Source organism: Hibiscus syriacus, unplaced genomic scaffold (genome assembly GCF_006381635.1).
Source record: "Hibiscus syriacus cultivar Baekdansim isolate YM2019G1 unplaced genomic scaffold, ASM638163v2 tig00113725_pilon, whole genome shotgun sequence".
Taxonomy (NCBI): domain Eukaryota; kingdom Viridiplantae; phylum Streptophyta; class Magnoliopsida; order Malvales; family Malvaceae; genus Hibiscus; species Hibiscus syriacus.
In genome coordinates this window covers 10,523,023-10,595,111 of record NW_024063471.1, presented here as the reverse complement: position 1 = coordinate 10,595,111, position 72,089 = coordinate 10,523,023, and the positions used below count along the sequence as shown (strand labels likewise).

The 72,089-nt window shown below is 35.5% G+C and overlaps 1 protein-coding gene and 1 long non-coding RNA gene across 2 annotated transcripts; both read right to left on the bottom strand.

Annotated features, from left to right (window-relative positions):
- Nucleotides 1–5,676: 5,676 nt before the first annotated feature.
- Nucleotides 5,677–6,762, bottom strand: LOC120187670. The gene is made up of 2 exons (XM_039191333.1): nt 6,225–6,762; nt 5,677–6,143 (listed from the first exon to the last, which is right to left on the bottom strand). Exons 1-2 carry the CDS (start codon nt 6,760–6,762, stop codon nt 5,677–5,679), a joined length of 1,005 nt encoding a protein of 334 aa, XP_039047264.1.
- A 22,796-nt stretch (nt 6,763–29,558) lies between these two features.
- Nucleotides 29,559–52,361, bottom strand: LOC120187753. The gene is made up of 3 exons (XR_005522329.1): nt 52,275–52,361; nt 30,310–30,316; nt 29,559–29,569 (listed from the first exon to the last, which is right to left on the bottom strand). It is a non-coding gene; the product is annotated as an uncharacterized LOC120187753 (long non-coding RNA).
- Between the last annotated feature and the right edge of the window lie 19,728 nt (nt 52,362–72,089).

The window sequence follows — 72,089 nt, the reverse complement described above, 5'->3', positions numbered from 1 at the left end:
CTCTCTATCTCATTGCATATTCTTTAAAGCTTTTGGTAGCTCCCATTTTTATTCTCTGGAGATCTTAAAGATTTGGAGCCAAGTCCTCGACATATTGATATTGACTCAGTAAGGCATTGGCCAAATCAACCCATGACCTGATTTTCTTGCTACCTAATATGTTATACTGGACTGCAACAAGTCTAACAAGATTTTTATAGAAGAAATGAATCAACAAATTATCATCATTCAAGTATCATTCCATCTTTCTGTAAAACATTGTTAGTTGAATTAGAGGACAACTGGTACCATCATATTTTTCGAAATCATGCAACCTAAACTTCTATTAGATTACCAAGTCAAGGACTAAACTTAGCTCTCTCTCTTCTACCTTTTCGTTGGAGGCATTAACACTTTCATAGTTTTGACTATTTCCTCTTACATCTTAAATTTATCTCTAAATTGCTTAGGATTAGTTAGACTCTTCCCTTTATTCAAACAGAATGTCCCAAGGTAGGTTGTTAACCTTAATGTGTCAACCTGATTACACTAATATCCCTCAGTATGCGTTTTCGCTTTATTAAAAACCCTTGTAGATAATAATTGGGTCATTTGATTCAATTCTTCTTGTTGAGATTTCAATGTTTGATTTCTTATGTCATGTTGCAATACGGTTAATTGGTCTCATAATTGATCTCGTATATCATCTTGAGGCCGCTCTACAACTTGCACATCTTATCCATGATTGTGATGGAGTAGTATATGATAGGATGATCTTAGTATTACTATAATATATCCCTTCACAAATGATTTATATTTTTTTTGTAATTAATACATGTAAAATGCCTAAATAAATAAATGCAATGCAATTACATGTATGCAAAAAGGTTTTGTTCTAGAGTGAACATTTTAAAATAATTTTGATTGAACATAAAGGTTATAGTACATCAAATAACAAAATTTTACATATAGGGAAAATCTTTAACTCATACCTTCTTTATATCTTTCAAATGCCAAGTTAACTTTCAATCATGAAATGGTGCTGAGTTGTCAGTCTTGTTCAATTCTCTTGCAACACCAGCTAAGTTAACCATTTTGTGAGCCAATTCACTTACTATGACATTATCTTTTTCCTCTATATTATGTTTCAACTCTCGAAGCTATAGACAATATTGTTCATTTTCCCTTGTAAGAGACTCATTGTGGTTATAAAGTTCTCATACAAAATTTCTATATTCATCTACAAGCTTTTTCAATGTCTTGTTCTTTGCTCTATTAACTTTTAATTCATCATCATTCTCTCACTTGTGGTTTTGATATAAAGCTACTACATTATCTATGGATATACTCAATATCTCATTTTTTGCTTGACATCTTACCAAATAATTAATGGTTGTATTGTGTTACCTTTTTGTAATCTGTAGCTCACGACATAACTTCTTAGCATAATTTTCATGCCCTTTACAATTCTTTCCCCATTGGTCATCTTTATTCTTCAATTTAGTAACTTATTTTTTCCATTCTTCTGGAACATCACCTAAACAAACATTTTTAAAGGCTTGATTGATTAATTTGAAAGCCATCATGCATGTCTTCCATCTCTTTATTAATATTATTCTTTTCATTCTTTAATTGTCGTACTTTGGCTTTGTACTTTAGTAGACACTCTTCCTCTTGGGTGCCCTCATTTGTACCCTTATCCTTGAACACTCTTGGCTCCATCTTATTTGGATAATTAGTTACCAAACTAGGTTGAACTTTCATCTCAAACTCCAATACTTCATGCTTTAAAAGGAACTAAACTTGGTGTTTAAAGGTAATTCAATTTTGGATAGAATATCCTTGAAATCTGGCATGATATTCACAATGAACATTAATGTTATACCAATTTGGATATGGAGGTTGTAAAGGCTTAACATTTAGTGAAGTTACTTCTCATCCTCTAATAGCTTGATGTACATGTAATACCCCAAAATTTTGACTAGTAACCAAAATGAAAATTTTAAAAGTTTAGTGGCCAAAGTGAAAATTTAGGAAAAGTTTAGGGACTAAAATTATAATTTTCCCAAAAAGAAATTTTATCCCATATGAATAGTTTACCACCCAAGAATGATGTTTTTGTGTCACTCGGATTTTTCATATGGAGTTTGTATTAAAAGCTATAAAACGATAAAGTTTAGTAAAATTCAAATAACCGGATCGAATCAGATTTTTTAGATATTATGAAGGATGATATGGAAAGGTTGATAATGTCATTTCCATGTTTTAAATTATAAATATTTAACATTGGCCATTGGATTTTAGTTGAATTTTCATGTTTAATCGGGACCATTGGATTAAAATGGTGAGATTATAATTTCGGGAAAACTTTAAGGGCAAAGTCAGAAGTCATGAATTATTTGGTTCATATTTGACGTTAGGATGAACAAAATGAAAATGTGGCAAGATAATAAACATGGATTATGAGAACAAAATGATCATTTGGCATTAAAATGAATTAAAAATTCATTTTACCTTGTAAAATGACAAATGGCCTTAATTAAATAAAAAGAAAATTCAAGACATTTCCTTTTCATATCATCCATTGTCGTGAGTTCCCCATGGAGGCAAGAAATATTTTCTTTTCAAATTTCAAGCCAAATTATTAGGATTTTGAATGAAAGCATGAATTACGAAATTATTCTACATGAAATCTCTATCATTTGGTACTATTTGTTCATGATTTCCAAGCTTGAAACACTAAGTTTTTGAATTATATGGATGAATGGGATGTTAGGTTTTCAAGTTTTAAGCTTGGATTATGATGTATGTAACACCCTAGACTCGGCCTATGCGTTTCGATTAAGTCTAGCAGATTACATTAAAGATTCTGAAAGACATTTTTCCAAAAACATTATTCGATAATTTAAAATCATGTTACAAATTATCTTTATATAAAAGTATATTATAATTAACGATAAAAACTATATTCGTAAATATAAAACATGAAAGATACCAGGTAAAATATTACATAAAATAAATCTGGAGCATCAAAAATCAAATATCAATAGCAACAGCAGAAAACGTCATAAAACGATAAACACTTCAGAAATAAGGTACATGTCACCATAATTAAAAATAGTTCAGGAAACTGAATATTACAATAAAACACCCTGAACTAAATGTATCAATCCTCCAAGTGCCTGATATAGAGTGTCTATCCGAATGTATCTGAAAGGGGTAAAACAATTTGAAAAGTGAGCTAGAGGCTTAGTGTGTCCCAACAGTGCAGAAATAAAAACATACAATTATGATTTTCAAAACCAATGCAGATCACAATCATTAAAACATCATAGGAGTTTTTAATTTAAAAACTCTGCATCGTCCTCCAACCGAACGCCATGTGCAGATCCCCATAAATGCACAACCTAAAGGAGTACCTTGGGGCCTGCGAGCCTACCCAAGATAATTCCCGGGGCCACAAAGGCTTACCCAAGAAAATCTCAGGGCCGCAGAGCTTACCCAAGGCTCGACTTAGGTCAATAAGGAATTACCAATCGGTGCCGAACCTATCGGAGGAATTACCAACAACGATTGAACCTGCCAGAGTCTTCATACCAGAACCCAGAGTATCCCGTAGAAAACATTTTTCAGATGGTAACCAGTAGTAACAGTAATTCAGAGTTCAGATAGATTATCAGTTCAGTAATCCAGTGTTCAGAAATCGGGCAATCATACTTTTCATTCCAGTAAATCTAGAATCAGATAAATCATTCAGTAGACAAATCATATCAAACATTATATTTCAAATCATAGAAAACAATCATGTGCACATGAGATTTCAAACAGATGTTTAAAACATATATTATGCACATAAGGAACACACCTCGATAACAGGATCAGTCCAGAAAAATCTATCGAGTACCAGCTTCACTAGGCTCTTCAACTGAACGGGAATCTAAGTCATATCAGAACAGGGTTATATTTGGAATAATATTCTAAACATAATAACTAACAAGGTTTTAGAAATATACGAGTATTCACAGCTTCTTGTGGATGAGCAGATCGGAAGGAACCGAGTCGAGTAGTGAAACAGTCTGGAGATCCCCGAGTACCTTTAACATAACTATAATTAGTCCTTCACCATTCTGTTCAATTAACTAAATTAAAACACTTAGATAAATATGATTTTTTTTTCAGGTTTATGGGCTAATTCGGAGGCTTTCACGTCTAAATTTGACTAAACCGATTGCGGAATCGGAATCAGTATATCGAAAAACATAAAATATGACTTTTTGAAAATTCGAATTCTTGGTCAAAGTCAAAGTCAACGGGTGTGACTGACGATTTGGAGGTCTTTGGGTTCAAATTTGGAGAAACGGACTTCGGAAACGGATTTGGGACGTCGAAAAATGTCAGAATATGTATACTCGAACAAAATCAAATGTCGTTTAATGGCCGTTTAAAGCCGGTCAAAGTTATGGGCAAAAGTGCTCAAAAGTCCACAGTCAACAAATACAAAAATAACATTTTTTTAATTACGAAAATATCACCTTTTCTGAAATAATTACCAAAATATCACCTTTTCCTAATAATTACCAAATATCACTTTTTTGAAATAATTACCAAAATATCACTTTTTTTTAAATAATTACCAAAATATCACTTGTTTAATAATATTTACGAAACTAACACCATCTTAACAATATTTACGAAAATACCACCATATCCGAAATTAATTACATATTAGTCACTCTTTTCAAACTATTTATCAGCAATCCAAACCAACACCAGCTATAACATATTTTTTCAGGCTAAAACACTGAAATATTATCAAAATTAAATGATTTGACTTTACCTATGGCGGATAGACGAAACAAGACGGTTGTTGGTGTGGCCGGAATCGACAAAATTAAAAAGACGATCATGTTTTTGGGTGTCTATTTCCCTTCTCGGTTCGGCCTAACTGTGATCGATTTCGGAGCGAGATTGGTCGGGATCACTTCTTGTGGGTCAGGAGCACCTGATAGAGGTGGCGGTGCTGTTCACTGCTGGCCAGAACAAGGAGGAGGAGGAGGGGCAGAAGCTAGTTTAAATGAGGAAAAATGAGTTTATGAAAAATTTAGTTTGGGTTCACTGCACGGGGAGGGGTTTTGCAGGTAAAATGGGTTATCACCCAAAATATAAAATGAATCCACTAATTAATGTTTCTAAAAAAAACAAAACATGTCATAGTGGTCATGACATTGTCTTCCACTATATTATTATATTTGTAGTGCCCATTAATTAAATCCTAGTGCCTTTTATTTATTCCTAGTGCTATAATATATTATTTAATTTTTTTGTGGGTGGCAAATATGGGGTATGACAATTCTCCCCCTCTAAAAGAAATTTCGTCCTCGAAATTCATTAGAATCGAATAAAACACTGAGATTAAGTCTCTGATAGATCATTTAGTGGACAAGCTCATTTGATAATATCAGAATATCTTAATAGACTCAGAGCGAAAATAGGGTCTCAGTGCCTTAATCCAAAGTCTTAGGGTCTTCTGTTACTAAAATCGGGTATAGAATTGGGTGTTGATAGAAATGTATAGTATGAAACAGAATTAACAATAAATATACCTGTAGAAGTATCGGTCTCAAATCGATCACCGGAACTTCGGGCAGTATAAACAAGAATAGGTTGTTGAGCCTTAGAAGCATCTGGTCCTCTACTCTATGATAGAGCTCTATTGTCAACCCTAGAAATAGATCCGAAAGTCCTACCCTGACTATGACTCATATATGGAGTCTGAACAGAGGTTTGAGAATGTATAGGAGTCTGAACAGGTGTCTGATCAACAGGAGCAGGATATGGACAATTTCTCAAGAAGTGCTTGCTAGATCCACAACAAAAACAGGTACCCATCTTCTTATGACACTCTCCTCCGTGTTGATTTCCACAGAACTTACAACTCAATTTTGGAGTGGAATATGAAGAATCCTCTCGACTAGCTATAGTATGTGGAGGAGATGCAGGCCTCGAATCAGACCGACTCATCTGATGAGGAACAATAAGAGATCTTTTATCAGGGCTTGAAAAAGGTGCAAACTGATCGGAAGGCTTCCTAGATCGTTCTAGACATACTCTATCATTGTCAGGTACATAAGCCTTGACTTCCTCCGTGTCATTTGCTCTCCCAACTACAACATCGAATACCTCATCCTAATGAGTAACTACCTGACGTCGCAACTAAAATCGAAGTCCCTGAGCAAACTTTCGACATCTATCTCTCTCGGTTGGTACTAACCTAAATCCATACTTCAATAATTTCAAAAACTCAATCTCATACTCAGAAACGATCATATCTCCCTGAATCAGGTCCTGAAACTGCTGTCGTCTCTGAGTTAAATAACGCTCTCCCAAGAAATGGCTCCTAAAGCACTCTCTAAAGAAATCCCAAGTCAAACGATCGGTCTGAACACTAATAACCACTGACTCCCACCAGATGTGAGCATTCCCATCCAACATAGAAATTGCTCCTAAATAACGTCGATGCAGATCTAAACCTAAATGATCTATACGTCGCTCAATATCACTAAGCCAATCCTCAGCCTCAGTCGGATCTCCACCAGTAAGGCCACTATACGTTCTGACTCCATTTGCAATAAGGGTCTGAGAGATAGGAACCTCGGGTATAATGCCAGCAGTTCTGACAGCTCCCTGAATCATCTGAAGAAATTGTCTACCAAAATTCTCATCTAATACAACTCTGGTAGACTCGGGCTCAATACCAGTAGCTCCTCTTATCGGAGCAGTCATGCCAATATCAGAGGTAGAAGGCTCGAGGTCGTAGGAGCAGGATCATATATTGGAGATTACGGATCTATACGTATCTCATCTACAAGGTCTGCAAATCTAGCCACTCTATCGAGACCACAGCTAGTTCGATGACCACGTCTAGTACTCATCTCGGTGGATCTCAAGTTTATAACAGAAGATTAAACCTAGGATTAGATAGGCACTTGGAGTCTCGAACACAATTAAAATCATAAAAGAATTGTGACATGACCTTACTGACTTATTTTGTAAAACATTTCAAAATCATATTTTCAATTTGGACTCATTCACAGTCCGAGGTTTTAAAACCAAAAGCTCTGATACCACTAAATATACCCCTAGACCCGATGATACAGTTCAACCTAGCCTCACTTGGATGGATGGTGAAGTTAAGGTTGTACCTTTGATTGTTTCGATCTAGGAAAGCAACAAGTATCCTGCACAAACAAGAAAGCTAAAAAAATGGTTAAATGAAAGTAATGAAATGGAAAGATAAATATGGCAGCGGAAAATATATATAAGTTGGTGATATGTTTCAAGTAAATGATGAAGTATGGTAATGGAAGTAGAATGAAGGTGATGGAGATGAATATGAAAAGTAGTATCTCAAAGAAGACTCAAAGAAGAACCAATGTTAAAGAACAAAGACCCAGACTTTATATTGCTTCTTTAAGGGATGGTAAATAAGGACTTTGACCCACTATCTATAAAGAGATACGAACCAGAAGTATCAGGGTGACATAGATAGGGGTGACGCCACAAGCATAAGCTTGATAAGTCGATAAAGTTCACTTAAGAACTAAAGAGAGAAACTCTCACAAATATTTGATTAAACAAAATGAATTTTCTTTACAAATGAAATGGAAAGCTATTTATAGGCCTAAGATATGTCTAGGATGCACATTCAAGATTTAATGATTTAACATTCATGGATGAATGTTCATCCTTAAGTAGATACATTGTAAGCCCACTATGCAAGTTCATGGACTAATAAGATAAATGAATGTTCATCCATTTAAGTGAATACATCTTCATAGCCAAATTCATCCTCTCTTGATGTGAAGATATTAGTTCATTCCCTTCCATGAATTTGGAGGAATGTTTCATTGTATGTTCGGCCCCCTTTGGAAAGCATGCACCAAGTGTGAACGTGACTCATAGGCTCCCTTCATGCACTTGGATTTGGTGAATGAGTTTGAAAATAATGCATCCATCTCCCTTGAATGTGAACAAGTCCTTTAGCCTCCTTGTATGATTGTACACGCCATAAATAGATTCATGAAGGTGGAAATGCATCAGGTGTGAACATGGCTCTTCATTTGGTGTAAATCCCGTACTTATTTCCAGCCTGCACTGTCTTAATTAATCTGGGTATATCTTGAGCTCCCAATATCGGATTGATATGATTCAAAGTGAGTTGGAAATATAATAGGTAGGGAATTAAATGTTAAGAAGACTTCATCACCCAAAGATGCTTGGAACATGTTCAAAAATTGCGATCTCTATGAGTGACGTGAATCTGTCCAACCAACTCTTCAATTGCCTTTAGTCTTCTTAGCATCCAATGTACCTAGACAAAGTTTGTAAACAAATAATTAGATAGGAATTGAACTATGATAATTATGAATGCATGCTTCCACCTATGTTAATAATGCAAATGAGCTAACTATGAATGCATATGCATTGAATGAGTTATATAAAGATGTGAATTAATAAGTCATGAATGAATATCATATATTATACATATAAATGTCAGAATATAATATTCAAACAAAATTAAGAATAAGATAAACATATTTGCATGACATGTAATGCATAAATGAGTAAATAAATAATAAAATAAGGTAAGACTCCCTTAGAATCAACAAGGTAGAAGGTCCATGAAGTGATCATGTGTTGAAGAAGTTTGGTCATTGGCATGATTGCATCATCCCCCCCTTCTTTAGAGCGATTTGTCCTCAAATCGAAGGCTTTTTCCATTGATTGATCCATTGGTGTAAGAAAGGATGAATGAAGATCATTATGCCTATTAGGGTATGCATGAATTTATTTGAATCCTTCAAGTAGGTAAGTCATGCCATCTTTAGTCTTTGTACCCTTCCACATTATGAATCTTGAATAGTTGGATAATGCTCGTTTATTTTCCTTGAATTGATGATCACAATCAAGGACACTTGCACAAAAATGATTCAATGTGTTGCAAAAAAGAAACAAGTTAGAACATGAAACATCATTAACAATGTGAATGAACGTACAAGATTTATTAAGGTTCATGAATGGAATTTGGTTTGTTGAAACTTCCCTTTCATAAGGTTCATTGGATCTTGAATATGAAGTGAATGTACTTCGAATGTCAAAGAGCACATGCTTTGGAATACCAAATATTATAACCTTTGGAACTTCAATGGCCAAATGTGATTCATCAATTTGCAATGGTATGGCCTTTGGAATAACCTGCAAATCAAATGAAAGAATAGGAAGAAAAGATTGATTAGTATAAAGTAAAACTTCCTTCTCCTCACATTCTTTTCTCTCATGCTCATGTTTGTTTTGAATTCTCTCTTCAATCTCACTCTCATGTTTTACAACAAACTTATCTTCACTGTCAATGCTCTTACTCTCATTTTCAATTACCCCAATGGATTTCTCACGCAAAATCAAACTCTCATTTTCAACTCCAAATGTCTTGGTTTTCTCACGATTTTCTTCTTTGATTTGTGTATGTTCAACTCTCTCCACTCTTATTTGTTTTTCATGTAAAACTTCTCTTTCAACTTTCTTCATGGCTTTAGTTTTCTCTCATTCCTCTATACGTGACTTAAGGGTCTTTTGGCATTCATGGACTTGATTTGGGCACATTGGAACCAACGTGATCTTTCTCCCTTGGTGTTTGAATGAATACTTATTGGAGAACCCATCATACAATGCTTGTTTATCAAACTGCCAAGGTCGACCGAAAAGAAGATGGCTTGAATTAATGGAGACAACATCACAAAAGACTTCATCTTCATATCTCCCAATTGAAAAGGGCACAAGTACTTGCTCTATGACTTCAAACTCTTCATCTTCATTTAATCCTTGCAAAACGTATGGGCAGGGATGTTTGAATGTTGTAAGTCCCTTCTTGACCATGTATGTGCTTGCAATGTTTGTACAACTTCCACTATCAATGGCTACAAGACATACTTTGCCATCTTTACTGTTTACATGGCAACGAGTATGAAATGCATTCTCTCTTTGTTGAATGTTCTCCATTTCTTGGGAAGAGGAAAGATCAAATAACATTGTTAGTAAAACTTTGAAATGTGAAAATTAGGACCTTACCAAATTTCACACAGCAAAACCTCATGGTCACTCCAAAAAAAACATTGTGATGTCACTCCACTCAAGCACTCGTGTTTCACTTGGGAATATGTCTTTGGCTTTTGTAATTCCCCTTCTGATCTCACACACTCAATTAGCCTTTTTTCACTCGTTCCTCTCTTGTAAAGTTCTTAAAAGAACTAACTCGAGACCTTTCAAGTGCTATGGACGTCGGCTGAAAATTTTGTTAATGTAGAGGAAAAAATAGAAAGGTAGAAAGATTAAATAATGAAGGGTGGCCTTATAATAGGAAGAAAAAGAAAGAAAGGTTCACTTACTGTGTAAAGATACTCACCACCTTCCTAGAAGAACAATCAAAGGTCTTGAAGACTTCCTTAGGATCGGTTGAAATAATGATGTTGCTTGTCACCTTTGGCACTTCTTTGCATTTTTATTTCTTTGTTTCCTTTCTTTAGTTTTTCTTCACTTGGAATCCCTTGTTGATGTTGGGATTAACTTGCTGATTTTTTTCTTTTGGCACTTCTCTTTTTGATTTTCTTTTTATTGAATGGTAGGATGTTGCTTTTGCATGTTCTTGTTGCAATCCACATTAGCTCTGATTACCATATGATATAGTTTAACCTAGCCTCACTTGGATGGATGGTGAAGTCAAGGTTGTACCTTTGATTGTTTCGATCTAGGAAAGCAACAAGTATCCTGCACAAACAAGAAAGCTAAAAAAAAATGGTTAAATGAAAGTAATGAAATGGAAAGATAAATATGGCAGCGGAAAATATATATATAAGTTGGTGATATGTTTCAAGGAAATGATGAAGTATGGTAATGGAAGTAGAATGAAGGTGATGGAGATGAATATGAAAAGTAGTATCTCAAAGAATACTCAAAGAAGAACCAATGTTAAAGAACAAAGACCCAAACTTTATATTACTTCTTTAAGGGATGGTAAACAAGTACTTTGACCCACTATCTAGAAAGATATAGGAACCAGAAGTATCCGGGTGACATAGATAGGGGTGACGCCACAAGCATAAGCTTGATAAGTCGATAAAGTTCACTTAAGAACTAAAGAGAGAAACTCTCACAAATATTTGATTAAACAAAATGAATTTTCTTTACAAATGAAATGGAAAGCTATTTATAGGCCTAAGAGATGTCTAGGATGCACATACAAGATTTAATGATTCAACATTCATGGATGAATGTTCATCTTTAAGTAGATACAATGTAAGCCCCCTATGCAAGTTCATGGACTAATAAGATAAATAAATGTTCATCCATTTAAGTGAATACATCTTCATAGCCAAATTCATCCTCTCTTGATGTGAAGATGTTGGTTCATTCCCTTGCATGAATTTTGAGGAATGTTTCATTGTATGTTCGGCCCCCTTTGGAATGCATGCACCAAGTGTGAACATGACTCATAGGCTCCCTTATGCACTTGGATTTGGTGAATGAGTTTGAAAATAATGCATCCATCTCCCTTGAATGTGAACAAGTCGTTTAGCCTCCTCGTATGATTGTACACGCCGTAAATGGATCCATGAAGGAGGAAATGCATCAGGTGTAAACATGGCTCTTCATTTGGTGTAAATCCCGTACTTATTTCCAGCCTGCACTGTCTTAATTAATCTGGGTATATCTTGAGCTCCCAATATCGGATTGATATTTTTCAAAGTGCGTTGGAAATCTAATAGGTAGGGAATTAAATGGTAAGAAGACTTCATCACCCAAAGATGCTTGGAATATGTTCAAAAATTGCGATCTCTATGAGTGACGTGAATCTGTCCAACCAACTCTTCAATTGCCTTTAGTCTTCTTAGCATCCAATGTACCTAGACAAAGTTTGTAAACAAATAATTAGATAGGAATTGAGCTATGATAATTATGAATGCATGCTTCCACCTATGTTAATAATGCAAATGAGCTAACTATGAATGCATATGCATTGAATGAGTTATATAAAGATGTGAATTAATAAGTCATGCATGAATATCATATATTATACATATAAATGATAGAATATAATATTCAAACAAAATTAAGAATAAGATAAACATATTTGCATGACATGTAATGCATAAATGAGTAAATAAATAATAAAATAAGGTAAGACTCCCTTAGAATCAACAAGGTAGAAGGTCCATGAAGTGATCATGTGTTGAAGAAGTTTGGTCATTGGCATGATCGCATCACCCGGCCTATGCGTTTCTGCTAAGTCTAGCAGATTACATTAACGTTTCTGAAAGACATTTTTCCAAAATCATTTTTCGATAATTTAAAATCATGTTACAATGATCTTTATATAAAAGTATATTATAATTAACGATAAAAACTAAATTCATAAATATAAAACATGAAAGATACCAGGTAAAATATTACATAAAATAAATCCGGAGCATCAAAAATCAAATATCAGTAGCAACAGCAGAAAACGTCCTAAATCCGGGGCCACAAAGGCTTACCCAAGAAAATCTCAGGGCCGTAGAGCCTACCCAAGGCTTGAATTAGGTCCATAAGGAATTACCAATCGGTGTTGAACCTATCGAAGGAATTACCAACAACGATTGAACCTGCTAGAGTCTTCATACCAAAACCCAGAGTATCCCGTAGAAAACATTTTTCAGATGGTAACCAGTAGTAACAGTAATTCAGAGTTCAGATAGATTATCAGTTTAAAAATCCAGTGTACAGAAATCGGGCAATCATACTTTTCATTTCAGTAAATCCAGAATCAGATAAATCATTCAGTAGACAAATCAGATCAAACATTATATTTCAAATCATAGAAAACAATCATGTGCACATGAGATTTCAAACAGATGTTTAAAACATTTATTCTGCACATAAGGAACACACCTCGATAACAGGATCAGTCCAGAAAAATCTATCGAGTACCAGCTTCACTAGGCTCTTCGACTTAACGGGAATCTAAGTTATATCAGAACAGGGTTATATTTGGAATAATATTCTAAATAGAATAACTAACAGGGTTTCAAAATATATACGAGTATTCATAGCTTCTCGTGGATGAGCAGATCGGGAGGAATCGGGTCGAGTAGTGAAACAGTTTAGAGATCCCCGAGTATCTTTAACATAACTATAATTAGTCCTTCACCACTCTGTTCAATTAACTAAATTAAAACACTTAGATAAATATGATTTTTTTCAGGTTTACGGGCTAATTCGGAGTCTTTCGAGTCTAAATTTGACTAACCGATTGCGGAATCGGAATCAGTATATCGAAAAACATAAAATATGACTTTTTGAAAATTCGAATTCTTGGTCAAAGTCAAAGTCAATGGGATTGATTGACGATTTGGAGGTCTTAGGGTTCAAATTTGGCGAAACGGACTTCGAAAACGGATTCAGGACGTCGAAAAATGTCAGAATAGGTATACTCGAACAAAATCAAAAGTCGTTTAATGGCCGTTTAAAGCCGGTCAAAGTTATGGTCAAAGGTGCTCAAAAGTCCACAGTCAACTATTATGAAAATAACATTTTTTTAATTACGAAAATATTACCTTTTTCGAAATAATTACCAAAATATCACTTTTTCAAAATAATTACCAAAATATCACTTGTTTAACAATATTTACGAAACTAACACCATATTAACAATATTTACGAAAATACCACCATAACCGAAATTAATTACATATTAGTCACTCTTTTCAAACTATTTATCAACAATCCAAACCAACACCAACTATAACATTTTTTCAAGCTAAAACACTGAAATATTGTCAAAATTAAATGATTTGACTTTACATATGGCGGACAGACGAAACAAGATGGTTGTTGGAGTGGCCGGAATCGACAAAATTAAAAAGACGATCGGGTTTTTGGGTATTTATTTCCCTTCTCGGTTCAGCCTAACTGTGACCGATTTCGGAGCGAGGTTGGTCGGTATCACTTCTTGGGGGTCAGGAGCACCTGATAAAGGTGGCGGTGTTGTTCACCGCCGGCCAGAACAAGGAGGAGGAGGAGGGGAAGAAGCTAGTTTAAATGAGGAAAAATAAGTTTATGAAAAATGTAGTTTGGGTTCACTACACAGGGAGGGGGTTTTGTAGGTAAAATGGGTTATCACCCAAAATATAAAATGAATCCACTAATTAATGTTTCTAATAAAAATAACAAAATATGTCATAGTGGTTATGACATTGTCTTCCACTATATTATTATATTTGTAGTGCCCATTAATTAAATCCTATTGCCTTTTATTTATTCTTAGTGGTATAATATATTATTATATTTTTTTTATGGTTGGCAAATATGGGGATTGACAATTCTCCCCCTCGAATAAAAAACTGAGATTAAGTCTCTAATATATCATTTAGTGGACAAGCTCATTTGATAATATCATAATATCTTAATAGACTCGGAGCGGAAATAGGGTCTCGGTGCCTTAATCTAAAGTCTTAGGGTCTTCTGTTACTAAACTCAGGTATAGAATTGGATGTTGATAGAAATGTATAATATGAAACAGAATTAACAATAAATATACCTGTAGAAGTATCGGGCTCAAATCGATCACTGGAACTTCAGGTAGCATAAACAAGAATAGGTTGTTGAGCCTCAGAAGCATCTGGTCCTCTACTATGTGATCGGGCTCTATTGTCAACCCTAGAAACAGATCCGAAAGTCCTACCCTGACTATGACTCATATATGGAGTCTGAACAGAGGTCTGAGAACGTATAGGAGTCTGAACAGGTGTCTGATCGATATGAGTAGGATATGGACAATTTCTCAAGAAGTGCTTGCTAGATCCACAATGAAAACAGGTACCCATCTTCTTACGACACTCTCCTCCGTGTTGATTTCCACAGAACTTATAACTCAATTTCAGAGTTGAATATGAAGAATCCTCTTGACTAGCTACAGTATGTGGAGGAGATGCAGGCCTCGACTCAGACCGACTCATCTAATGAGGAACAATACGAGATCTTTTATCAGGGCATGAAAAAGGTGCAGACTAACCGGAAGGCTTCCTAGTTCGTTCTAGACATACTCTATCATTGTCAGGTACAGAAGCCTCGACTTCCTCCGTGTCTTTTACTCTCCCAACTACAACATCGAATACCTCGTCCTGATGAGTAACTACCTGACGTCGCAACTCGAATCGAAGTCCCTGAGCAAACTTTCGACATCTATCTCTCTCGGTAGGTACTAAACTAAATCCATACTTCAACAATTTCAAGGACTCAATCTCGTACTCAGAAACGATCATATCTCCTTGAACCAGGTCCTGAAACTGCTGTCGTCTGTGAGTTAAATAATGCTCTCCTAAGAAATGACTCCTAAAGCGCTCTCTAAAGAAATCCCAAGTCAAACGATTGGTCTGAACACTACTAACCACTGACTCCCACCAGGTGTGAGCATTCCCATCCAACATAGAAATTGCTCCTAAATAACGTCGATGCAGATCTAAACCTAATTGATCCATACGTCGCTCAGTATCACTAAGCCAATCCTCAGCCTCAGTCGGATCTCCACCAGTAAGGCCACTAAACTTCCTGACTCCATTTGAAATAAGGGACTGAGAGATAGGAACCTCGGGTATAATGCCAGCAGTTCTGACAGCTACCTGAATCATCTGAAGAAATTGTCTACCATAATTCTCATCTAATACAACTCTGGTAGACTCGGGCTCAATACCAGTAGCTCCTCTTATCAGAGCAGTCATGCCAATACCAAAGGTAGAAGGGTCGGGGTCGTAGGAGAAGGATCATATATCAGAGATTGGGGATCTACACGTATCTCATCCACCGGGTCTGCAAATCTAGCCACTCTATCGCGACCACGGCTAGTTCAATGACCACGTCTAGTACTCATCTCGGTGGATCTCAAGTTTACAACAGAAGATGAAACCTAGGATTAGATAGGCACTTGGAGTCTCGAACACAATTAAAATCGTAAAAAAATTGTGACATGACCTTAGTGACTTATTTTGTAAAACATTTCAAAATCATATTTTCAATTTGGACTCATTCACAGTCCGAGGTTTTAAAACCAAAAGCTCTGATACCACTAATGTAACCCCCTAGACCCGACCTATGCATTTCGGCTAAGTCTAACAGATTACATTAAAGATTCTGAAAGACATTTTTCCAAAAACACTATTCGATAATTTAAAATCATGTTACAAATGATCTTTATATAATAGTTTATTATAATTAACGATAAAAACTAAATTCGTAAATATAAAACATGAAAGATACCAAGTAAAATATTACATAAAATAAATCCGGAGCATCAAAAATCAAATAACAGTAGCAACAGCAGAAAACGTCATAAAACGATAAATACTTCAAAAATAAGGTACATATCGCCATAATTAAAAATAGTTCGGGAAACTGAATATTACAATAAAACACTCTGAACTAAATGTACCAATCCTCCAAGTGCCTGATATAGAGTGTCTATCTAAATGTATCTGAAAGGGGTAAAACAATTTGAAAAGTGAGCTAGAGGCTCAGTGTGTCCCAACAGTGCATAAATAAAACCATACAGTTATGATTTTCAAAACCAATGCAGATCACAATCATTAAAACATCATAATAGTTTTTAATTTAAAAACTCTGCATCGTCCTCCAACCGAACGACATGTGCAGATCCCCAGAAATGCACAACCTAAGGGAGTACCTTGGGGCCTGCGAACCTACCCAAGATAATTCCCGGGGCCATAAAGGCTTACCAAAGAAAATCTCAGCGCAGAGCCTACCCAAAGCTCGACTTAGGTCCATAAGGAATTACCAATCGGTGCTGAACCTATCGAAGGAATTACCAACAGCGGTTGAACCTGCCAGAGTCTTCATACCAGAACCCAGAGTTTCCCGTAGAAAACATTTTTCAGATGGTAACCAGTAGTAACAGTAATTCAGAGTTCAGATAGATTATCAGTTCAGTAATCCAGTGTTCAGAAATCGAGCAATCATACTTTTCATTTCAATAAATCCAGAATCAGATAAATCATTCAGTAGACAAATCAGATCAAAAATTGTATTTCAAATCATAGAAAACAATCATGTGCACATGAGATTTCAAACAGATGTTTAAAACATTTATTCTGCACATAAGGAACACACCTCGATAACAGGATCAGTCTAGAAATATCTATCGAGTACCAGCTTCACTAGGCTCTTCGACTGAACGTGAATCTAAGTCATATAAGAACAGGGTTATATTTGGAATAATATTCTAAACAGAATAACTAACAGGGTTTCAGAAATATACGAGTATTCATGGCTTCCCGTGGATGAGCGGATCAGGCGGAACTGGGTCGAGTAGTGAAACAGTCTGGAGATCCCCGAGTACCTTTAACATAACTATAATTAGTCCTTCACAATTCTCTTCAATTAACTAAATTAAAACACTTAGATAAATATGATTTTTTTCAGGTTTACGGGCTAATTCGAAGGATTTTGAGTCTAAATTCGACCAAACCGATTGCGGAATCGGAATCAGTATATCGAAACACATAAAATATGACTTTTTGAAAATTCGAATTCTTGGTCAAAGTCAAAGTCAACGGGTTTGACTGACAATTTGGAGGACTTTGGGTTCGAATTTGGAGAAACAGATTTGGAACATCGAAAAATGTCAGAATATGTATACTCGAACAAAATCAAAGGTCGTTTAATGGTCGTTTAAAGCCGGTCAAAGTTACGGTCAAAGGTGCTCAAAAGTCCACAGTCAACTATTACAAAAATAACATTTTTTTTAATTATGAAAATATCACTTTTTCGAAATAATTACCAAAATATCACATTTTGGAAATAATTACCAAAATTTCACTTTTTTTGAAATAATTACCAAAATATCACTTTTTTAAATAATTACCAAAATATCACTTGTTTAATAATATTTACGAAACTAACACCATCTTAACAATATTTATGAAAATACCACCATAACCGAAATTAATTACATATTAGTCACTCTTTTCAAACTATTTATCAACAATCCAAACCAACACCAACTATAACATTTTTTCCAAGCTAAAACCCTAAAATATTATCAAAATTAAATGATTTGACTTTACCTATGGTGGACAGACGAAACAAGACGGTTGTTGGAGTGGCCGGAATTGACAAAATTAAAAAGACGACCGGGTTTTTGGGTGTCTATTTCCCTTCTCGGTTCGACCAAACTGTGACCGATTTCGGAGCGAGGTTGGTCGGGATCACTTCTTGGGGGTCAGACGCACCTGATAGAGGTGGCGCTGCTGTTCACCGCCGGCCAGAACAAGGAGGAGGAGGAGGGGAAGAAGCTAGTTTAAATGAGGAAAAATGAGTTTATGAAAAATGTAGTTTGGGTTCACTGCACGGGGAGGGGGTTTTGTAGGTAAAATGGGTTATCACCCAAAATATAAAATGAATCCACTAATTAATGTTTCTAATAAAAAAAACAAAACATGCCATAGTGGTTATGACATTGTCTTCCACTATATTATTATATTTGTAGTTCCCATTAATTAAATCCTAGTGCCTTTTATTTATTCTTAGTGCTATAATATATTATTATATCTTTTTTGTGGTGGCAAATAAGGGGTATGACAATTCTCCCCCTCTAAAAGAAATTTTGTCCTCGAAATTCATTAGAATCGAATAAGAAACTGAGATTAAGTCTCTGATAGATCATTTAGTGGACAAGCTCATTTGATAATATCATAATATCTTAATAGACTTAGAGTGGAAATAGGGTCTCTGTGTCTTAATCCAAAGTCTTAGGGTCTTCTGTTACTAAACTCGAGTATAGAATTGGGTGCTAATAGAAATGTATAGTATGAAACAGAATTAACAATAAATATACCTGTAGAAGTATTGGGCTCAAATCGATCCTTGGAACTTCGGGTAGCATAAACAAGAACAGGTTGTTGAGCCTCAGAAGCATCTGGTCCTCTACTCTGTGATCGGGCTCTATTGTCAACCCTTGAAACAGATCCGGAAGTCCTACCCTGACTATGACTCATATATGGAGTCTGAACAGAGGTCTGAGAACGTATAGGAGTCTAAACAGGTGTCTGATCGACATGAGTAGGATATGGACAATTTCTCAAGAAGTGCTTGCTAGATCCACAATGAAAACAGGTACCCATCTTCTTACGACACTCTCCTCCGTGTTGATTTCCACAGAACTTATAAATCAATTTCGGAGTGGAATATGAAGAATCCTCTCGACTAGCTCCAGTATGTGGAGGAGATGCAGGCCTCGACTCAGACCGACTCTTCTAATGAGGAACAATACGAGATCTTTTATCAGGGCATGAAAAAGGTGCAGACTGACCGAAAGGCTTCCTAGATCGTTCTAGACATACTCTATCATTGTCAGGTACAGAAGCCTCGACTTCCTCCACGTCTTTTACTCTCCCAACTACAACATCGAATACCTCGTCCTGATGAGTAACTACCTGACGTCGCAACTCGAATCGAAGTCCCTGAGCAAACTTTCCACATCTATCTCTCTCGGTAGGTACTAAACTAAATCCATACTTCAACAATTTCAAGGACTCAATCTCGTACTTAGAAACGATCATATCTCCCTGAACCAGGTCCTGAAACTGCTGTCGTCTGTGAGTTAAATAATGCTCTCCCAAGAAACGGCTCCTAAAGCGCTCTCTAAAGAAATCCCAAGTCAAACAATTGGTCTGAACACTACTAACCACTGACTCCCACCAGGTGTGAGCATTCCCATCCAACATAGAAATTGCTCCTAAATAACGTCGATGCAGATCTAAACCTAACTGATCCATACGTCGCTCAGTATCACTAAGCCAATCCTCAGCCTCAGTCGGATCTCCACCAGTAAGGCCACTAAACTTCCTGACTCCATTTGAAATAAGGGACTGAGAGATAGGAACCTCGGGTATAATGCCAGCAGTTCTGACAGCTCCCTGAATCATCTGAAGAAATTGTCTACCAAAATTCTCATCTAATACAACTCTGGTAGACTCAGGCTCAATACCAGTAGCTCCTCTTAACGGAGAAGTCATGCCAATACCAAAGGTAGAAGGCAAATTCGTCGGGGTCGTAGGAGCAGGATCATCTATCAGAGATTGGGGATCTACACGTATCTCATCATCTATCGGGTCTGCAAATCTAGCCAATCTGTCGTGACCACGGCTAGTTCGACGACCACATCTAGTACTTATCTCGGTGGATCTCAAGTTTACAACAGAAGATGAAACCTAGGATTTGATAGGCACTTGGAGTCACGAACATAATTAAAATCGTAAAAATTTTGTGACATGACCTTACTGACTTATTTTGTAAAACATTTCAAAATCATATTTTCAGTTTGGACTCATTCACAGTCTGAGGTTTTAAAACCAAAAGCTCTGATACCACTAAATGTAAACCCCTAGACCCAGCCTATGCGTTTCGGCTAAGTCTAACAGATTACATTAAAGATTCTGAAAGACATTTTTCCAAAAACATTATTCGATAATTTAAAATCATGTTACAAATGATCTTTATATAAAAGTATATTATAATTAATGATAAAAACTAAATTCGTAAATATAAAACATGAAAGATACCAGGTAAAATATTACATAAAATAAATCTGGAGCATCAAAAATCAAATATCAGTAGCAACGGCAGAAAACGTTATAAAACGATAAATACTTCATAAATAAGGTACATGTCACCATAATTAAAAATAGTTCGGGAAACTGAATATTATAATAAAACACTCTGAACTAAATGTACCAATCCTCCAAGTGCCTGATATAGAGTGTCTATCCGAATGTTTCTGAAAGGGGTAAAATAATTTGAAAAGTGAGCTAGAGGCTCATTGTGTCCAAACAGTGCAGAAATAAAAACATACATTTATGATTTCCAAAACCAGTGTAGATCACAATCATTAAAATATCATAGGAGTTTTTAATTTAAAAACTCCGCATCGTCCTCTAACCGACAGCCATTTGCAGATCCCCATAAATGCACAACCTAAGGGAGTATCTTGGGGCCTGCGAGCCTACCTAAGATAATTCCCGGGGCCACAAAGGCTTACCCAAGAAAATCTCAGGGCCGCAGAGCCTACCCAAGGCTCGACTTAGGTACATAAGGAATTACCAATCGGTGCTGAACATATCGGAGGAATTACCAACAGCGATTGAACCTGCCAGAGTCTTTATACCAAAACCCAGAGTATCCCGTAGAAAACATTTTTCAGATGGTAACCAGTAGTAACAGTAATTCAGAGTTCAGACAGATTATCAGTTCAGTAATCCAGTGTTCAGAAATCAGAAATCGGGCAATCATACTTTTCATTTCAGTAAATCCAGAATCAGATAAATCATTCAGTAGACAAATTAGATCAAACATTATATTTCAAATCATAGAAAACAATCATGTGCACATGAGATTTCAAACAGATGTTTAAAACATTTATTCTGCACATAAGGAACACACCTCGAGTACTAGCTTCACTAGGCTCTTCGACTAAATGGAAATCTAAGTCATATCAGAACAGGGTTATATTTGGAATAATAATCTAAACAGAATAACAGGGTTTCAGAAATATACGAGTATTCACGGCTTCTCGTGGACGAGTGGATCGGGAGGAACCGGGTCGAGTAGTGAAACAGTTTGGAGATCCCCGAGTACCTTTAACATAACTATAATTAGTCCTTCACCATTCTATTCAATTAACTAAATTAAAACACTTAGATAAATATGATTTTTTTTCAGTTTACGATCTAATTTGGAGGCTTTCGAGTCTAAATTTGACAAAACTGATTGCGGAATCGGAATCAGTGAATCGAAAAACATAAAATATGACTTTTTGAAAATTCGAATTCTTGGTCAAAGTCAAAGTCAAAGTCAACGGGTTTGAGTGACGATTTGGAGGTCTTCGGGTTCGAATTTGGAGAAACGGACTTCGGAAACGGATTCGGGACGTCGACAAATGTCATAATAGATATACTCAAACAAAATCAAAGGTCGTTTAATGGCCGTTTAAAGCCGGTCAAAGTTATGGGCAAAGGTGCTCAAAAGTCCACAGTCAACTATTACGAAAATAACATTTTTTTAAATACGAAAATATCACCTTTTTCGAAATAATTACCAAAATATCACTTTTTCGAAATAATTACCAAAATATCACTTTTTTTGAAATAATTATCAAAATATCACTTGTTTAACAATATTTACGAAACTAAAACCATCTTAACAATATTTACGAAAATACCACCATAACCGAAATTAATTACATATTAGTCACTCTTTTCAAACTATTTATCAACAATCCAAACCAACACCAACTATAACATTTTTTCAAACTAAAACTCCGAAATATTATCAAAATTAATTGATTTGACTTTACCTATGGCGGACAGACGAAACAAGACGGTTGTTGGAGTGTCCGGAATCGACAAAATTAAAAAGACGATCGGGTTTTTGGGTGTCTATTTCCCTTCTCAGTTCGGCCTAACTGTGATCGATTTCGGAGCGAGGTTGGTCGGGATCACTTCTTGGGGGTCAGGCGCACCTGATGGAGGTGGCGGTGCTGTTCACCGCCGGCCGGAACAAGGAGGAGGAGGAGGGGTAGAAGCTAGTTTAAATGAGGAAAAATGAGTTTATGAAAAATGTAGTTTGGGTTCACTGCACGGGGAGGGGGTTTTGTAGGTAAAATGGGTTATCACCCAAAATATAAAATGAATCCACTAATTAATGTTTCTAATAAAAAAAACAAAACATGTCATAGTGGTTATGACATTGTCTTCCACTATATTATTATATTTGTAGTGCCCATTAATTAAATCCTAGTGCCTTTTATTTATTCTTAGTGCTATAATATATTATTATAGTTTTTTTGTGGGTGGCAAATATGGGGTATGACAATGTAGTTGATGTTGTTAAATCATTTTGATGCTTGAAAATTGATTAAAAACAACTAGAAAATGTGTTAATACAATTCAGTCACCTAGGGTTTATATTGAAATTTGATGTTTAAATTGAATTTGATATGAGATTGACTGTTAAGTCTTGGAAATGATGTTTGGAAGTTGAATTCATGCTTGAATCAAGTTGGAAATCAAGACCCAAGTGACCTCTGACATTCAACCTATGAGAAAAATTAGAGACAATTATGGAAAATTATAATATGGTTAGAAATGATGAATGAATGATTCATCAAGTTTTAGAATATTGTTTGGACTAATTTAGAAGTATGTAAAGGTTAGAGTACCAAATTGTAAAGTGTAAGAAATAAAGGGTTTGATATGGAAATTGATTAGAAGTTAATGTGTAATATTTAAATAAATTTTTGGAATGCTTGAATATGTTATTAAAATTTTCAATTTGAAGTTAAAATGGAAAGGGACAATTTTGAATGTTGTGGAAATATTAGGATGAATTCTAAAAGATTCATTTTGATAATTAAATTGTGAATTTAGAAATGGGTATGTGAATTATTCGTTGAATTTAATATTGAGAGACTTGAAGTTGTATTTTGAAGTGTTAAGGTTGGTATTGATTAGATGAAATGGAATTAGTATGGAAAGACATTTTGGGAATTTATTTCCTATTGTGCGCCTATGTTAGTAAGATATTAACATGTACTTTGAAATGAATATTTTTATAAATGTTGTTTGTATAGATCATGATTGAAATCGAAATCAAAGCAACCTTAAAGCTAAGGAAAAAGTTCAAGAGTGAAATTTAAATTGCTAAGAAAGGTTTGCCAGCAAAGTATACCAGGTGAGTGCATATTGAGTTTGTATCTATGTGGAAATATTGGCTTGCGATGAGCCAGTGACGGAGTTACTATGGTAAGAAGTGACTCCGAAATGTTATGTGATTTTGTGATTCATGCATGCATAGATATTCATTTCATATTCAAAAGTTAATATAATTAGTGAATAAGTTAATGATGCAAAATAATGAAATCTGCCTAGATTCTATGATCTTGACAGTAGATTTGAAAATTCACCATAAATTCTATAGAAATTATTAAAAGGTGATTCTTCTATAGTTGGAATTTTATGTCAGTATAGTTTTGTGTAAAACAAATGGATATTGATTTTGTATTAGGTACTAGAAGATATGAATTATGGATTGATCATAGGTCATAACATTGGATAGTAGATTTTGTTCAAAATAGATTTTGTAAGTTGGATTAGAAAATTTTTATCATAAATTGTACAAGTAGAATTACAAAGAGTGCTTTATATGGTTAGATTCATATTTGAGTCTAGTTGGTAATGGTATAAATGGAATAAAGTTTAAATGTGTAGTTTAATACAAAATATTAATTCTTTACAAGTAACACAAACTGCCACAATGGAAATTATGATAAATCATGCATTTTATGTTATTTTTATGTTACATGTTATTTTAAATGTTCAAAGCCCACTTTATTATATTTCTATGATGATTATGATGTTAATATATGAGGCTTATATGTTGAAAAGAAAAGTGATTAATGATGTTTTCATAATATATTCACATTATGTGAAAATGAAATATTTCGGGTATGAACTGTCTAATCCACTGTGATATGATATTTGAAATATGAGTATCTATGGATACTTTTGTTAATTGCATGATATATGATTTTGATAAATGTGCCCATTGTATGTACATTGAAAGTGTATGGTATAGTTGGCATGCCATAGAGGTGGAGTATAGCAACCCGCATTATGTACAAGCACATCATATTTTGGCGCTTTTGTACGTGATTGCATTTAGTACATAGTCGTTTGATTTTGGAATATTGTACTTCTAACAGTGGGATACATGAAGCGTTTGATTTTGGCATTATGTTATTCTCGATTTACAGTACAATGATATTGTGTTCTACAGTGCTTGTAAGTCTATCTAACACTAATGTGAAATATAGATTACATGATGCATCTGAATTTGTCATTATGGTAATCATGATTGGTGGTACAATGATGTTGTGTTTTACAGTACATGTACGTTTTTCTAGAAATAAAAGTGCAAAATATGTATACTCATCTAACTCTTTTACCATGCATTCTCATTTGATATACATTGGGCTATGACTTATATGAAATTGAAAAGTGCATGTTGATTGGTTCAATGGAAAGTAAATCTGTCATTGAGTCCTTTGATTTGGTTACATGTGATATATATATTATCTATTGTTTTATAGGTTAATTGATAAAGAAAAGACTTTGACAAATATTTTTTTACATGTTTATAAATTATTATATGATATTTACAATATTATGATTTATATGATATTTTTATTTCTATATACCTTACTTTATTTATGATAATGTCTCATTAAGTGTATACTTAGGGTGTGATTATTTCACGCGTAGGTAAAGAAAAGCGAGTTGAGTAAGGAGCTTATTTTGGCATCATTCCTCAGGGATTACCTACCACTATCAGTAATGACATCCTACTTTTATTTTTGATTTTCTAGTTGCCATGCATACGCATAATAAGTTTCCATAATTTTTTAATATGGATTATATATGCTCTTATATGTCTACAATGTTTAAATGGTTTGAAAAAAAATATTATATATATGAATTTTAGTAAGTAGAATATACTTATAAATATTGAATTTACTTTTATATTTGATAAAGCTATATTTTATTAGAGTAAAGATAAATTTCTATTTAAGCAGTTTTTATGTAGTTTCATTTAGGATATGATACAATATTAAACTATTAAGTTGCTACCTGAAATCGAATAAGATTTGAATGTTAAAATATTATTTTTCTGTTTTACACGATTAAATAATTTTAATGTTTAGTGTTAAAATGAGTGATTTTAAAACAAACGAAACTTTTACTGATTTTTGAAATGAGAATTATTTTTAAAAGTTTGATGCGACATATGTCACTTGTGTTCGGTAACGAATACAGGAAACGGGTGTTACAGTACAATTCTCCATTTGAGATCAAAACGAGTACCACTACCCCTTAACTTTTGGTCATCATATAAGCCTGACTCTGTTGATTGAAGATAAGCTTTTAAAATTGGCTTCGAATACTAAATTGCCACATCTATAACCATTTCCTTGGTCTTTCCAGATAGTTTGTTGATATGAATAGTCCTTGTGAGTGATTCCTCAAGTTTTCTAGAATCACCTTGTTCTAAAGAAGACTCTTGTGTATTTGACATCACGGGATTATTCTCATTGAGCTTTTTCCCTTCTAATATAGAAGACCATTTTTCTTTAGTTGAAGTAGTTATTGTATCCATTATCTTTGACATTTTCTCTCTCATCCCTTGTATTTCCTTTTGTTCTTTATAGGTGTTAGCACATTCTGATATATCTAACATGAGATTTTTGGGTGCATTTCTTCTTTCTCTTCTCAGATCTCCTTCAAGATGCCACCTCCTCATTATATTATGGTCTACTTGATCGTAAAAACCACTTGTCCATCATGAAAACCTTCTAAATGATGAACACTTACAAATTAACACCTTTTGTTTACACGATCACACGATGCAATAAAGAAATAAAAGAATAAGATAAACAAGTTAGTGCATACAAGATAACAAACTAGAAAGAATTATTATTGAAAAATAAGTTAATGCATAATATAAATGCAAATAAAAATGCAGAATGCAAATATACAAATGAAACGAAGGTATTGATTCAAAAATGGTTGTCATAAATAAACTTTCAAAGAACACACAATGTCCCAATCCATCGAGGTAGACAAAAAAATACAAATCGCTTGACTTCCTAACTTTTTCTATCATTCATGCAAAGCAATGTTCTTCTTTTGTCTCTAGCTTGATGTACTGCTTCAATGTTTCAACTTCTTGGACCTCCTTTTCCAGCGTTTCTTCTCGAACGCTCATATCAACATTGTTTTAGCATCTTTGAAAAACTTGTTCTACCACATCTTTTGAGTTCCATTTCTTCAATCTAAGTCTACCTCTGATCTTATTCTAATTTGATGAAATTTCTTTAGTTACTTCTTAGGGCACCTTTCTAGACCGTTGATATACTTTCGCAGTTCTATTTACCTCTTCGAGTGATACTGTCCTATTGCAAGACTTCTAATGCGACCAATTTACTCGAGAACAAATACCTTCCATGATATGCTATGTATACGAGCATACGTCAATTTCAAGGTAATTATCAGAGAACTAATTTAGAAGAACAAACAACATCTCAAGACATTGAGGCATATAGAAACTAACTCTATCTACCCCTCCTTGTGATGGTACCGTCTTGAAAGCCTACTAATTTTAATAATTGACTCGGGAATTAACGTCATGTTTGGGCATGAACAAAGCAATGCAAGTAGACAAAAGAAAGAAAGAAATGAGGCTGTAAGGTTAAAACAATAATCAAATACCACTCGTAAAGGAAACAGTAAATGAACAATGTGAGGAAAGCATAAATAGCACGAAGAGAAATTTAAAGCTCTAACCGCATGCATTCTATTTCTCTTAGGGTTTCCACATGACTCTAGAAGGGTAAACTACTAAATTCTCTAAATGACGGTTTAGTTCTAAGAAGGTACCGAAACTAACCTTATAACCTGCTAAAATAAGGACTTATATCATGGTCCATTACAGACTTTGCGGATCGAATTTAGTTAAGGAGATCACATCACTAATGCCTATCAAAGGTATCCAGATCTGAAAACAAAATCTAATTTGATAAAATTTTCAAATTTATAATACTGAGATAACAAGGTTACCATAGTATAAAGCAAGACTAGATCTCTGCCAGGTCTTCGTATAAGAAAGAATTTGGAAGTTAAACCAACCATGGATGATGGTCATGTCAGCATGTAATACTTTTTTCGTATTCCCAAAGGCCAATATTACTAGAAAGGTTTCAGAGGAAACTAATGAGGATACATAAAACGAGCAACATCTAAAATAAGTGCATGTCCCTTCTAGGATCTAGCATGATAAACTCCAACAGAAGAAAAATAACCAGTGTTTACCTGGAAAATATATTGCCAATGGCATCCACCACTTAAAAGATGTAACAAGATACAACTCCACTTAGATTTTAATTTTGGCAACAGGTCAATAAATAGCATAGTACATTACATCAACATTAAAGACTTAAAAAACATAAATAAATGATTAACCAAAGATGTATGCTATAAGATTTAAATTATTAACAATGACAATTGCAATTATATACGAAGGCTGATCTCACAACAAAGATGAAATTTATCTCCCCATATCATTGTTATATGGCTTCATGTCACACGTTGTGATTTGTGACATGCAAAAAATAAAACATTCTGATGCACATTCTATTAAATATCATAACAAATGAAACATCAGAAAAATATAGCTATCATAAACTATAAAATTGAATCTCACCTGTTAAACATTGTTCTATGAAATAGAAGGAAAACATATCCGATGTTTTTCCCGAGGAGTTGCATGGATTACCTCCGGATAGAGAAGTTGAGTTTGAGATTGAAATCTATTCTGGTTTCACTCCAGTTTCAATGGCTCCTTATCGTATGGCCCCAAAGGAGCTTAAAGAACTGAAAGTCCAACTCCAGGAGTTGTTGGACAGGGGATTTATCCGACCCAGTGTATCATCGTGGGGAGCCCTAGTTCTCTTTGTCAAGAAGAAAGATGGGACATTGAGACTTTGTATCGATTATAGGAAACTGAACAAGCTCACGGTTAAAAACAAATATCCTTTGCCCAGAATCGATGATCTATTTGACCAATTTCGAGGGGCTTCTATATTCTCAAAAATAGACTTGAGGTTTGGGTATTATTAACTCAAAGTGAAAGATTCGGATATTCCGAAGACTTCTTTTCGAACTCGGTATGGGCATTATGAGTTTTTAGTGATGTCGTTCGGGTTAACAAATGCCCCTGCTGCTTTTATGGATCTGATGCATAGGGTGTTTCAACCTTATTTTGACCAGTTTGTAGTTGTGTTCATCGATGACATACTGGTGTATTCTAGAAGTGAAGCAGAACATGAGGAGCATTTAAAGATTGTTCTACAGACTTTAAGGGAGAATAAGTTATACGCTAAGTTGAGCAAGTGTGAGTTTTGGCTCAGCGAAGTCACTTTTCTTGGACATATCATTTCTGCATATGGCATTCTGGTGGATCCAAGCAAAGTGGAGGCTATTCTGAATTGGAAGCAACCCAGGAACGTTTCTGAGATTCGTAGTTTCTTGGGCTTAGCTGGTTACTACCGTCGTTTCGTTGAGGGGTTCTCCCTTATTGCAGCTCCTCTAACGAAACTATTGAGGAAAGATGTTCCCTTTGTCTGGTCTGAGAACCAACAAGCTAGCTTTAAGAAACTGAAGACTGTTCTAACTCAAGCCCCAGTACTGATTCAGCCTGAATCTGGGAAGGATCTTTCTGTCTACAGTGATGCTTCTCACTCTGGATTAGGCTGTGTTTTGATGCAAGATAGGAAGGTTGTCGCTTATGATTCGCGTCAACTAAAGCCGCATGAGCGTAACTATCCTATTCACAATCTGGAGTTAGCTACCGTAGTTTTTGCTTTAAAGATCTAGAGACACTACCTATACGGAGAAAAGTGTTATATTTATACTGATCATATGAGTCTAAAATATCTGCTTACTCAGAAAGAATTGAATTTGAGACAGCTTTGCTGGTTGGAGCTTCTAAAGGACAATGATTTGGAGATAGAATATCATCCAGGGAAGGCAAATGTAGTGGCAGACGCCTTGAGCCGTAAGGGGATATCAGATCTCAGAGCCTTATTTGCCAACTTGAGTTTATTTGATGATAATAGTATGTTAGCAGAGTTGCAGGTTAAGCCTACTTTGGCCGAGGAGATTAAGACCAAACCAATTCTGGATAGCTCATTGCTTTACATTATTGAGCAAGTTAAACAAGGATCGAGTTTAGAGTATACTGTGGATTAGGATGGTATTTTGTGTTTTCACGGTCGTTACTACGTCCCTAAAGATAATAAGTTGAGACGGGTTATTATGCAGGAGGCTCATAGTAGTCCTTATGATATGCATCCTGGCGGGGACAAAATGTACAATAATCTCAAAGAACGCTACTTTTGGACTGGTATGAAGAAAAATATTTCAGATTTTGTGGCGAGGTGTTTGACTTGTCAACATGTTAAAGCAGAGCACCAGCATCCATCTGGATTGTTACAATCAATTAAGATTCCTGAGTGGAAATGGGAGTGCATTACGATGGACTACGTTACTGGTCTTCCTTTGTCTCCTTCTAAAAAGGATTCTATTTGGGTGATTCTTGATCGACTCACTAAATCAGCACACTTTATCTCTATCTGGATTAATTATTCCTTGGGCAAACTGGCTAAGTTGTACATTTCTGAGATCGTTAGACTTCATGGTGTTCTGTTGTCTATCATATCTGATCGAGATCCGAGGTTCACTTCCAAGTTCTGAAAGGCTTTGCATGAGGCTTTTGGTACCCGTTTGAATTTCAGTACATCTTTTCATCCTCAGACTGATGGACAGTCAGAGCGAGTAATTCAGGTGTTGGAGGATATGTTACGGGGTTGTGTGATTGATTTTCATAGTAGTTGGGAAGATTTCTTGCCATTAGCTGAGTTTGCTTACAATAATAGTTACCAGGAAAGTATTCGCATGGCACCGTACGAGGCTCTGTATGGACGTAGATGTCGTACTCCTATATGTTGGACAGAGTTGCATGATAGAAAAACTTTGGGTCCAGACTTGATTCGAGAGACTGAAGATACTGTCAGATTGATCCGTGGTCGCTTAAAAGAGGCATTTGATAGGCAGAAATCATACACAGATAACTGATGTAAGGATATTAAGTTTGAGGTTGGAGATCAGGTTTTTCTCAAGATATCTCCATGGAAGAAGGTATTGAGATTTGGATATAAGGGTAAACTGAGTCCGCGATTTATTGGGCCGTATCATATTTTGAAGAAAGTTGGACCTGTTTCTTATCAGCTTGAGTTGCCTCCCTAGCTCAGTCGTATTCATGATGTTTTTCATGTGTCTATGTTGAGGCGATATCGTCCAGACCAGGATCACATCATTCAGGTTAACGAGGTAGAGTTGAGACCTGATTTGTCATATGAGGAGGAGCCAGTTCAGGTTTTAGAGAGGGATGAACGAGTTCTTTGGAATAGGCGTATTCCAATGGTCAAAGTTCAATGGAGTAATCGTAGCCCCTCAGAAGCTACTTGGGAGACGTTGGAATCAATGGAGGTTCAATCTCTCATCTATTTTCATAAGGTAAATTTCGAGGACGAAATTTCTTGTAGAGGGGGAGAATTGTAACAACCCGAAAAATTAGAATTTTTTTTATTTAATTGTGTATATTGGTGAAAATTATAGGACTAAATTTAAAGTTTTTAAAATTTGTAGCCTATTTTAGAGTTGAAGAAAATTCAAGGACCAAGCCCTGAATTAACCCAAAAAGTGTCGGCAGGATTTCTCTTTAAAGGAAATGAATTGGTTTCTGCGTGAAAACACATAAACCAATTCATAAAATCCCCTCCCATACGCCCAACTTCCAACCTCAATTCCGACGTCGTCCGACTTCCGATCGTCGTTTTGAAAACACCATCGTGCTCGTTATCGAGTGAGGAACAATTCCATTAAATTAATTGAAGCGAAACGCTGCCAAACACTGGGAATTTCTAGTCAAAGTCTCGACGCTTTTTTTAGCTCAATCACCGAGAAAATCTTAAATTTATCACTGATCGTTGCTCCGTTTACGACACCTCCCGCACCATCGTGTTCCTTGTGCCGTTCCGAGTCCGCTGGTGCTATCCTCGGTCTCTGTCGACGGCGGCGCGTGGGGAGGTTAAGCGGTCAAAGTTTCCAATTTGATGAAATCGAGCTCTCCACCGTTCAAGAATCTGAACCGATCTTTGTAAGTATTTCGAAATCGCTCAAAATAATTTTTAGAAATTTTTCCGTGAATTTTACCCAGCCAGAAGACACCTCATGCGCCCCCCCGCCATAAATTTTACCCGACCCGTTGACCGTTTACCATTGACTGGGTGATATTTTGGGAATTAAATCGAAATGGGTGCTATTTTGGAAATTTAATTCGAAAAGGTGTTATATTAGGAATTTAATTCGAAAATATGCTATTTTAGTAATTATTTAAAAAAGGGTGCCATTCTGTAAAATGGTTGACAATTTGTTGACCTCCTTTGACCAACTTTGACCGTCCATTAAACAACCGTTAATCTCCTTAGACCTATTTGAAGGAAAAAGAGTAGCCATACCAGTGTCAATTTACAACAATAACAGCCAAATGATGTTTCTCAAAAACAAAATTTGCTGCACAAAACTATTACACCATCATTACAACCATGATAACAGGCATTGTCACCCAAAACGTAAAAAACCAGAGAACACAAAGTCATGAGGATTTTCCATCGATGTATGGAACTCGAACCTCAAACAGCGACAACAATGATTGAACCACAAACCAAACAGCACATTCATCAAACCAAACAAAACAATATGTGAGGCTTCGAAAACGCTAAGTCATGCATCAACCTTAATAGAAAGCGACAACACATATTCAAGCAAATGACAACTGTATAGACAGGATACACCGATTCAATTTTGAGCAGAAACCAACACTACATCTGCACTCAATATCATATCATGACCAGCAGCCCCATCAGAACTGGCGATGAACACACACTCTTATGTCCCAACCCCAACAAAACTTTTGAACTGATTCCAGCAAACTACAACCCTAAGAAACTAAAACGTTGATCGCTAGAGGGTTAGCTTCCAATGCGTAATCCAGCAAATCATACGAGCAACAACAAGCGCGGCAACCAGCCCCGATGCTCATAAATTGACAAATATATGAACAAAGGCATCAATCGAAAATTGGAGAAACAAACTAAAGTTATAACCATCCGAACCAACCGAAACCGATTACAGCAGACACCAGCTACCTGTGTTTTACCTTGATGCTGCTTACCATATGCGGCACTCGAACAAATTCGTTTATTGAGCTGATGGCAGACGACCATTTATTTTTGCACCAGAGACCAGTCCTTAGGATAGCAATGTCATAAATCTGCTCGGTTGTGAATAATTTATTTTGAAAGATACGTTCATTTCGGCATAGCCAAATAGACCAAAGAAAACCAAACAACGACATAATCCAAACGAGTTTTGCATATGCTCTGATGGGAGAATTGCCCCATACTTCTAAAAGAAAGATCTAAAACTACCTGGCATAACAATAGCAGCGTTCCAAAGACACCACCACTTACACCAAATTGTCCAAGTGACTTTACAATGGCAAAACAGATGCAAGAGTCTCGGCCTCCTCGTTACAATAAACGCACAAGCTTTGAGAGTTTTACTAAGGTTGGGATTCTCTCGTGAACTAATTTTTCAAATAAACGCTTCCACTTTCGGGGGAGCGAGTTTAGCCCAAACAAACTTCCAAATTTTATCCTCCATCGAGCCAGTGGATGTGACCAATTCGCAGAAACTTTTGGGATGATACAAACCGTTCTTTGATAGAATAGAAGAACTGGATATATTTTCCAAGAAGCTGACCCAAATTTGATTTTCCCACTCAAACAACGATCTCCTAAGCTCAATGTTCCAGCTCCACTTACCATCAATGACAGTACCCAAAGTCAGCAACTTTTCCTGATTTGTTGACGACCACTGCATAAATTCTTGGGAAATCCATCTTAAGAGATTTACAACCTGTCCAGGAATCATTCCAAAAGTCAATGGAATTATCATCTTCCAAGACTTCCCGTAAATGATCGTTGAAAGGGTCATCAGGTAGCGATAAAGGTCTTGTTATATTGCTTCATATCCACGATTTGATCGACTCATCACTTCATTTGCATTCTCAGTAATGAGAATAAAAAAAATTAAATAATTAAATATTTTTTTAATATATAGAAAATAGGTGAAGATTCACCTCGAAAAAAATAATATGGATAAATATTATTGATTAAGATCATAAATAGCGTGATGAACTGTTATCATCTAATAATTTCTTACACAGTGAATTAAATTATTAGGAAACTCTAATTTTTAATGTGTATTTGGGATTTTGGCTCGGTTCTTACTTTGTTATCGAGTTTAGACTAATTTGTATTGGGCTTTGAGTAGTGAAAGTATAATTGGACTTCATTTACTAAATGGACTTTAACTTTTTTAATTGGTTTTATTCATTGGACTTGGGTTTTTCTTACTTCTTCCTTCTCGAGAATATATTTATGTAATAAAAATAATAAAAATATAATGGGGCGATAGAAAGGGTGATTACACTATGTAGCAGGCTGTTTTAAAAAGTGACTTCAAAAATTCACCGTAAATTGTATGAATTAAATTTAAAATTGTAATTTATATATTTTAAAAGTTTATTGAATCTAATTTATCATAGAACAAATGAAACATGGTCTGAAACTGTAAATTATTAATTACATATTTTTCTTTAAAGATAGTACATGCTAACATACTTCAAAATTAATTTTTCAATCATGTTTTATGATTTATTAATGATTAGAAGTTTGTAAAGCTTAAAAATATTTTTATAAAGATTAATTAACTAAGATATACTCAAGTATAATATATTCTCTGATAAGAAATTTAGAAACAAGCAAAGACTTTGGATGTGTAACAACCCGAAAAATTGGATATTTTTTTAATTTAATTGTGTAAATTGGTCAAAATTTGAGGCCTAAATTGAAATTTTTTAAAATATGTAGCCTGTTTTAGAGTTGAAGAAAATTCAGGGACCAAGCCCTGAATTAACCCAAAAAGTGTCGACAGGCTTTCTCTTTAAAGGAAATGAATTGGTTTCTGCGTGAAAACACAGAAACCAATTCATAAAATCCCCTCCCATACACCCAACTTCCAACCTCAATTTCGACGACGTCCGACTTCCGATCATCGTTTTGAAAACATCATCGTGTTCGTTATCGAGTGAGGAACAATTCCCTTAAATTAATTGAAGCGAAACGCTGCCAAACGCCGGGAATTTCCAGTCAAAGTCTCAAAGTTTTTTTTAGCTCAATCGCCAAGAAAATCTTAAATTCATCACCGATCGTTGCTCCGTTTGCGACACCTCCCGCACCATCGTGTTCCTTGTGCCGTTTCGAGTTCGCCAGTGCTATCCTCGGTCTCCGTCGACGGCGGCGCGTGGGGAGGTGAAGCGGTCAAAGTTTCTGATTTGATGAAATCGAGCTCTCCGCCGTTCAAAAATTTGAACTGATCTTTGTAAATATCTCGAAATCGCTCAAAATAATTTTTAGAAATTTTTTCGTAAATTTTACAGAGCCAGAAGACACCTCACGCGCCGCCACTGCGCATGGGGAAGGTTGAAATGACCGGTTTAACCCGACCCATTGACCGACCCTACTCGTTGACCCGACCCGACCCGTTGACCGTTGATCGGGTGACATTTTGGGAATTAATTCGAAATGGGTGCTATTTTGGGAATTAATTCAAGATGGGTGCTATTTTGGGAATTTAATTCAAAAAGGTGCTATTTTGGGAATTTAATTCGGAAAGGTACTATTTTAGTAATTATTTTAAAAAGGGTTTCATTTCTGTAAAATAGTTGACAGTTTGTTGACCTCCTTTGACCAGAACATTGACCGGCTTTGACCGGCCATTAAACAACCATTAATCTTTTCCGAGAAAACCTATCCTGATATTTTTTTGACGTCCCGAATCTGTTTTTGGGGTCGGTTTCACAAAATTCAAACCAGAAAATCTCGGAATCGTCAGTCAAACCTGTTGACTTTGATTTTGACCAAGAATTCAAATTTTCGGAAAGTCATACTTTATGTTTTTCGACATCCTGAATCTGATTCCGAAGTCTGTTTTGCCAAATTCTGACCCGAAATTCCCGAATCGAGCTCGTAAACCCAAAAGGCTTAATATTTTAATATTTTGATTATTTAATTGAGATTTGGTTAAGGAATTTATTCAATAAAAATATTTTATGAAGGTACTCGTGTTTCACCTGAGCAAGGATCAATTAGGTCTGATGTTGTTCGTGCGTTAGATCAGCCTGAACCGCGTACTACGAGAATTACCCATAGGTTTATGTATATTATTTAAATAATATTTAGATTATTTATATTAGGTTTCCAATATGGATTTTTCCAATTCATAGGATATAGCGCTGTAGCAGAGCGTGATCGACAAAACCAGTAATAAACTTCCCTATTTGATTTCTCGAACTGTTACAGGTGTGTTTCATGACAGTGTTATTTTACTGTTTTAAAAAATATTGTTTGAATTATTTTAGATTGGTGATAATTCATAATAATGTTATGACATGATACATGATAGGTGATTCCTGAATATTGATTTTCTGATATCTGATTTCTGCATTTCGGTATATGGTTTTTTTTAAAACATGAATTATTCACCAATTTTACGTGAATACATACTTGTTTATTACTGACATTGGGGGGGGGAAATTATTGGAGGAAGAATACTTGCAGGCTCCTCGGCTTCGTGCTCAGGGCCTTACTGGACGTGAGGGGGTGTATGGTTCTGGGGAACTTACACATTTTGTTCGTGACAGATGGGGGGTAGTGTTCATATAGTTTTTATACACTGTTTGAATCACACTGGGCTTTTTAGCTCATTCTATAGTTTTTACCCTTTTTAAGATAACAGCAGACCGTAAGCTAGCAGATTTGGCATCAGGGGAGATCAACTACTTATTTTGTAAGAACATATATCTTTACATGCTTTCCATTATATCTGGTGACATGTATTTTCTATCGTTTTGGATATATTTGTATTATTAATATTTTGTTTTGTATTATATCTAATGTATTATAAGTTGTTTAAAAATACCTCTGAATGGGATATGTGACCACTTAGGTTTGGGTCTAACTTACAGACCGGGTCTGGGGGGTTATATTTGGTGGTATCAGAGCTTTCGATTTTAAACACTCGGACTGTATATGGGTCCTAAACTTTGGATTTTTAAGAAATGTTTTTTTTAAAGGAAAAAAAGTCACCTTATGTTATAATTTAAATTGTTCTCGAGATCCCTGATGCTAATCTGACATATGTTTCAAATTCTTTCTGTAGAACCTTATAGATCCAACGATGAATGCTGCTAGAGGTCGTAGGACAGGACGTGGACGTGGTAGAGGGCGAGTCACTCGACCTTCTGTTACGACAAATGATCCGATGTCACCACGTGATCCTCCTGTTCTGCAAATAGATCCGACTATTTCTCTTGATGATCAGTTTACTCCTGTGAGAGAATCTCCTATCACTGAAGATGAGGATACTGAGATGAATGAAGATGCCATTAACAGAGCTATCTTCCGCATGTTTCAGAGAGCTGCTAGAGCCCTTAGTAACATGACTGCAGTGGAGATTTCAAATTCTCTAGTTACTGCTGGTGTAGTTCTATTCGAGGGTATTACTGGTGGACCTCTGACAGACGCTGAGTATTGGCTGGAGGACACAGAGAGGATTATAGATGAGATGGACCTCAGACCTAAGCAAAAGTTAAAGGGGGTCCTAACTATGTTGAAGAAAGAAAGCTTAAGATGGTGGCAATCCATTTCTGGTAGTATTTCGAGGAACCAATTAACATGGGATCTTTTAAAGACACGCTTCCGGAGTCGCTACATCGGAGAGAGATATCTGCAGGAGCGATGCCAGGAGTTTCAGAATCTGGAGCAGGGTAATATGTCTGTTATGGATTACGAGGTGGAGTTCATCCGATTGAGCCGTTATGCTCCTGGACTTGTTGACACGGAGACAGATCGATGCTTGAGTTTTGAGAATGGACTCAGGTATGAGATCAGGAGTCGAGTTGCTACCTACAGAGAGAGGAATTTTGATGCTTTGGTTGAGATAGCCAAGACTGCTGAGGAAATAGAGCGACTGGGTATGGAGCACAAGAGAGATAGTGATCGAGCTCAAACCCAATTCAGGAGGCCTTCTGGTTCTGTTGATTCTTCAACACACCCTAGCAAGAGAGGTAGGGGTGAGTCCTTTCAGAGAGGTGGTAAGAGTGTCAGACCTGTTGCATCTGGTTCTTCAGCTGTTCAATCTTCTAGACATGGTGGTTTTTTTGGGTTGCAAACATTGCCAACATGCGATTACTGTGGGAAACATCATTTTGGGGAATGCATGATAAAATTGGGCACTTGTTATAAATGTGGGTCTGGTGACCATCATTTGAAGGATTATCCAGAGATACTTCGTTCTGTTCAGACACCAGCTCGTACTCCCGTTCGTACTCAGAGTACTGTTCAGACTCCAGCAGTGAGTTATAGTCAGGGCAGAGTACCAGGATCAGCTAGTAGAGGCCAAGCATCTCAGAGTAGGGGTCCAGACAGATCTGATGCCAGACAGCCTGCATTGGTTTACACTGCCAGACTTTGACAAGATCGTGATGGGCCTAATGTGACTGCAGGTACTGTTACTATTCATTTAGTTCCATACTTTGCATTGTTTGATAGTGGCTCTACCAATTCTTATGTATCGCATTATGTTTCTGAGGGTCTAAATATTCCTGTTTAGAATAATGAGCATTCGGTGATAGTTCAAAGTCCCTTAGGCAAGTCCATTGTGTTGGATCGTATTTTTAGAAAATGTCCTATAGAGATCAATGGGAGATTTTTCTGGCTGACCTGATGGAGTTACCTTTGGAAGAGTTTGATTTGATTCTCGACGTAGATTGGTTGGACAAACATCGAGTAAATATTGATTTTGAGACTAAGAGAGCTATTCTGAAGACCCCGAATAAGCAAAAGATTATAATGATTGGGGAACGCCGCGGATTTCTGACGAATGTTGTGTCTGCTTTGGTAGCTGAGAAGATGATCAGGAAAGGTTCCGAGGCGTTTCTTGCTTATATATTGGATACTAGGAGTTCTCAGTCTGATATTGAAGGTATCCGGATTGTCAAGGAATTTTTCGATGTTTTTCCCGAGAAGTTGCCTGTATTACGTCCGGATAGAGAAGTTGAGTTTGAGATTGAAATCTATTGTGGTTTCACTCCAGTTTCAATGGCTTCTTTTCGTATGGCCCCAAAGGAGCTTAAAGAACGTAAAGTCCAACTCCAGGAGTTGTTGGACAAGGGATTTATCCGACCCAGTGTATCACCGTGGGGAGCCCCAGTTCTCTTTGTTAAGAAGAAAGATGGGACATTGAGACTTTGTATCAATTATAGGAAACTGAACAAGCTCACGGTTAAAAACAAATATCCTTTGCCTAGAATCGATGATCTATTTGACCAATTTCGAGGGGCTTCTATCTTCTCAAAAATAGACTTGAGGTCTGGGTATTATCAACTCAAAGTGAAAGATTTGGATATTCCGAAGACTGCTTTTTGAACTCGGTATGGGCATTATGAGTTTTTAGTGATGTCGTTCGGGTTAACAAATGCCCCTGCTGCTTTTATGGATCTGATGCATAGGGTGTTTCGACCTTATTTGGACCAGTTTGTAGTTGTGTTCATCGATGACATACTGGTGTATTCTAGAAGTGAAGCAGAACATGAGGAGCATTTAAGGATTGTTCTACAGACTTTAAGGGAGAATAAGTTATACGATAAGTTGAGCAAGTGTGAGTTTTGTCTCAGCGAAGTGACTTTTCTTGGACATATCATTTCTGCATATGGTATTCGGGTGGATCCAAGCAAAATGGAGGCTATTCTGATTTTGAAGCAAACCAGGAACGTTTATGAGATTCGTAGTTTCTTGGGCTTAGCTGGTTACTACCGTCGTTTCGTTGAGGGGTTCTCCTTATTGCAGCTCCTTTAACGAAACTATTGAGGAAAGATGTTCCCTTTGTCTGGTCTGAGAACCAACAAGCTAGCTTTGAGAAACTTAAGACTGTTCTAACTCAAGCCCCAGTACTGATTCAGCCTGAATCTGGGAAGGATTTTTCTGTCTACAGTGATGCTTTTCACTCTGGATTAGGCTGTGTTTTGATGCAAGATAGGAAGGTTGTCGCTTATGCTTCGCGTCAATTAAAGCTGCATGAGCGTAACTATCCTATTCACGATCTGGAGTTAGTTGCCGTAGTTTTTGCTTTAAAGATCTGGAGACACTACCTATAAGGAGAAAAGTGTTATTTTTATACTGATCATAAGAGTCTGAAATATCTGCTTACTCAAAAAGAATTGAACTTGAGACAACGTCGCTGGTTGGAGCTTCTAAAGGACTATGATTTGGAGATAGAATATCATTAGGGAAGGCTAATGTAGTGGTAGACGCCTTGATCCGTAAGGCGATATCAGATCTCAGAGCCTTATTCGCCAACTTGAGTTTATTTGATGATAATAGTCTGCTAGCAGAGTTGCAGGTTAAGCATACTTTGGCATAGGAGATTAAGACCAAACAAATTCTGGATAACTCATTGCTTTCCATTATTGAGCAAGTTAAACAAGGATCGAGTTCAGAGTATACTGTGGATAAGGATGGTATTTTGTGTTTTCACAGTCGTTACTGCATCCCTAAAGATGATGAGTTGAGATGGGTTACTCTTCAGGAGGCTCATAGTAGTCCTTATGCTATGCATCCTGGCGGGGACAAAATGTATAATAATCTCAAAGAACGCTACTTTTGGACCGGTATGAAGAAAAATATTTCAGAATTTGTGGCGAGGTGTTTTACTTGTCAGCAGGTTAAAGCAGAGCACCAGCATCCATCTGGATTATTACAATCAATTAAGATTCCTATGTGGAAATGGAAGAACATTACGATGGAATTCGTTACTGTCTTCCTTTGTCTCCTTCAAAAAAGGATTCTATTTGGGTGATTGTTGATCATCTCACTAAATCAGCGCACTTTATCCCTATCCGGATTAATTATTCCCTTGGCAAACTGGCTAAGTTGTACATTTCTGAGATCGTTAAACTTCATGGTGTTTCGTTGTCTATCATATCTGATCGAGATCCGAGGTTCACTTCTAGGTTCTGGAAGGCTTTGCACGAGGCTTTGGGTACCCGTTTGAATTTCAGTATATCTTTTCATCCTCAGACTGATGGACAGTCAGAGCGAGTAATTCAGGTGTTGGAGGATATGTTACGGGGTTATGTAATTGATTTTCGTAGTAGTTGGGAAGATTTCTTGCCCTTAGCTGAGTTTGCTTACAATAACAGTTACCAGGCAAGTATTCGTATGGCACCGTACGAGGCTCTGTATGGACGTAGATGTCGTACTCCTATATGTTGGACAAAGTTGCATGATAGAAAAACTTTGCGTCCAGACTTGATACGAGAGACTGAAGATACTGTCAGATTGATCCGTGGTCGCTTAAAAGAGGCATATGATAGGCAAAAATCATACGCAGATAACCGATGTAAGGATATTGAGTTTGAGGTTGGAGATTAGGTTTTTCTCAAGATATCTCCATGGAAGAAAGTATTGAGATTTGGACGTAAGGGTAAACTGAGTCCGCGATTTATTGGGCCGTATCGTATTTTGAAGAAAGTTGGACCTGTTGCTTATCAGCTTGAGTTGCCTCCCCAGCTCAGTCGTATTCATGATGTTTTTCATGTGTCTATGTTGATGCGATATCGTCCAGACCAGGATCACATCATTCAGGTTGACGAGGTAGAGTTGAGACCTGATTTGTCATATGAGGAGGAGCCTGTTCAGGTTTTAGAGAGGGATGAACGAGTTCTTCGGAATAGGCGTATTCCATTGGTCAAAGTTCAATGGAGTAATCGTAGCCCCTCAGAAGCTACTTGGGAGATGTTGGAATCAATGGAGGTTCAATTTCCTCATATATTTTCATAAGGTAAATTTCGAGGACGAAATTTCTTGTAGAGGGGGAGAATTGTAACAACCCAAAAAATTGGAATTTTTTTTAATTTAATTGTGTAAATTGGTGAAAATTTGAGGACTAAATTGAAAGTTTTTAAAATTTGTAGCCTGTTTTAGAGTTGAAGAAAATTCAAGGACCAAGCCCTGAATTAACCCAAAAAGTGTCGGCATGCTTTCTCTTTAAAGGAAATGAATTGGTTTCTGCGTGAAAACACAGAAACCAATTCATAAAATCCCCTCCCATACGCCCAACTTCCAACCTCAATTCTAACGTCGTCTGACTTTTGATCGTCGTTTTGAAAACACCATCGTGTTCGTTATCGAGTGAGGAACATTTCCCTTAAATTAATTGAAGCAAAACGTCGCCAAACGCCAGGAATTTCCAGTCAAAGTCTCGACGTTTTTTTTAGCTCAATCATCGAGAAAATCTTAAATTCATCACCGATCGTTGCTTCGTTTACGACACCTCCCGCACCATCGTGTTCCTTGTACCGTTCCGAGTCCGTCGGTGCTATCCTCGGTCTCCGTAGACGGTGGCTCGTGGGGAGGTGAAGCGGTCAAAGTTTCTGATTTGATGAAATCGAGCTCTCCGCCGTTCAAAAATTTGAACCGATCTTTGTAAGTATCTCGAAATCGCTCAAAATAATTTTTAGAAATTTTTCCGTGAATTTTACGCAGCCAGAAGACACCTCACACGTCCCCACGCGTAGTGGCGGCACGTGGGGAAGGTTGAAATAACCGGTTTAACCGGTTTTTAACTGGTTTGACCGGTTTAATTGGTTCCGACCCGACCTGTTGACCGACCTGACCCGTTGACCCGACCTGACCCGTTGACCGAGTGACATTTTGGGAATTAATTCGACTCGTGGGGAGGTGCTATTTTGGGAATTTAATTCAAAAAGATGCTATTTTAGTAATTATTTTAAAAAGGGTTTCATTTCTGTAAAATGGATGACAGTTTGTTGACCTCCTTTGACCAGAACATTGACCAGAACTTTGACCGACTTTAACCGTCCATTAAACAACCGTTAATCTCCTTAGACCTATTTGAAGGAAAAAGAGTACCCAGACCAGTGTCAAATTACAACAATAACAGCCAAATGATGTTTGTCAAAAACAAAATTTGCTGCACAAAACTATTACACCATCATTACAACCATGATAACAGACATTGTCACCCAAAACGTAAAATACCAAAGAACACACAATCATGAGGATTTTCCATCGATGTATGGAACTCGAACCTCAAACAGCGACAATAATGATTGAACCACAAACCAAACATCACATTCATCAAACCAAACAAAACAATATGTGAGGCTTCGAAAACGCTAAGGCATGCATCAACCTTAATAGAAAGCGACAACACATATTCAAGCAAATGACAGCTGTATAGACAGGATACACCGATTCAATTTTGAGCAGAAACCAACACTACATCTACACTCGATATCATATCATGACCAGCAGCCCCATCAGAACTGGCGATGAACACACACTCTTATGTCCCAACCCCAACAAAACTTTTGAACTGATTCCAGCAAACTACAACCCTAAGAAACTAAAACATTGATCGCTATAGGGTTAGCTTCCAATGAGTAATCCAACAAAATATACGAGCAACAACAAGCGCGGTAACCAGCCCCGATGCTCATAAATCGACAAAGATATGAACAAAGGCATCAATCGAAAATTGGAGAAACAAACTAAAGTTATAACCATCCGAACCAAACGAAACTGATTCTAGCAGACACCAGCTACCTGTGTTTTACCTTGATGCTGCTTACCATATGGGGCACTCGAACAAATTCGTTTATTTAGTTGATGGCAGACGACCATTTATTTTTGCACCAGAGACCAGTCCTTAGGATAGCAATGTCATAAATCTGCTCGGCTGTGAATAATTTATTTTGAAAGATACATTCATTTCGGTATAGCCAAATAGACCAAAGAAAACCAAACAACGACATATTCCAAACAAGTTTTGCATATGCTCTGATGGGAGAATTGCCCCATACTTCTAAAAAAAAGATCTAAAACTACCTGGTATAACAATAGCAACGTTCCAAAGACACCACCACTTACACCAAATTGCCCAAGTGACTTTACAATGGTAAAACAGATGCAAGAGTCTTGGTCTCCTCGTTACAATAAACGCACAAGCTTTGAGAGTTTCACTAAGGTTGGGATTCTCTCGTGAACTAATTTTCAAACAAACGCTTCCACTTTCAGGGTAGCGAGTTTAGCCCAAACAAACTTCCAAATTTTATCCTCCATCGAGCCAGCGGATGTGACCAATTCGCAGAAACTTTTGGGATGATACAAACCGTTCTTTGATAGAATAGAAGAACTGGATATAGTTTCCAAGAAGCTGACCCAAATTTGATTTTCCCACTCGAACAACGATCTCCTAAGCTCAATGTTCCAGCTCCACTTACCATCAATGACAGTACCCAAAGTCAACAACTTTTCCTGATTTGTTGACAACCACTGCGTAAATTTTTGGGAAATCCATCTTAAGAGATTTACAACCTGTCCAGGAATCATTCCAAAAGTCAATGGAATTATCATCTTCCAAGACTACCCGTAAATGATCGTTGAAAGGGTCATCAGGTAGCGATAAAGGTCTTGTTATATTGCTTCATATCCACGATTTGATCGATTCATCACTTCATTTGCATTCTCAGTAATGAGAATAAAAAAAAATTAAATAATTAAATATTTTTTTAATATATAGAAAATAGGTGAAGATTCACCTCGAAAAAAATAATATGGATAAATATTATTGATTAAGATCATAAATAGCGTGATGAACTGTTATCATCTAATAATTTCTTACACAGTGAATTAAATTATTAGGAAACTCTAATTTTTAATGTGTATTTGGGATTTTGGCTCGGTTCTTACTTTGTTATCGAGTTTAGACTAATTTGTATTGGGCTTTGAGTAGTGAAAGTATAATTGGACTTCATTTACTAAATGGACTTTAACTTTTTTAATTGGTTTTATTCATTGTACTTGGGTTTTTCTTACTTCTTCCTTCTCGAGAATATATTTATGTAATAAAAATAATAAAAATATAATGGGGCGATAGAAAGGGTGATTACACTATGTAGCAGGCTGTTTTAAAAAGTGACTTCAAAAATTCACCGTAAATTGTATGAATTAAATTTAAAATTGTAATTTATATATTTTAAAAGTTTATTGAATCTAATTTATCATAGAACAAATGAAACATGGTCTGAAACTGTAAATTATTAATTACATATTTTTCTTTAAAGATAGTACATGCTAACATACTTCAAAATTAATTTTTCAATCATGTTTTATGATTTATTAATGATTAGAAGTTTGTAAAGCTTAAAAATATTTTTATAAAGATTAATTAACTAAGATATACTCAAGTATAATATATTCTCTGATAAGAAAGTTAGAAACAAGCAAAGACTTTGGATGTGTAACAACCCGAAAAATTGGATTTTTTTATTTAATTGTGTAAATTGGTGAAAATTTGAGGACTAAATTGAAAATTTTTAAAATTTTTAGCATGTTTTAGTGTTGAAGAAAATTCAGGGATCAAGCCTTGAATTAACCCAAAAAGTGTCGGCAGGCTTTCTATTTAAAGGAAATAAATTGGTTTCTACGTGAAGACACAGAAACCAATTCATAAAATCCCCTCCCATACGCCCAACTTCGAACCTCAATTTCGACGCCGTCCGACTTCCGATCGTCGTTTTGAAAACACCATCGTGTTAGTTATCGAGTGAGGAACAATTCCTTAAATTAATTGAAGCGAAACGCTGCTAAACACCGGGAATTTCCAGTCAAAGTCTCGACGTTTTTTTTTAGCTCAATCGCCGAGAAAATCTTAAATTCATCACCGATCATTGCTCTGTTTACGACACCTCCCACACCATCGTGTTCCTTGTGCCGTTCCGAGTCCGCCGGTGCTATCCTCGGTCTCCGTCGACGGCGACCCGTGGGGAGGTGAAGTGGTCAAATTTTCCGATTTGATAAAATCGAGCTCTCCGCCGTTCAAAAATTTGAACCGATCTTTGTAAGTAACTCGAAATCGCTCAAAATAATTTTTAGAAATTTTTTCGTGAATTTTACGCAGCCAGAAGACACCTCACGTGCCCCCACGCGCAGTGGCGACGTGTGGGGATGGTTGAAATGACCGGTTTGACCGGTTCCGTCCCGACCCGTTGACCGACCTGACCCGTTTACTGTTGATCGTGTGACATTTTGGGAATTAATTTGAAATGGGTGTTATTTTGGGAATTAATTCAAAATGGGTGCTATTTTGGGAATTTAATTTGAAAAGGTGCTATATTGGGAATTTAATTCGAAAAAGGTGCTATTTTGGGAATTTAATTCAAAAAGGTGCTATTTTAATAATTATTTTAAAAAGGGTGCCATTTCTGTAATATGGTTGATAGTTTGTTGACCTCATTTGACCAGAACTTAGACCGGCTTTGACCGACCATTAAACAACCGTTAACCTTTTCCGAGAATACCTATCTTGATATTTTTTTGACGTCCTGAATCTATTTTTGGGGTCGGTTTTACAAAATTCAAACCCGAAAGTCTCCGAATTGTCAGTCAAACCCGTTGACTTTGATTTTGACCAAGAATTTAAATTTTTGGAAAGTCATACATTATGTTTTTCGACGTCCTAAATCTGACTCTGAAGTCTGTTTTGCCAAATTCTGACCCGAAATTCCCGAATCGAGCTTGTAAACCCAAAAGGCTAAATATTTTAATATTTTGATTATTTAATTGAGATTTGGTTAAGGAATTATTCAATAAAAAAATTTATGAAGGTACTCGTGTTTCACCTGAGCAAGGATCAATTAGGTCCGATGTTGTCCGTTCGTTAGATCAGCCTGAACCGCGTACTACGAGAATTACCCGTAGGTTTCCGTATATTATTTAAATAATATTTAGATTATTTATATTAGGTTTCCAATATGGATTTTTCCAATTCGTAGGATCTAGTGCTGCAGCAGAGTGTGATCGACAAAACCAGTAATAAGCTTCCCTATTTGATTTCTCGAACTGTTACAGGTGTGTTTCATGAAAGTGTTATTTTACTATTTAAAAAAAAATATTGTTTGAATTGTTTTAGATTGGTGATAACTCATAATACTGTTATGACATGATACATGATACGTGATTCCTGAATATTGATTTCCTGATATCTGATTTTTGTATTTCGGTATATGGTTTTTTTAAAACATGAATTATTCACCAATTTTACTTGAATACATACTAGTTTATTACTAACATTGGGGGGGAATATTGTTGGAGGAAGAATAGTTGCAGGCTCCTCAGCTTCGTGCTCAGGGCCTTACTGGATGTGACGGGGTGTATGGTTATGGGGAACCTACACATTTTGTTCGTGACGGATGGGGATAGTGTTCATATTTTAAATAAAACAAACATGTTTAATGAAATGATTTTACTGCAATATTTTATTAAAATGTTTCTATACACTGTTTGAAGCACACTGGGCTTTTTAGCTCATTCTATAGTTTTTACCCTTTTTCAGATAATAGCAGACCGTAAGCTAGTAGATTTGGCATCAGGGGAGATCAACTACTTATTTTGTACGAACATATATCTTTACATGCTTTCCGTTGTATCTGGTGACATGTATTTGCTATCGTTTTGGACATATTTGTATTATTAATATTTTGTTTTGTAATATATCTAATGTATTATAAGTTGTTTAAAAAAGTACCTCTTAATGGGATATATATTTTATTAAAATGTTTTTATACGCTGTTTGAAGCACACTGGGCTTTTTAGCTCATTCTATAGTTTTTACCCCTTTTCAGATAACAGCAGACCGTAAGCTAGCAGATTTGGCATCAGGGGAGATCAACTACTTATTTTGTACGAACATATATCTTTACATGCTTTCTGTTGTTTCTGGTGACATGTATTTGCTATCGTTTTGGATATATTTGTATTATTAATATTTTGTTTTGTATTATATCTAATGTATTATAAGTTGTTTAAAAAAAATACCTCTGAATGGGATATGTGACCACTTAGGTTTGGGTCTAACTTACAGACCGGGTCTGGGGAGTTACAGGATGTCATTGTTTTATATCTATGATTAATTGTTTGATGTTTTGTTTGCACGTAGCCTTCATAGTTTAATCTAACTAGCGGCCATAAATGACGTTCAACATAATATTATAGATACTCGAGATTATTTAATTAGTAGTCATGGGTGACGATCATGATAACACTACGGACATCTGAGATTATTTAACTAGTGATCATAAGTGATGTGGGACTATTTGGGTACCTGATTATTTGGGCAATTATGCAATCTAACAAGTTCGATAAGCAAGTGATTTGATTGTGTATAATGACTCATGATTAAAATGTCCGATATTGATGTCATGCTTCTATGTATACATTTGAGTTGTGTGTTCATATTTATAAATTGTTTGAAGTATGATAGATTAATTGTGTATCACTGAGATTGTAATGCTTAACGTTCGAATTGTCTCCATTTTTATATTAGTGTACTTTTATTCGTTTTTTAGGGTTTGTAACTCATTCAATTTTTGGTTATTTTGACATATGATTGTATTGTAGAAACACATATTTTTTATAACAATTTTTATTACGTATAATTATTTAATGGTATTTTTTATATTAAATTTTTTTATTTTATTGTTTTAAAATAGTTGACAAATTGTTAGGTTGTTTCGGTGACCCAATATAACACATTGGTCTCTAGGTACTACGTATTCAGAATTAGAATGTTATAAATACTAAGTCTTTAGTATTGATACTGAGACAAAATATTAGATTCTACTATGTCAAATTAGTATTGATATTATCCAAGAATATTGATACCTTAATGTGAGTATGGATACCACCTACTTGATATCTATACCTACGATTGGAAATCCTAGTTTGACTATTAAAGTTGAGTCTTTTTATGAATAAGGTTAAACCCTTTCATAAATTAAAGTCAAGTCTTTTTATGAGTAAGGTTAAACCCTTTCATAAATTAAAGGTTAAGTCTTTTAATCAAAAGGTTAAGCCCTTTCATTGAAATTACATAACCTTCCAATCTAAATTCCTCTCCCTATATAAAGGATAAGTTGTTACACATTTCAATACAACTTGCAATTCTTTTAATTCATTTTTCTTTCAAGTCATTTCCATTCATATCTTCAAAATTCTTCCAAATTCTTTTTTCGGTGTTTTCAAAAAGCAATAATTCCAAGGAAAATACTTCAACTGTAATAAGACAGGACATATGTCATTTGATTGTAGACTTCCAAAAAGAATTAAAATAGAGGAATGAGATTGGTTACTCATATGTAGACATGAAATCGAGGACGAGCGGAGTCAGATAAATACAAGAAAAAGTTTTGTTGAGGCCTTTATGAATAGTTTCCTTAAGATAGATTTATCCTTTCCTCGGAGAGTAACGTTGGACATCAGTCTCCCAATATACAACAACAAACGATCAAAACAGTAAGCACAACCGTAGTGATCAGTCGAACACAATCTTGTCTTTCTCTATCACAAAAAAAAAAAGAAATTGGAAGCAATTTTCTAAGTGTTTTCCTATTCCAACATTTTTACCTTGCATGATGTAACTTGTGTCTCTAAGATTTGTACCTTAACTAGTCTATTATAGAGGAGAGAAAATTAATCAAAAGGTTATGACCTTTTGAGGAGGAGTTAAGACCATTTGATGAAGGGATTAGTTGAAAAACTAATGGGTATAATTGAATGGATGCAACTTTAAACCAAGTGACATGACTTATTATTAATAAGTCTTTTCACCAAGTGACACCATTTATCATAAAGAGCATTAATATTATTCAATTAATTCATAATTTTCCAACAATACCCAAATAAATAAAATTGATAATTTTAAATTTACTCGATATGGTGATAGATTCTATGTTCGATATTTGCATAGGATATGTAGGCGTCCCCCTTTGAATCTGTCCTTGTGAAAATATTTTTTCCTTATTGCTATCTAGTAGACGTGATGTCCTTGAAATGTCCTACCGTTTGTGTAAGCATGATATACTTCACACAAATGTTTCCCTAACAAGAATTTGGTTATCATGGTTATGTTCATATAGCCGTGGACATCTCTTGGTTCTGCAAGAGATTAGAGAACTATGCCCCAATAGTCTCCTTGAAACGGCTCTATTTCACTCTCAAATATGTGACTTATGTTGTTATGCTCATTGAAACACATAGTGGTCATTAAAAACATTGCTTAACCTTATCCATATTTTAGTCATTATTTTCATTATAGGAATGGACTTGGGATAGTAATCCCCCACAGTGACCAAACAAGGTCTATGCAAGTAGGTTGTCTCATTGAACTTATATCTTAGGATTTCCAGTCAACTAAGTTGGGTTTTCCTTCACATAGTGCCTTAAATATTCATGGGCTTTAGTTTCATTCCTTTCGGTGTTTTATCAACTTGATCTCAATTTAACCCTTTTAGCGGATCTGCAATGTTATCTTTTGATCTTACAAAATGAATGAATATAACTCTTAATTTGAGATCAATTATCTAATGGTATTCAGTTGATGAGGCATTACATTATGTGCTCTACCAATTATTGCTTGGTTATCACAATATATGCACATTTTGGGCACATACTTTAGCCATTTAGATGTATACTTTAAAATCACTTGTAGCCATTACTTTTGAAAGATACCTCTACACTTTCAAGTATTTGTAGGAAGATTTTCTACCTTTTCATAATTCATACGACATCTTGTCCATTTTCTTGTGGTGCAACTTATTTAAAAGGTAATTAACTTATAAAACAACTCCCCCACATGTTCTTTGACAACCCATAACATCTTAGCATGACGCTAACATTTCATTTAAGATAATTCTCTTGCTTTGTATTCATGGCCTAATATTATCCATAATTCTTTAGTCATCTTATGGAGCACATCCTCTCTCTATTAATAGGAGGATCATCATGCACATATATGATCATATTCTACATGGTCAAATGTAACATCCATCTTTGCCATGTTTTGAAATTCTATCCATAGAATTTAATATGCTTCTTATTGTGAACCACAGTCATCGATATCATTGAATTTTATTCGAAGTATAGAAAAATCATTCCATATCACGATTTAAGTGAATTGATCGGATTATCTAATGTTTCATTTAAACCATGAAACTAGAATTCATAAGTATTCCAACAATAAACTGAACATTAATTCAATTTATTTTACCATCTGATTTTGTTAGAAACAATGTTGTTACTTTCAAATGATTTCAATTATAAAAAATAAATCAAATAAATTCTTTTGGATGTTAAAATTGAAATCCTAAAATATATCTTCTGTTTACAACAAATCACAATTTTGTTTCGGTACCATATTAATCATAACGAGTAATTTCTCTTAAACTATGGGAATTTAGTAAAACTAAAACCCGAAACAAGAAATTCACAATCAATACCATTTTTTGAAATTATTAAATGCCATGTTTTAATAAAATTAAAACCTGAAACAAAAATATAAAGCCTAACACAATTATGTGTATAGCATTAATTTTGATGCCTTGTTCTATAGCACCAAAGTTTCACTTTTCCATTCTCTAATTTTGCATATTAAAAATTTTATTCTTTGTTGAATTCAAAGATAGGTAATCCATAGTTCATTATTAGATAACAATAAGATAAAAAGTCTCGTACAGGAGAGACACGAATTAAATTATATGTAATTTATTATACCATGCAAACTAAATTTTTTTAAAAGAGTAAAAAACTAATATTTGAAGGTACCTGGCACCAATTCCATCATTCCATGACATGCACAAATGCACCACATGAAGATTTGACCAAGAAAACCGTAAAATTAAACAGTCCCCACTAATTTTGAATTGCCTATTGAAAAAAAATCATCATGGACCACACTTCCCTATTGGTTCGTTCGTTATCTATTGTATGGTTGACTTACAATAAAAGAATAAAGAATTAGTCTTAAGATTGTTACAGTGAAAGAAATGTAGGTTAATTCAACTCATAAGATACATTAGGTTGCCTATTATCCTTGCATATTCCGCTTGGTTAACACTTTCACCTTTATTTTTAAATATATGTTGACTTGTATCTATTGGAGTTCTGGCTACACCAAAATCATCCTTGCCAAATTTTCTAAAATCTTCTCTACATAGTGTGACTGAGTCAATATAAGACCTTCATATGAACTTTTGATTTGGATGCCCAAAATCATGTGAGCAAGTCCTATATCTTTGATGTCAAATTTTGAATTTGACATGTGTTTGGTTCATTTTATCATTTCATTATTACTTCCAACAATGAGTATGTCGTCAACATATAGGCATAAGATGATGTATCCATCAACAATGATTTTAGCATTCACGCATTTGTCAACTCATTAATTTGAAATCCATTTGATATCATTACGCTGCAAAACTTTTCATGCTATTGTTTTGGTGCTTGTTTAAGTCCATATAATGACTTTACCAACCTACATACTTTATTTTCTTGTCCTGGAGTTACATATCCCTCAGGTTTTTCCATGTAAAGCTCTTCATCAAGGTCTCCATTAAGGAAAGTTACCTTAATATCCAGTTGATGTAATTATAAATTTCATAAAGCGTCAATAGCAAGTATCATTCTTATAGAAGTTATTCTTGATACGGGCAAATACGTATCAAAGTAATCAAGACCTTGCTTTTGTCGGTAACCTCTTATAACCAACATGACCTTGTACTTATCAATTTTTCCATCTACTTTCATTTTTCATTTAAAATCCATTTAGAATTTAATGGTTTAATAAGATCTACTAATTCTCAAGTATGGTTTTGCATGATGGAATCAATTTCACTCTTGATAGAATCTTTCCAAAAACTACTTTCATATAAGCATACAACTTTGGTATAAGTTAGAGGTTCAGTCTCTAACATATAGGTTAGAAAATTTGATCCAAAGGACTTTTCTACCCTTGTCCCTTTACTTCTTCTTGGCTCTATCTAGAATTCAATATTTTGTTGAAAGTCTTGATTATTTTTATCAATAGTTATAGGATTTTTGAAGCTCAATTGACAACAAAAAAAGTTTACCAATAGGGGATGAATTGGATTTTTAGAATTTTAGGGAGTAAGGAGAATTAAAGGGATATAATATTGTTACACAATGATTTATAGTGGTTTGATTTCTCAACCAAAGTCTACATCCACTACCTTGAAGCTCAATTGATAACCAAAACAATTTGCCAAGAGTGGGTGAATTATCTTTTTGACAATTTTAGGTAGTAAGGAGAATGAAAGGGATAGAAAATGGTTGTACAAGGATTTATAGTGGTTTGACTTTCTCAAACCTAAGCTCATCACTTAGGATTTTCCAATAAATCCACTAATTTGTTTTTTTCTTTTTTAAGGATAAAGAAATAACCTTTACAAACTCCCTAGATTTCAATGGCTTAGCTAGAACCAAAACCCCTTTACACAAACAAAAAGATGTAAACTAAGAAACCTCTAAAAAGTAAGGTGTTTACAAATTAAAGCTCACATAAACAAAATATTTACAAAAGAATAGAAATAAAGAATCAAAAACTCTTCTCTTGTGTTTGATTGCTTGGATAGGTGTTCTAACCATTCTTCAAGTACCTTGAACTTGTATTTATATGTTGGAATGTGTTTGCAGTAGCCGTTGGGAGTGATTTGGAGCCGTTGGGGATGTTTTCTCTGCAAAACAAAAATGCCCAAGACAGAGGGTATCGATACTTCTATAGGGAGTATCGGTACTACGTTTGTAATATTTAAATAAAATTAGTCGTTGGGTCTGAAGGTATCGATATTGTGACCATGGTATCGATAATACTATGTAAAGTAGTATCAGTACCTATTTTGCATTCTAGATTTTGAGCAATCTGGTAGTATCAATACTACCTAAAGAGTATCGATTCTTCTCTTACCCTTGGTATCGGTACCACATGAACAATATCAGTACTGTTCATATAGTATCGATACTCTAAGAACAATATTGGTACTACGTAAAAATCAGTTTTGTGCTCAAATTCAGTTTTGATGGACTTTGAATTTTTTTAAAACTTTGAACAAATTCAATTCAAGTCCAAAAACATTTTTCCTTAATTTGTTATATCAAAATATTATAAAACATGGTTCAATAATCTCCCTCTTTTTGATATAACAAAACATTTGAAAATTTATTTTTGGCAAAACTCCCCCCTTAGTGAAACATTTAATGAAAAATACATATTTTGGAAAATGTTAAAACTCCCCATTTTCTCGTTCTTAAGATTGAATTTTTCAAACCATACTTCTCCCCCCTTTTTGTTATATCAAAAATAATTCAACTTTAAAGTTTAAAAATAATAATGGAGAGTAAGTGGTAAATTTTTGCATAAAATCATTTGAAAAATCAAAAAGATCCCCCTTAATAAAAGCATTCCAAACAAATATTTGACTTTTAAAAGCTTGACACCTAAAAAAATTGAATTTCAATAATGATGAACAAACATGTTAGTAGCATATGAAATTCAATATATCCAAGTCTAATATACTTTATGCAATACCAATTGTTGAAATTAAGTGCATATGCATAAAGTTATCCAAAAATGTTATGCATTTGAAAAAATTGATATCAATTGTTAGAGACATATCATTTGAAACAAGTCACATGCATAAACATTTAAAATTAAGGTCTAAAATTAAAATTTGAAAAAGAAAAGCATTTGAAAAACTGATATCAATTGTTAGAGAGTTATTTTTTTGCTTTAAAAATAATTTTGACCAAAATTCATTATGATGAAATAAAAAATTATGAAAAATCATTAAAACTTTACAATGTTCATCAAAATACACTTTTCAACATACATGAGATGAAAAATAATGTTTAATCATTTAAGATAAAAAACTCATGCATGTTTAAAACAAATAGGCAACCAAATAATAAAAACAATAACATTAAGCTTAGAGGATACTCATTGTTTTTCAAGTGTGGCTAGAGCATTTGAATATCTTCACTTTCATCACCATTTCTCTCACACACCTACAAGATACATTTAATTGTATTTTGGTATCCAAATTGCTTTGGATCCTTGAACGTTAGTTTCAATGCCCCTTGTTCCCTTAGGAACCCATACTTGTTTAATTTTAAAAGATTTTCTTTTCTTTATGGGACAAGTATGTTCCAAATGACCATGAAAATGACAATGTGAGCATTTTTTCATTTTTAAAATAGATGAATTATTTTTTGAAATGATTTCTTTATTGTGAGTACCTTAGCTCGTAGCTTCATCTTTGGTTCCCCCACCTTTATATTGCTCCAAAACCTTATGGTTGGATCTTTATTAAGTTTGATATTTTTTTGTTAAACATTCAAGCTTAACTTTAAAATCAAGATTTTCTTTTTCCAAATCTTCAATTTTGGTTTTTGAAATCTCAAAATCATTTTTCAAAATTTCATTTTACTTTTCAAAATCCAATTTTGCTTTCAAAAGATAATCATTTTCAACCTTGAATTTTGAAATCAATTTCTTATATTTGGAATTCATGGTCTTAAATTCCAAATACAATTCATCATAGGCAACTTGTAAGTCGTCAAACGAATAAGAATTTAATTCACTGGAGTTCGAAGTTAACATTGAATTTTCATTGATGGCCATAAGGCATAGGTTGGATACTTCGTATTCATCATTGGAGTCATCTTCATCACTCCAAGTTGTCACAAATGCCTTCTTCTTACTATATCCCTTCTTCTTTAGGAGGGGAGAATCATACTTGACATGCACCGTTCTTTGACAATTGAAGCACATTGGGGGACTATTCTTTTTGATCGATTCATGCTTTGCTTCCTTAGAATTCATGAATCTCTTAAATCTTTTGAAGAGCTTGGCCATCTCTTCATCATCATCATCATACTCATCTACCTCTTCATTTGTATCTTGATTGCTCTCATTGGTGGATTTGAAGGTAATGTATACCTCTTTTTTCTTATTCTTTTTTCTTCATCATATTCTTCTTTCTTTACCATCAACTCATGAGTGAAAAGATAACCGATAAGCTCATTAAGAGTGAGTGACTTGAGGTTCTTAGCTTCGATAATCAACATCTTCTTTGATTGCCAAGATTGTGGAAGAGAGTAAATCATTTTCCTCATAAGCTTCTCATTAAGGATTACTTATCTAAATCCCTTGAGTCCATTAACAATTACGAAAAATCTTTCCATCATAGCATTAATGTCTTCATCTAGTTTTATCTTGAAATTCTAATAGTAATGGTTGAGAATACTGATTTTGGTTTCCCTCGCTTTGTTGGTTCCTTAATAAGTGATTTGGAGCTTGTCCCAAATCTCCTTGGTATTAGAACAAGAAGAGACTCTTCCATATTCATCTGGGCCTAATGCACAAAAGAGGATATGCATAGGCTTGACATTGAGTTGGAACTTTTTCTTATCTCCATCACTCCAATCATCTATCTCACTGGTTGGAATGGAGTATCCTTTAACGATTGAGTTCTAAGCTCCTAGATTGTTGGCTTGAATGAAGATCATCATCCTATTCTTCTAATAGAGATAATTTTCTCAATTGAAATAAGGTGGATTGTTAACTGGTTGAGAGTCTTCAATGTAGTAAGAGCCAGAGGTCGAAGCTATCTTCTTGTCGGTTATGTTAGAAATAGGTAGAGCTTCTGCAAGGATAGTCTCAAGGATGTGAAGCCTTCTAAAGAGTTAAGTTTTGATACCAATTGTTAGTATCTTTGAAGCTCAATTGACGGCTAAAAAAGTTTGCCAATAGGGGGTGAATTAGTTTTTTTGAGAATTTTAAGGAGTAAGGAGAATTAAAGGGATAGAAAATTATTGGATAAGAATTTATAGTGGTTCGAATTTCTCAACCAAATTCTACATTTGCTACCTAAGCTCCTCACTTAGGATTTTCCAACAAATCCACTAATTTTTTTCTTTCTTTTTCAAGCACAAAAAAATAACCTTTACAAACTCCCTAGCTTTTCAAAGGCTTAACTAGAACCAAAACCCCTTTACCCAAAGAAAAAGATGTAAACAAAGATACCTCTAAAAATGAAGGTGTTTAGAAATTAAAGCTCACAAAAACAAAATATTTGTAAAAGAATAGAAATAAAGAGTGAAAAGCTCTTTTCTTGTGTTTGATTGCTTCGATAGGTGTTCTAACCCTTCTTCAAGTGTCTTGAACTTGTATTTATATGTTGGAATGTGTTTGTGGTCATTTCTAGCCATTGGGAGTGATTTGGAGCCGTTGGGGATATTTTCTCTGCAAAATAAAATTGGCCAAGACAGAGGATATCAGTACTTCTATAGGGAGTATCGGTACTACCTTTGTAATATTTAAATAAAACTAGTTGTTACTGGCCGTGGGCTTGACGATATTGATACTGTGACCATGGTATCGATACTACTATGTAAAGTTGTATCGATATCCATTTGGGTATCGATACCTATTTTGTATTCTAGAATTTGAGCAAGTTGGTAGTATCGATACTACCTAGAGAGTATCGATACGTCTCTAAACCTTGGTATCGGTATCACATAAACAATATCAGTATTGTTCATATAGTATCGATACTGTAAGAACAGTATTGGTATTACATACGTTGAAAATCAGTTTTGTTCTCAAATTCACTTTTGACGAACTTTGAATTATTTTTTAAAACTTTTGAAAATTTTGAAAAAATTCAATTCAAGTCCAAAAATATATTTTGCCTTAATTTGATATATCAAAATATTATAAAACATGGTTTAACAAATAGTTTCTAAAGTTCGTTTCTTTGAACTTAAGCCAATTTCCTTAATTTTACAAGGGAATACATTTTCAAAGAATAAGGCATTTGTATATTCTAATATTTCATTCTTGTGAATATATGGATTCTTTGATTCATGCACAAGAAATCGATATGCATTGTTGTGGTGAGCGTAGCCAATGAAAATGCAATCCACCGGTTTAAGACCTATTTTCATTTCATTTGATAAAAGTGCCATTACCTTTGCAAGACACTCCCACAATGACCACACAAGGTCTATTCAAGTAGGTTGTCCCATTGAACTTAGATCCTGGGATCTTCATTCAAGTAAGTTAGGTTTTCCTTCACATAGCACCTTAAATATTAATGGTTGATGGTTTAAAACATTGACTTGATATGTAATTTTTGTTAAACGATAGGAATTTAGTAAAACTAAAACTTGAAACAGAAATTCACAATCAACATCATTTTGTTGAAACTATTAAACATCAGGATTTAATAAAATTAAAACCCGAAAAAATACAAAGCCTAACACAATTATATGTATAGCATTAATTTTGATGCCTTTTTCTATAGCACAAAAGTTTCACTTTTCCATTTCCTAATTTTATAGATTATTTATTCTTTTAATATGAAACATACTTATGTTTTAATGCAAGTAAAACATACAATGGATAACAAATGAGCCAGTGGGGAAGTGTGGTCCGTGATGATTTTTTTTTTCCAATCTATAATTCAAAATTGGTTGGGACTGTTTAATTTTATGTTTTTCTTGGTCAAATCTTCATGTGGTGCATTGTTGTATGTCATGGAAGGATGGAATTGGTGTTAGGTACCCTCGAATATTATTTATTTATTTATTCTTTCAGAAATATTTAGTTTGCATGGTATAATAAATTACAGATCACTTAATTTGTGTCTCTCTTATACGAGACATTTTATCTCATTGTTATCGTAACAACGAACTACGTATTACCTACCTTTAAAATCAACAAAGAATAAAATATTCAATCTGCAAAATTAGAAAATGGAAAAGTGAAATTTTGATGCTATAGAACAAGGCATCAAAATTAATGTTATTCACATAATTGTGTTAGGCTTTGTATTTTTGTTTCGGGTTTTAATTTTAATAAAACCTATCATTTAATAGTTTCAACAAAATGATGTTGATTGTGACTTTTTGTTTCAATTTTTGTTTTACTAAATTCTCATCATTTAACATAAATCACTCGTTGTGATTAATATGGTGTCAAAACCGATTTTCGACGGAACAAGCATTTAATTGTTTTAAAAATAGTTATGATTTTAATTTTGAAAAATTGGTGATTTGGAATTAATTTGGATGAAAATGGATATGATTCGCCATCGACCTTTGGGTTAGGTATGTTGAATACCTAAAAATGTCTTTTAAAAACAATTTTAACAAAAATCATTTTTTAAGACAAAAGCTGGTATGTGTTTTCCAAAGATTTGATTAAAAAGGGTTTAGGAGTCGATTACGTATGGGGAAGGATTAGCACCCCCACAGCGCCCAAAATTGGTACTGTGTCGCTTACATATCGTCGTGAATGGTGAAAATCCTAAATCAAATATCAAGTTAAAATATGATTCGTTTATTAAAGTGTGATTAATTAGCTTCGAATTGATTATTTAAAAGTATTCTTGAAATATATTTGAATAAATAAAATTAAAACCAATAAAATAGTGTTTGATAAAAGTTAAAACAGTAAAATATATACGTATGAATACATAAGATTTTGAAAATATAATAAATAACAAATAAACCGATTTACATAATAAATTAAATAACAATAAAGCTTTTATGATAGATAAACTTACTAAGTAAATATAATTGAAACTACTTTACATGCTTAGAACAAAATCAAGCAAATTTAAATTAATGTTCTATATATATTAAGATTAATATAGATATTAACACGAAACTTAAATACCAATTTACAACACGAAGTAACAAAGACTAACGAACTAAATAATTAAAGGACTAAAAACAAAAGAATAATAAATTCTAATATCAAATTTAAATATAAAACATAATATAGGGTCGGTGACTATAATATACTAAAACAATATAGTGATCGATGTTAAATATTTACAGAAATAAGAAACATATAAAAGTAAGACTAAAATGTAAATGGTGTGATATAAGCGATCAAAATCAAAATATAAAAAAAAAACTTCATTTAATGTTTAAAATAGTATGTTACAAAATAACAGGGACCTAACTCATTAATATTCCATTTTAGAAAACACAGAGAAGGTCCATATTGAAATTGTGTCGTTTCATCAGGGACATATAAGCCCAAAACATGGGCCTTTAGTTCTTCATTCTTCATTTTTTTGTTTCAGCAGAAATGAGAGAGAGAGATTGTGAGAGAAAAGCTCTCAACTCTCTCATCGGAGAGGTCACCACCCACACCGTCGGTGACGCTTGTGGTGGCTCACATGGCGGCCGACGGTGGCCAGGGAGAAGAAAACTTCTCAAAGGTTTCCTCTCGTCACCCAAAACTCTAAACCCAACTTCCTTTCACCAAAATCATTTCCAAAATCCCTAGATCTAAACATTTATACTTTTCGAATATGGTGAAAATCGGTGACCACGAGCGTTCGCCACTAGTTTCGATCCTCTGGTAAGTTTCTACTCTTTTCTCTTTTCTTTGTTTTTTGTTTCTTTTTTGGTCCCCCTTCATTCGAATGGTTAGATGTATTTATAATAATATTTGGTTACTGGGAAGTGAGTTTTCCACTAGTTGTCGAATAATGGTAGGGTATAATATCGAATTTCTGGGATTTTATTTGATTTAAAAAGGTTTAGTGGATGGCTAATTTATTTGGGTTGATTTTGGTTGTTGTTTGACGTAGGTAGTGACGTAGCACCTTTGGTGGCTCGGTATCTCGGTGGCTCATCGTTGATGGCTTTATTTGGTGACTTGACCATGGTGGCAGCGACTAAAGTTGAAGGGTTGGTTACTAGTGGCAGCAGCTTGTTTCAATTTTTGGAGGTGGTTGAATGATAATTTAGTTTAGGGTTTTAAACCTTGGTTGAAGATGGGTCGGATCCAGGTCAACTACGGGTCACATCCTAGCCAGATCGGATCTTGGTCTGATCAACTGTTGGGTAGTTTGGTCTCTCCATTGGGCTTTGGTTGATAATTGGGTCACTTGTAATGGGCTCTGAGTCTATCGTTGGGCTCCAAGTCTAGGCCTGCTGATAACTCCGTAAAAAGACTTAATTTATAGTCTTTTCACTTAAGTTGTTGCTCGTCTAAACAAAGTATGAATTACATTTTTTAGTTGCATTTAGTTGCATATAGGTTATAATTTCTTGTGGTGGATAAGTTTTTCCTAGGCAAGATTTATTTGGCTTAACCGATGCTGCTGAGGAGAAGGGGTTGTTTGAGTTGTGTTTGTGTAGGAACTCTACAGAGGAAGAACATTTCAGTCATGACAATGAAACTTTGGAAAGGCCAATGGAGCATATGAGAATGTGAGGAGCAGATTTATCTCGCCGAGGCAAGATTTATCTGAAGAAGTCTGAAGCACATGTGGTAAAACTCCCTATGTCACATGCCAGCTGGATGACCTACTTCACGTGCAAGCAAGCCTTGATCATTCTGACAGCCGCTAGCCGCCTTTTCTTTTCAAGTTTGGGAAATTAATAACGGCTAATGAAGGAAACTCCAAAAGCATGCAAAGCCCTAGGAGATTATCCTTATAATTACCAACCGTAGCTGCAAAAAGAAGGAGGCAATGAAGAAGAAAGAAGAGCTTTTCCTTAGGCGTGGGCAAGCAACTGTAGTGCTTTCCCTCCGTCTACCCCCCAGTCTTCCTTGGTGTCCTCCATAACCAGATGATAGCAGAGCGATGATCAGGCCTCGAGAGAGGGTGATCACTAAGGCAGGCGTGGTGCTGATCAGGATTGTCGTGAATGACCCCTATTTTGGTAGTCGTTCTTCCTTTGTTTTTAAACTCTTATTTTATTTAAGGTTGTATTAAACGGTTTAATCTTGGATGATCCTTGATAACACCATGAATGCTTTACTTGGTGTTAAACTTTGTTTGCCTGAACAATATTTTTATGTTTATGAATGATGAATTATGTTTTCTTATGAATGTTTTGCTCATAGTTTAAATATTTTGCCTTAACACTATAAGAGCATCGAGAGATCGTATGGGTTTCGGTAAAACATGTCTGGGCATTGTAAGAGCATCGAGAGTAGCCTTTTATCTAGAAAGTGATTCTTGAATTCGAGAGAATTAAGAGAGATCAACGTGAGCAAAGGAATGAATCCAGGATGGAGAAGTTCTAATTTGTCTACCTTAGAGATAAGGATTGAGTTTTAAACGACTAAAAGGGATAAAGGCTAGAGTAGTTTAAGACAACGTCTATAGTTAACACCGAGAGGTATTGCCATAGCAACCGTCTAAGAATACCTAGTAATCGTATCGGGTAGTTTAGTGAGTCATAATAATTCATTATGGGCTTAAAATAATTATTGCCGAGATAATAGTTTAGCATCAGTGCTTTGTGACATGTCTGAATATGTGAGGTTGTTTGCATTATATTTAATCTAATATTTGTTTTGTTTTATCTGTCTGCATATTTTCTTTGTCTCAACCACACTTTTCTGCAATCATTGAATCATTATTCTTAGCACCTTAATATTAGTTTTTAGCTTTAATACTTAGTAGGATTAATTTGTGGCATTAGTTCTAGTTGTGGTGGAAAGATATTTCTAATCCAATCCCTGTTGAGACGATACTCACTCACTACTATATTACTTGCATTGATTGTGTATACTTGCATAGATTAGCTTACCTTAGCATATACATTCACAAGCGATCAAGTTTTTGGCGCCGTTGCCGGGGATTAGCAACTGACGAAATTTATAGCCATAACAAGTTCTTTGTGTCACTTTATAATTATTTAGCCTAACGTAGTTTATTATTTTCTTTTATAGGTTTTCATTATTGTATGACCTTGAGATCTGTTGTTAAGCCTTTGGAACCTTTCAACCCTAAAGTTGAGCAATCATTCAGACAAAGGTTGCGTGCCCAAAGAACCAGAGAACAATTGAATCAGCTGCAAAACAACATGGGAGATTTAGGAGATCATATTGCAAGACCAAGAGCGATACGAGATCACTTGAACCCAATTCTCGATTACCTCAATCCTGGCATAGTGGCACTTGAGATACAAGCTACTCATTTTGAACTCAAATTTGGTGATGTTTAATATGCTGAACTTTATCGGCCAATTTGGTGGTACACCCAATGAAGACGCTAGACAACATGTACGTGCATTCCTTGAAGTATGCAATTCATTTAGACAACAAGGAGTACATGAAGATGTGCTCAAACTGAAGCTTTTTCCTTACTCCTTACGTGATAGAGCAAGAGCTTGGCTCAGCGGAGTTCCTTCTGGATCAATGAAGTCATGGTCAGATTTATGCAAGGGTTTCTTACTCCAATATAATCCACCCAATATGAATACATAGCTTCATAATGACATTGCAAGTTTTCGCCAAGGCGATGATGAATCAATGTACGAATGTTGGGATAGATATAAAAGTTTACTTCACAAATGTGTTAATCATGGATTTCATGATTGGACACAAGTGGTGATGTTTTACAATGGAGTCAATACACCTACTTGAATGATGTTGGATGCCTCAGCAAATGGAACCTACTAGACAAATCACCTGAGGAAGCTTTTGACATCCTCGACAGGATAGAGAATAATGACTATCAATTTCCAAGTGCAAGATTGGGGACCAGCAGAAAAACCTCTGGAGCATATGAATTAGAAAGCAAAGATTCGGTAGCAGCCCAACTTTATGCCATAACCAATATGTTGAAAAATTTGCAACGTTCTAATGAGGTAAGAGAAGTCAAGGCGACCAATAATGTGTGCCTACTCTGTCACGACAACCATCACGAGAGTGAACCTAAAAACCGTGAGTCAACTAATTTTGTGAGCAACTATAATCGAAACAACAATAATCCCTATTCGAACACGTACAACCCTAGTTGGAGACAGCACCCAAATTTTTGTGGAATAATCAAGGGAATAACAATAATCAAGCCACAAATTACAGGCCACAGCAAAATAATTCAGACCATCAACATATTCAGAATCAGCATCATCAACAGCCCTGGCATAACAATAAAGGTATAGCTTATTCCTCTAATACTCATTCCAATACTAACTCCTTGGAATTATCCTTGCAGGAATTTATGGCCTCGACAAAAGATTTCATGGCGTCTATAAAGACCTTGATGCACGAACATTCTACAACAATCAAAAATCAAGGAAATTTGTTACAAAGCCAGGCAACACTTTTGCAAAGCCATAGTTCATCTCTCAGAGCATTGGAGAATCAAGTGGGACAGATTGCCACGACACTACATTCTAGCCCACACGGAAATCTCCCTAGTGATACTGAAGTCACTAAGAATCATGGAAAGGAGAAATTCAATGTACTTACGCTAAGGAGTGGAAAACAAATTGATAAAGATGACAAGTTTGGGGGAGAACAGCTGAACAATTCTCGCCAAGGCGTAACACAACTGGATGAGGAATATGAGAATGCTAAACAAGAGAAAGAACATGAAAAGAAGAAAAGAAGTGAAGACTCAGAAAAGCATAAACCAGATAATAAGAAATTCATGGTCAAGACAAGCGATTACCCTGTACCATCAGTAGTCGATGTGAGACCTCCACCACCGTTCCCTCAACGATTGAAGAAACATGATGATGACATCCAGTTCAAGAAATTCGTTGATGTTCTGGACCAGTTGTGTATCAATGTGCCCCTACTTGAAGCCATCATACAAATGCCTTTCTATGCCAAGTATCTGAAAGAAATTGTTACAAAGAAAATAAAGGTAAAACGTGTCTCCACGGCAACAGAAATCTGCTCAGTAGTAAGCAAACTCCCACCAAAGCAAAAAAGACCCTAGCAGCTTTGTAATACCATATTCCATTGGTAATGACTTCATCAGATGAGCTCTCATTGACTTGGGATCAAGTGTAAACTTGATACCAAAATCGATATTCATGAAACTAGACGGGTACCATGCCCATCCCACCTCGGTCATTCTGTAGTTGGTCGATCGGTCTTATGTGCGACCCGAGGGTAGAATTGAAGACGTTGTAGTAATGGTGGATAAATTTGTATTTCCAGTGGATTTTCTCATTCTGGATTGTAAAGCCGATGAAAATGCACCGATCATTTTGGGACGCCCATTCTTAGCCACCGGGAAAATTTTAATAGATTGTGAAAAGAGAGAATTCACCTTGAGAGTTGGCGAGCAAAGCATCACGATCAATGTTTTCAACTATATGAAATACACAGATGATCTAGAGAATGTCAATGCATTAGTAAGATTGAAGAAAAGGCAATCCTTGGACGAGGTGAATCCCTAAGGCTCGATGAGTACAGTACTTTGTACCATGAACCTACAACCGAGATACATGAAGTAGAAAACTTTGACCTAGGCAAACTATTTTCAGAAGACGGTTCTGATAATCATGGCCACGACAACAGAAATCTGCACAATGAACACCCTGAAAGCAACGACAATGCAAAACACGGAGGAAAGACAAATGACCAATTGAGATTTCTTCATAGGCCAGGTATAAAATTCGAACCTTTAGATTATGATGAAGTTAAATCACAAGAGTTAACTTCACAACATGCACCGAAATTGGAGCTCAAGACTTTACCATCACATTTGAAATATGCTTATCTAGGAGTTGATGAAACTTTACCAGTGATAATCTCTGCCAACTTAACCTCCGAACATGAGAAGAGTTTGTTACATGTTTTATCACAGCACAGAAAAGCTATAGGATGGACGATGGCAAACTTTAGAGGAATCAATCCAACCATATGCATGCACAAAATCAATCTTGAAGATAGCCATAGAACCTCGGTGGAACCCCAAAGATGGCTCTACCTGATCATGAAGAAGGTTGTCATGAAAAAAATAATAAAATGGCTGGATGCGGGAGTGATATATCCTATATCCGATAGTTTATGGGTAAGCCCAGTCCAATGCGTGCCAAAGAAAGGTGGTGTAACCGTGGTTAAAATCGAGCATAATGAGTTACTCACCATAACAATAGTCACGGGCTGGCGCATATGCATGGATTATAGGAAGCTCAACAAAGCCACAAAGAAGGATCATTTTCCCCTCCCTTTCATCGATCAAATGTTGGATAAATTAGCAGGAAAGACATTTTATTACTTCCTCAATTGATACTCGGGGTATAATCAAATTGCCATAGCACCCAAAGACCAAGAGAAAATAATGTTCACATGCCCGTATGGTACCTATGCATTTAGGCGAATGTCGTTTGGACTGTGTAACACTCCAGCTACATTCCAACAGTGCATGATGGTAATCTTTTCAGAAATGGTGGAAGAGTGCATGGAAATATTTATGGACGACATCTCCGTTTCGAGTGATGACTTTGACCGATGCCTCGGCAATTTATCCAAGGTGTTGAAATGCTGTGAAGAAGCCAACCTAGTACTGAATTCGAAAAAATGCCATTTTATGGCAACTGAAGGAATAGTGTTGGACACAAAATTTCATGCCATGGGATCGCAGTCGACAAGCCAAGGTGGATGTAATTGTAAATCTTCCCCCACCCACTAATGTGCGAGGTGTACGTAGTTTCCTTGGACATGCAGGATTCTATCGGCGGTTCATAAAAGACTTTTATCAAATCTCTAAACCTTTATGTCTTTTGCTTCAACAAAATCATCCATTTAAGTTTACTAATGAATGTTTGAACGCCTTCACAGATTTGAAGAAAAAGCTTTCAGCAGCGCCAATAGTTATCCCACCATACTGGAAGGAACCATTTGAGATTATGTACGACGCTAGTGACTATGCAGTCGGAGCAGTGCTAGGGCAACGAAAAAGTAAAAAAAATTATGTTATCTGCTATGCAAGCCGAACGCTTAATGATGCTCAAGTGAACTATACCACCACTTAAAAGGAATTCTTAGCAGTAGTATTTGCATTCGATAAGTTTAGGCCATATCTAATAGGCACTAAGGTAATTGTGCACACAGATCACTCAGCTATTAAATATCTTATTAATAAAAAAGATGCAAAGCCTAGACTAATTCGGTGGATATTATTACTGCAAGAATTTGATTTAGATATCAAGGATAGAAAAGGTATATAAAATCAAGTAGCAGACCATTTGTCTAGGCTAGATAACAAACCTGATTGTCTTGACATCACATATATTAAAGAGGATTTCCCTGATGAAAAAATATTATTTGTCACGGCTGCACCGTGGTATGCTGACATCGTTAATTTTCTTGTTAGTGGTATTGTTCCTCCTGATTTATCTAGCCAGTGAAAACGGAAATTTCGACACGATGTACGACATTACTACTGGGACCAACCATTTTTATTCAAGCAGTGCGGAGAACAAATAATCTGAAGGTGCATTCCAGAAGAAGAGAAGCAAGATATCCTACTACAATGCCACTCGTCACCATATGGAGGGCATTTTGGTGGGATGAGAACATCAGCAAAAGTGCTTCAGTCGGGATTCTATTGGCCAACTCTGTTCAAAGACGCGCATGAATTCTACAAGTCATGTGATAGATGCCAACGAACAGGAAACATCTCGAAATGACATGAGATGCCATGGCAAAACATTCTAGAGATCAAACTTTTCGATGTATGGGGCATAGATTTCATGGGACCTTTTCCAACTTCATTTGGAGATATGTACATTCTCTTGGCAGTGGATTACGTATCAAAATGGGTTAAAGCCATTGTAACACCTAAGAATGATTCTAAGACGGTGTTGAAGTTTCTGAACAAAAATATATTCACCCGCTTTGGGACGCCATGAGCTCTCATTAGCGATGAAGGGACACATTTTGATAATAAATTGGTTGCCAAGACACTAAAAATATATGGAGTACGACATAGAATTGCTATGGCGTATCACCCTAAGACGAATGGACAAGCCAAAGTATCTAACCTAGAAATCAAGCAGATCATCAAAAAAGTGGTCAACCCAAGTCGAAAAGATTAGTCGCCGAAGCTAGATGAAACACTATAGGCCTATTGCACAGCATTCAAGATACCGTTGGGAATGTCCCCGTTTAAGCTAGTCTACAGAAAGGAATGCCATCTACTGGTGGAACTCGAACACAAGGCTTTTTAGGCCATAAAAAAGATAAACATTGATGCTCAGTTTGCTGGAGAAAGAAGACTATTGGAACTAAACGAGATGGACACATGCATACGAGAATGCCCGCCTTTACAAAGAGAAAACAAAACGATGGCATAACAGAAAAATATTGTCGAGGTAATTTTATTCTGGACAACAAGTACTGCTCTACAATTCATGCCTTAAGTTATTCCCATGTAAGCTAAAATCACGATGGTCAGGACCATTTATCGTACACCAAGTCCATGAAAATGGAGCGATTGAAATTCAAAACCAAAACGATGGCTTCATCTTCAAAGTCAATGGCCAGAGACTCAAGGATTACAAAGAAGCCTCAGTCATTCGCGAAAACCCGGCATCTTTGGCACATGATGCCCAAGAGTTTTCTTTTCTTAATTGAGCAAATATTCATTGCCTAGGGTATGAAAATCTGAATTATGTACATAAATAAACAAGTTATTTTATGCTTTAATCCGTTTTATTTTATTATTTTATTCTCTCATATTGTAGGCAAACAAGGAACACGTGGCAGCATGGGGAGTTGAAGCATTCATGAAGGAGAAAGGGCGAGCTAGGGCAAAAGGTTTTGGTGACAGAACAAAAGGGAAAGAAATCTTTTCCCCTTCTTTACGTCAAATCACATATTTCTCATTTAATGAGGCATCTTTTCCCCACCGAGAAAAGATGCAAATACCCCAAAACCAGCTATCACTTTCCAAGATAAAACTACCCACTCTTCTTCTTCTTCATCGTGTTTCCATCTTTCTCTACAAACCAGAAAATTAGCTTTCTTTCTCTAAAAAAATACCTCCCCATTGCCACCACTAAAATCAGCTAAGAAAAATAGTGAGATCGAGACCGACCCCACCCCTAGACAAAGTTTCGAACGTTTCCAAACAGCCGAAGCAAAGGCACACTTCAAAACTATTCAGCAATGCCAAGTCTATTTGGAAGATGGATTCATTTTTCCAGCCGAGAGAGAAGAGCATTTTGGCCCTGAGTTGATGGACGTCATAAAGAAGCATAAATGGGAGAAATGCTCGTAATCCTAACACAGTAGCACCGAAACAACCTAAGCAGGATCCCATTCCATCCCCAGTTCAATCGACACCACCAGCCCCAACAGTAGTGCCTAGTCAACCACCAGTTCCAGCACAACCTACTCCCGCAACCGATAAGTCCACTCCAGCCCACGCGTTGACCAGTAAGAAGCAATACAAGAGAACGGCGGGCTGAATACTTCAGCCATCTCCTTCTCAGCCAGAAGCAGTAGACTCGGGATCCGAGAGCCCTTCCCCTCTTAAACGATGTCACACGAGGGCGTCAAGTCAAGCCACACCACCACAGTAAGTTTATTTTTAGTCTTCATTTTTATTTTTATTTTCGTATTTGCATATACTAGAATTTAGTGTAGTTTTCATGCATTGAGGACAATGCATTGCTCAAGTTTGGGGGAGGTGTTGTCCATTCTGTCATACTTTGTTAAATAGTAATGGATGTTAATTGGTTGAAAATTTTGGTTGTCATGACATAAGCAGGTTAAGATTATTGTTAGGAATGAATTAGGGATGCCCAATGATGAATGCAAAATTTTATTGCCTAAGCCAAAATTATTGTAAAGACTGTCTGAAGAAGAGAACCAACCTTAGGTTTGATCCTTTGAAACTTATAAACACGATTGTAGGATGTCTTTGCTCTAGGTAATCTATAAAAATTTAGGGAAAGAACTTTCTAATTATCGAGACTTCAAAAATATTCTAAGGGTAAGGTAAAAACTCTATAGTGTTTAAAAACTTGAAAACTCGAAAAATAAAAAGGGACACTCCTCTGTGAATTGGCATGCATAATAAAAACTCCAAAAGAAATTAAGAGTAGCCAAGTCATATGAGTGAATGAAAGTAGTCATAAGATGACTCTGCCCGACTAGCTTGGGGGTAGAAGGTATGCTCCCTTTCACCTAGAGTGTGGAACGGTAGTTGTGATGAGCTGTCTCCCTTATAAAAAATGTGAATAAAGAGAAAAAAGTTGATAACTAACTAGGAGTATAAACTAAGCCTGATGAATAATTTGTTTCCATGATAACCTAGAAGTTCTTACTTTAAGTTTTCTAATTATCTCTATGCATAGACTCGTTACAATCACGCACACACAATAGCAAAGGATCCTGACTAGGGAGGGAACTTGACTAATATGACTGTCGAAAATGTTGAGGCCACATATTTTACTGAGGGCTAAAATATCAAACTTGATGATGTTCTTGATATTGCTTTGCCATGACAATTTTAATTTTCTTCTAGCTATTATCCATTGCTTTAGGACAAGCAATAGCTTAAGTTTAGGGGTGTGATAACTTCGTAAAAAGACTTAATTTATATTTTTTCACTTAAGTTATTGCTCGTCTAAACAAAGTATGCATTGCATTTTTTAGTTGCATTTAGTTGCATATAGGTTATAATTGCTTGTGGTGGATAAGTTTTGCCTAGGCGAGATTTATTTGGCTTAACTGATGCTGTTGAGGAGAAGGGGTTGTTTGAGTTGTGTTTGTGCAGGAACTCTACAGAGGAAGAACATTTCAGTCGTGACAATGAAATGTTACAAAGGCCAATGGAGCATATGAGAACGTGAGGAGCAGATTTATCTCGCCGAGGCAAGATTTATCTAAAGAAGTTTGAAGCACATGTGGTGAAACCACCGATGTCATATGACAGCTGGATGACCTACTTCACGTGCAAGCAAGCCTTGATCATTCAGACAGCCGCCAGCCACCTTTTCTTTTTAAGTTTGGGAAATTAATAACGACTAATTAAGGAAACTCCAAAAGAATGCAAAGCCCTAGAAGATTCTCCCTGTAATTACCAACCGTAGTCGTAAAAAGAAGGAGGTAATGAAGAAGAAAGAAGAGCTTTACCTTAGGCGTGAGCAAGTAGCTGCAGTGCTTTCCCTCCGTCTACCCCCCAGTCTTCCTTGGTGTCCTCCATAACCAGACGATAGCAGAGCGGTGAACAGGCCTCGAGAGAGGGTGATCACCAAGGCAGGCATGGTGCTGATCAGGATTGTCGCGATAGAGCCCCGATTTTGGGAGTCGTTCTTCTTTTTTTCTTAAACTCTTATTTTATTTGGGGTTGTATTAAATGGTTTAATCTTGGATGATCTTTGATAACACCATGAATACTTTACTTGGTGTTTAACTTTGTTTGCCTGAACAATATTTTTATGTTTATGAATAATGAATTATGTTTTCTTATGACTGTTTTGCTCATAGTTTAAATATTTTACCTTAACACTGTAATAGCATCGAGAGATCGCCTGGGGTTTCGGTAAAACATGTCTGGGCATTGTAAGAGCATCGAGAGATAGCCTTTTGTCTAGAAAGTGATTCTTGAATTTAGGAGAATTAAGAGAGATCAACGTGAGCAAAGGAATGTATCTGGGATGCTGAAGTTCTAACTTATCTACCATAGAGATAAGGCGTGAGTTTCAAACGACAAAGGGATAAAGGCTAGAGTAGGTTAAGACAACGTCTATAGTTAACGCCAAGAGGTATTGCCATAGCAACCGTATAAGAATACCTAGTAATCCTGTCGGGCAGTTTAGTGAGTCATAATAATTCATTATGGGCTTAAAATAATTGTTATTGAGAGAATAGTTTAGCATCAGTGCTCTGTGACACATATGAATATGTGAGGTTGTTTGCATTATATTTAATCCAATACTTGTTTTGTTTTATCTGTCTGCATATTTTCTTTATCTCGACCACACTTGTCTGCTATCATTGAATCCTTATTCTTAGCTCCTTAATATTAGATTTTAGCTTTAATACTTAGTAGGATTAATTTGTGGCATTAGTTCTAGTTGTGGTGGAAAGATATTTCTAATCCAATCCTTGTGGAAACAATACTCACTCACTACTATACTACTTGCATCGATAGTGTATACTTGCACATATTAGCTTTCCTTAGCATATACATTCACAAGAAATCACTTGTAAATATGTATTATAATTTTATTATTAATAATAATAAATATAATAATAATAATAATATTTTTTAAAGCCTGGTCAAAAAATGGGTGTCTACAGCTGCCCCTCTTTACACATTCTTGAGTTAACAAGAATAGGGTAAAGATGAAAAAGACAACCAGTTTTTGTCTGGTCCTCTTTTTTTTAGACTTGATAGTGTTTAATTAAGATATCCTTCATTGTTGGATTGAACAAGTTCTTCTCATTATAAACTTCTTCTCTCTTGTTGGATGAGTTCTT

Coding starts and splice junctions, on each gene's coding strand:
- LOC120187670 (XM_039191333.1), bottom strand. CDS start 6,762: ATGACTGCTCCGATAAGAGGAGCTACTGGTATTGAGCCCGAGTCTACC. Junction 6,144..6,224: donor ACCAACCGAGAGAGATAGAT/GTCGAAAGTTTG, acceptor TCGATGTTGTAG/TTGGGAGAGCAAATGACACG.